Source organism: Pristis pectinata, chromosome 9, assembly GCF_009764475.1.
Source record: "Pristis pectinata isolate sPriPec2 chromosome 9, sPriPec2.1.pri, whole genome shotgun sequence".
Classification (NCBI taxonomy): Eukaryota; Metazoa; Chordata; class Chondrichthyes; order Rhinopristiformes; family Pristidae; genus Pristis; species Pristis pectinata.
In genome coordinates, this window is record NC_067413.1 from 94,457,336 (window position 1) to 94,518,283 (window position 60,948).

At 42.0% G+C, this 60,948-nt stretch overlaps 1 protein-coding gene across 1 annotated transcript; it reads left to right on the forward strand.

Annotated features, from left to right (window-relative positions):
- The first annotated feature begins 44,117 nt into the window (after nt 1–44,117).
- Nucleotides 44,118–59,374, forward strand: LOC127574326 (CCN family member 3-like). The gene is made up of 5 exons (XM_052023246.1): nt 44,118–44,198; nt 44,585–44,804; nt 51,889–52,140; nt 55,211–55,419; nt 57,504–59,374. The coding sequence occupies exons 1-5, from the start codon at nt 44,148–44,150 to the stop codon at nt 57,783–57,785; spliced, it is 1,014 nt and encodes a 337-aa protein (XP_051879206.1). The 5' UTR covers nt 44,118–44,147; the 3' UTR covers nt 57,786–59,374.
- Nucleotides 59,375–60,948: the final 1,574 nt, after the last annotated feature.

Genomic DNA, 60,948 nt, shown 5'->3' on the forward strand with positions numbered 1-60,948 from the left:
CCCTATGGTCACCCTGGTTTTACTCTATCAGAGACATCCCCTCCCAAACCCTACCTGCAGATTTTCAAGCTTCTTTTGCCTCCTTTTCAGTTCTGATGAAGGGTCTCCAACCTGAAACCTCAGAGACTTTGTTTCTCTTCCCATAGGTACCGCCTGACCTGCTGAGTATTTACAACATTTTCTGTTTATGTATTGGTGAGCAGGTTATTGGTGAGTAAGTGCAACTTGACAGCACTGTAGATGAGACCTTTGCTGATCTTCAGAGAGTAGACTGATAGCCTGGTGATGTCATTTTGGATTTGGCCTGCTTTTTAAAGACAGTAAATACTTGGGCAATTTTCCACATTATCCGGTAGATACCAGAGCTGTAACTACACTGAAACAGCTTGACTAGAAGTGCAGCCAGTTCAGGAGCTTAGATCCTCATTACCCACAGGCAGGATGTTGTCTGGTCCTACACCTTTTGCTGTATCCAGTATTATCACTGAATTGGCAGAAGATTAACTTTTGTGATGGTGGGGATCTCAGGAGGAAGACGAGATGGATCCTTCACTCAGCACTTTAGCCTTGCCTTTGGCAATCACCATTGAGGTTCGTCATTCTTACATGAGTCTGATACTGCTCCCAGCATAACCTTCTGCACTCCTCACTGAGCCATTGGTGGTTCCCTGGCTTGGAACGATTGTAATGGTAGTGGGTTCCTTTATCTTAATAATTAGAGGTTCAAGTCAGAATTGGTGTAGTTAAAAACAAATGAGTAGTGAGATCGTGTTTTCATGGTTTTGTGAGAAACTATATGATGCCCATTGTAAAGTGTAACAAGTGGACAAACTACCAATTGTACATTGGAGCAAAAAGCTGCAGATGCTGGGAATCTCAAACAAAAACTGAACATGCAAGAAGTGTTCCACCTGTTGGAACAATGAAGGAGGCGAAACACGGAGAGGTCAGAATTCAGTCCACAATGGTAATGCTAACAATGGTAATCACATCTCCTGTCACTTTAATTCCCCATCCTGCTCCCATTCTGACTTCTGTCTTTGGCCTGCTGTACTATTGCTGTGATACTCTGAAGGGCAGGCACGGTAGTGTAGCGGTTAGCATAACGCTGTTATAGCGCCAGCAACCTGGGTTCAATTCCGGTTGCTGCCTGTAAGGAGGTTGTACATTCTCCCCGTGTCTGTGTGGGTTTCCTCCGGGTGCTCCGGTTTCCTTCCACATTCCAAAGACGTACGGGTTAGGAAGTTGTGGGCGTGCTATGTCGGCACCAGAAGCGTGGCGACACTTGCGGGCTGTCCCCAGAACACTCTACGCAAAAGTCGCATTTCACTGTGTGTTTTGACATACATGTGACGAATAAAGAAATCTTATCATCTTCCACCTGGCATGTTGCAGCCCTCAGACTCAATATTGAATTCAAAAACTGCAGGTTACCAGTACTTTTTCCCTCTACATATGTTGCTGGATATTTCAGTTAGCCCAACACATTACTGCAATCACAAAGAAGGCATGCCAGTGGTTCTACTTCATTAGGAGTTTGAGGAGATTTGGCATGTCACCAAAGGCTCTTACAAATTTCTGTAGATGTACGGTGGAGAGCATCCTGACTGGTTGCATCACCGCCTGGCATGGAACCTCCAATGCACAGGTTTGCAAGAGGCTGCAGAGGGTTGTAGACTCAGCCAGCTCCATCACGGGCACAACCCTCCCCACCATCGAGGACATCTTCAAGAGGTGGTGCCTCAAGAAGGTGGCATCCATCAGTAAGGACCCTCACCATCCAGGACAGGCCCTCTTCTCGTTACTACCATCAGGGAGAAGGTATAGGAGCCCGAAGACCGACACTCAATGATTCAGGAAAGCTTCTTTCCCTCTACCATTGGATTTCTGAACGGTCCATGAACCCATGAACACTATCTCATTATTCCTTTCTTTTGCACTACTTATTTATTTTGTAATTAATAGATTTTTATGTCTTTGCACTGTACCGCTGCCGCAAAACAACAAATTTCACGTCATATGTCAGTGATAATAAATCTGATTCTGATTTCTGACTAATTGCTGGTATCTAGAGTAATGGTTAGCTTGACAACTTTGGTCTGCACCCAGTCATAATCATTCCCTCCATCTCTCCGCCCTTCCCCCTCTCTGTAACTTAAAACATGTTCCCTCTTCAAGGATGCTGTCTGAACTGCCGGGTGCTTCCAGGATTTTCTGTTTTAATTACCAATTATATGTTGCATATTCTACGCAATTGATACATGAACATTTTTTTGCTGCAGGTGGTTAGAGTCTAGAGGGCATTGAAAGTAAGCTGGATAATTATCAGAAAGGAAAGAATTTGCAGATCAATGGCAAAAGGGAGGCAGAGTGGGACTAATGGATTACTCTCACATTGAGCCGGTATGGACTCAACAGGCTAAATTGCCTCTTTACATGCTGAAACAATTCTGTAATTCTGCAGCTGCCTGGGAAGTTAGAAAAGTACCATAAGGCATGAGCTCATTTGCAGCCTCACCTCATTCGCACTTTTCATACAAGCCATTGATTCACCAACACTATGACCCACTTTCCACATCTCAGGCCAAAACAAGGTCAGGGCCCAGCAAGATCCCTGAAATACCTTCCTCTGCTTGATGTAGCTCCACCAAGGAAAGATAAGACAATGCAGGCATGGTAGTGTAGCGGTTAGCATAACGCTATTACAGTGCCAGCGACCCGGATTCAATTCCGGCCACTGTCTGTAAGGAGTTTGTACTTTCTCCCTGTGTCTGCGTGGGTTTCCTCCGGGTGCTCCGGTTTCCTCCCACATTCCAAAGACGTGCGGGTTAGGAAGTCGTGGGCATGCTACATTGACACCAGAAGCGTGGCGACACTTGTGGCTGCCCCCAGAACACTCTACGCAAAAGATTTATTTCACTGTGTGTTTCGATGTATGTGTGACTAATAAAGATATCTTATTTTATCTTATAAGACAATGCAGGCATGGTAGTGTAGCAGTTAGTGTAACACTATAATAGCATCAGTGACCTGGGTTCAATTCTGGTTACTGTCTGTAAAGAGTTTGTACATTCTCCCCGTGTCTGCATGGGTTTCCTCCGGGTGCTCTGGTTTCCTCCCACATTCCAAAGACGTACGGGTTAGGAAGTTGTGGGCATGCTATGTTGGCGCCGGAAGTGTGACGACACTTGCAGGCTGCCCCCAGAACACTCTACGCAAAAGATGCATTTCACTGTGTGTTTCGATGCACATGTGACTAATAAAGATATCTTATCTCTCATCTTATCTTATTACACAGTTAGTACCTGGAAATCTGGGTTGTACCATGATTCTGAGTAAATATGCAAATATTGTACATTCCTGGTCAATGGGAAAAGCACCATAAAATACACCTTCTAATGTACTCAGGCACAGCATAAGTACTTCTGTGAAGTTAGCCCAGTAACTAGAGTTTACAATACTTGCAGTTTCCAGATTTATTTTTTGATAAACTATAACAACGTTAATCCAATTTTGTTTGCCTGCCTTTCTAACTTGGGAATGTTGGAGACGTCCAGAAGATAATTGTTCACATCAATGCCAAACAGATTAATTAGAATGTTGATTGGGTTGGATTTCTGTTTTATATCCTTTTGTAATCCATTTTCCAACATTATGCCACTTGAAATGTGATGCACCAAAAGTTTCCTAATTTTTTTAACTTTCATCCATCTTTGATAGAATCCATGAATATTTCCTCCATTGGGGAGGAGGAACAGGAGCCTGAAGACACACACACACACACACAACGATCAGGAAGAGCTTCTTCCCCTCCGCCATCAGGTTTCTGAACGATCCATGAACCCATGAACACTACCTCGTTATTCCTTTTTTTATGCACTACTTATTTATTTTTGTAATTTTATAGATTTTTATGGCTTTGCTCTGTACTGCTACTGCAAAACAACAAATTTCACATCGTATGTCAGTGATAATAAATCCGATTCTGATTCAAATTCAATAATAATCTTCAACATGTTAAAACATTCTGAGGTGCTTCATGCAAGCACAATAAAATAAAATGGACATTGGGACAGGTGACGAATTGTGATGAAAGAAGTAGACTTTAAGCAGCCCCTTGCAGTAGCTGGGGAGATGTTTAGGGTGCAGCATTTTAAAGATTCCATGGGAACGACAGAGTTGGAGGCGTGGCTGCCAAATGTGGGACAAAGCAAGTGGGAATGACAGAAAAGTGGTCATTTCTTGCAGTGCCATCTTGTATGAATAATAAAGTGTGTTTGGCAATTTCAGTCCTCAGAACAATTTATAACATAACCATATTTCAAAGGATATATGTACAAATCATTCCAGACAATAACACGGACCATTTAACAATAATAGGGTGATTCTGGAAGAGTAATACCTTTAAAATTTGTTAATTTGACTACTTATATTATTTGGTGTGAAGGAACAACATATTTCAGTCTTAGTAGTTACCTTTCTCACTCCATAGCATCTATGTGAATGGTATCCAGGCTGACAACAATAAACAGAATCAGATTGCCATCTCTTTAGTTTATAAGAGATATCTCTATTAGTCACATGTACATTGAAACACAGTGAAATGCACCTTTTGCATAGAGTGTTCTGGGCACAGCCCGCAAGTGTCGCCGTGCTTCCGGTGCCAACATAGTATGCCCACAACTTCCTAACCTGTACACCTTTGGAATGTGGGAGGAAACCGGAGCACCCGGAGGAAATCCACGCAGACACGGGGAGAATGTACAAACTCCTTACAGACAGCGGTCAAGTTTGAACCCGGGTCGCTGGCATTCCAGAAACAACAGGAAAAAGAATGATTAATTGCTGAACTCTAATAGTGACATTATGAATTATTATTTGAAATGTTCACCAAACTATCTCAGTAAGTCACAGAAATGTTCAAGTTTTAAGAAGACCAACAGTAGTCAGACCAGCGTAAAGAAAGCAGCACATTGTGACGATTTAATTTAATTCATTTGAAAGTATATCTACTAAAGTGGCTAAGGATAAGATTAAGGGCTAATTCTTCATACAGCCATGAAAGCGGAAGTATGTGATAACAGTCACTTAGAGAAATGAATGAATATATCACTGAAACAATTCTGCTTGGCCAATTGGTAAACAAATCAACTACATTAGTGCTGGATTGTTATTTATCCAGAAAATAGCAGTAGTCCAATAAGTATAAAATGACACAGATATAAAAGATGATTTGTTATTCCACTTGCAGCAGAATAGATTTAACAAGTTTGTTTCCCCTTCATTGTTTCTCTTCAAACTCCTCCTGTTTGAATCCCTGTTCTCCATGACTGCGGTCAAGCAAGCTATGAACAAAAGCCTCATTATCCTGCCATTCCTACCTCTATCAGTGGGCGTGCAGAGGAGGGAATTTCTCATTTTATCATCGTAGTGCCTCAGCTGTCTGTCTGGCTGATTGGCGAGGGAATAATGCTTCACAACTAAAACACACACATGGGCTTCCCACGTGATCCCAATCAGCTGAAACAATTGTCAGTGACAGTCAGTCATGAATAGTTGATTGTGAAATTTCATATTTGTTTGTAAATACATGATAAAATGATACAAATTTTAACGAAATGTAGCATCATGTTAATTGCGTGAAACGGTAATGTAGCGGTTAGCATAATGCCATTACAGTGCCAGCGACCCAGGTTCAATTCTGGCTGCTGTCTGTAAGGAGTTTGTACGTTCTCCCCGTGACTGTGTGGGTTTCCTCCCACATTCCAAAGACGTACGGGTAAGGAAGTTGTGGGCATGCTATGTTGGCGCCGGAAGCGTGGCGACACTTGCGGGCTGCCCCCAGAACACTCTACGCAAAAGATGCATTTCACTGTGTGTTTCGATGTACATGTGACTAATAAAGAAATCTCTCTCTTAATCTCTTAATCTGTTGCCTTCGCACTCTTTCCTTCTAGGGAAAGTGACTCTAGCAGCAGGCATCTCCCTTGTTTATGTTCCCTGTAAAATTAAAATTACCATTAACGGCTGTTCAAAGTCTTGCCCTACATTTTTTTTGTTGCAGTCATTGATAAAGGTGCCCACTGCCTCAGGATTTTATCAGTTTTGTCCAACCAAGGGATGATTGATAAGATCTTAAATGCCTTTACCCTGAGCAAAGTAGTTATATGGAACTACACATCTGCAATTCAGACTTCCATTCTTAATAAGAATAAAACTGGAACTTGTCTTTAAGATGTCACAAAGTACTTTGCCGTCAGTAAAATGCTTTTCAAGGGTAAGCATTATTTTATCAGGATGTTGAAGCTGCACTGACTTTCTTTTCCTGACAGTTCAAACATAGAACTACCAGAAATCACATGTTCTACCACTCGACATTGAGGGGCTAAGGCCGCTGTAGAAGCCTCTCAAACACTTGAAGTCTGTATCGCCCCACCTGAGAGGCAATGGTGCTCTGTAAACACAGCTAACACAACCAGTGCATAGAACTGCTAACACTGTGAATGTATAGACTGAACAACATGATGAATATAAAGAGAGCCATGCACTGCGTTTTTTGTATTTCCTGTATATATTTTTATGAATGGTTCATTCTGAAATAAAGCATCTTCCTACTCACCCTCCCCCTGGCCAGCCCCTCCCAATTTGCTGCCCCTTTATCCCCCAACATAATGCTGAGGTGATGCAGCTTGAAGCCAGGGTTTCTGACCTCAAGCTGTTTGATTACCTCCACCATGACAATTTTGGGTCTCCTTCACTGTAGCCACAGGGATAGAGCTTCGCAGGAGAACTGGGACAGGCACTGGTACAGAGAAAACCCTGGAAAATTACTGGAAAGTGAAGTATCATTGCAGCATTATAACCCCACTTGATATGGTATATCACAGGGATGGTATGCAGTGCTTGCACGCAATGTTTATATTTAACTCGGACAAGTGTGAGGTGTTCCATTTTGCTAAGTTAAACTAGGGCATGACTTACATAGTAAATGGTAGGGCCCTGGAGAGCATTGTAGAACGGAGAGACCAGGGGGTACAGGTGCATAGTTTCCTGAAGGTGGTGACATAGGTAGGGTGCTGAAGAAAAAGTTTGGCATAAAATCAAGATCTACATCTAGATCTTCTGAGGTGAAAAATTCCACTCATTTTCCTCTGTTTTTATTCAAAATTTGGTAGAATTAACTGCTATATATTTGTACATGTTCTTATGATGTAGAAGGAGGCCATTCAGCCCATCGCCTACTGGCTCTCCGAACCCATCAGTCCCATTCCCTCAATTATTTCCCTGTCATAGGTGTTCCCTCACACAGCCATGAACTCATGCACCCACATACACTAGGGATAACTTACTGTGGCCAATCAACCTACCAACCAGCACATCTCTGGGAAGAGGGAGGAGCTGAGGGAAACGCATGTGATCACTAAGAGACTATGCAAACTCCACATGGAGAGTAGCCAAACTCATGACTGAACCCAGGTTGCTGGAACTTGAGGCTGCAGCATTCTACAACTCTAATGCAAGTAAAGCCTCCTTAATTCAAAAGAACAACAAAATGAAGTACCTAAACTTTGCTTGGATCTGTCAGAGGAAATTCGGTCTATTGCTGTAATATAAATTTATAACTTTTTTTGTTCTGTACTAAATCTGACTATTCTTATTTATTGTGGAGCTAGAATTGACCTGAGAGCACAAACTCGTTTAGTTTACCATGTTTATTAATGAGAAAATAACTACTCTGTTTTGGTCGGCATAGTACAATATCCATGCAACATTAGGAAGGCCATAACTAGACTGTCATTCAAACCTGTTAGGGATTGTTAGGCATAAGACATCTTTTAGGAATTCTGTGGATAGCAGGCATTAATACAAATGAGAACCAGTCTTCAAAAAAAACCTGTTTACATGTAACCTACCCACAGTAATCAGACACCATTGTATATTAAGAACTCAAGCTGCCCATTCACAGTGGGAGGCCAACTTAAGAGATTTGCCTTGGAAACTGACTAGGCAACCTCTTCTATTGACACTTGTGCAACAAACCATGTAACATCCACTGATAATTTAAGGCCATCACGACCAGTCATTGAGTTTAGGACATTCTGATTCTGTATCATTGTAACCAGGCAGGGGAAGACAATAACTATGAAAGAACAAGATGCTGGAGGAACTCAGCAGGTCAGGCAGCATTCGTGGAGAAAAGCAGACGGTCAACATTTCTGGTCAGGACCTGAAGAAGTTTCTCGAAGACAATAACTAAATGTTCATGTTAATTGGCCTTCATTGAAACCCTCCGGATGAGATTAGGGAAGGCAATAAATGGCATCTCCTGTATTAACACATTGTTACAGACATATTGCTGCCACATAAATGCACAGTTCAGGACATGTCTGATGTGTCACCTAATATTCTGGCTGTTTGTATATCCAGCAAATCATTCCTCAACAAAAGAGGTACATTTTGGGTGTCTGGTATTTAGTGCTCAGAACCCCTTAGACCAGCTATTTGAATATTCAAAGGGGCTCTGTCAGTTGAGAACTGCTCCCATTGTAAATATGCAATTCTGCAAAGTTACCTGTCTACACTCAAAATATTAAAGTTAAATTAGTAATTATAGTCATTGAAACTGTAGTTAATCACTTATTGTTACCTTTGCGTTTAACCATAGAACCATACAGCACAAAACAGGCCCTTCGGCCCACCATGTTGTGCCGTCCATCAAACCACCCTCACACTATCTAACCCTTTCCTCCCGCATATCCCTCTATCTCACATTCCTCCATATGACTATCCAACAAACTTTTGAATCTGTTCAATGTATCTGCCTCCACCACCACCCCAGGCAGTGCATTCCATGCACCAACCACTCTCTGGGTGAAAAACCTCCCCCTGACATCTCCCCTGAACCTCCCACCCATAACCTTAAAGCCATGCCCTCTCGTCTTGAGCATTGGTGCCCTGGGAAGGAGGCGCTGACTGTCTACTCTATCTATTCCTCTCAATATTTTATATACCTCTATCATGTCTCCTCTCCTCATCCTCCTTTCCAGTGAATAAAGCCCTAGCACCTTAAGCCTCTCCGCATATTCCATACACTCTAATCCAGGCAGCATCCTGGTAAATCTCCTCTGCACCCTCTCCAATGAGGCCACATCCTTCCTATAATGCGACGACCAGAACTGAACACAGTACTCTAAGTGTGGTCTAACTAGAGTTTTGTAAAGCTGCATCATCACTTTGTGGCTCTTAAATTCAATCCCACGATTTATGAAAGCTAACATCCCATAGGCCTTCTTAACTGCTCTATCCACCTGTGAGGCAACTTTCAGTGAACTGTGAATATGAACCCCCAGATCCCTCTGCTCCTCTACACTGCCAAGTACCTTGCCATTTACCTTGTACTCTGCCCTGGAGTTTGTCCTTCCAAAGTGTACCACCTCACATTTCTCCGGATTGAACTCCACCTGCCACTTGTCAGCCCAGCTCTGCATCCTATCAATATCCCTCTGTAAGCTCCGACGGCCCTCCACACTATCCACAACACCGTCGATCTTAGTGTCGTCCGCAAACTTACTAACCCAGCCCTCCACCCCCTCATCTAAGTCATCTATAAATATCACAAAAAGTAGAGGTCCCAGAACCGATCCCTGCGGGACACCACTAGTCACTGCCTTCCAATCCGAGGGCACTCCTTCCACCACAACCCTCTGCTTTCTACAGGCAAGCCAATTCCTAATCCACACAGCCAAGCTTCCCTGGATCCCTTGGCCTCTGACCTTCTGAAGAAGCCTACCATGAGGAACCTTATCAAACGCCTTACTAAAATCCATATAGACCACATCCACCGCACTACCCTCATCAATCTTCCTCGTCACCCCCTCAAAGAACTCTATCAGGCTTGTGAGGCAAGATCTTCCCTTCACAAAGCCATGCTGGCTGTCCCTAATCAGTCCATGATTCTCTAGGTGTTCATAGATCCTATCCCTTAGAATCCTTTCTAACAGCTTACCCACCACAGACATGAGACTCACCGGTCTGTAATTCCCTGGACTATCCATACTACCTTTTTTGAACAAGGGGACAACATTCGCCACCCTCCAATCCTCCAGCACCATCCCCGTGGGCAACGAAGACTCAAAGATCCTTACCAGCGGTTCAACAATCTCCTCCCTCGCCTCTCGAAGCAGCCTGGGGAATATCCCGTCAGGCCCCGGAGATTTATCTGTCTTGATATTATTTAACAACTTCAACATATCCTCTCTCTTGATATCTACAACCTCGAGAACATTACCCCTACCAGCACTCCCTTCCGCATCATCAAGACCCCTCTCCCTGGTGAATACCGAAGAGAAGTATTCATTGAGAACTTCTCCCACTTCCACTGCCTCCAGGCAAATTCTCCCACCTTTGTCTTCAATCGGATCTACCTTTACCCTAGCCATCCTCCTACCCTTCACGTACGTGAAAAAGGCCTTGGGATTTTCCTTAACCCTACTAGCCAACGCCTTTTCATGTCCCCTTCTAGCTCTCCTCAGCCCTTTCTTAAGTTCCTTCCTCACTACTCTATATTCCTCACGGGCCCTGTCTGAACCTTGTTGCTTATACCTTATGTATGCTACCTTCTTCTCCCTAACTAGTCGTTCCACCTCTCTCGTCACCCACAGTTCCCTCACCCTGCCATTCCTTCTCTGCCTCACCGGGACTAATTTATCCCTAACATCCTGCATAAGATCCCTGAACATCGACCACATCTCCATAGTACATTTCCCTTCAAAAAGGACATCCCAATTTACACTCCCAAGCTCTCTCCTTATAGCCTCATAGTTCACCCTTCCCCAATTAAATATCTTCTTGTCCTCTCTGCACCTGTCCCTGTCCATGACAATTTTAAAGGTTTGGAGAAATGGTCACTGTCCCCCAAACGCTCACCCACTAATAGATCCTTCACCTGTCCCGGTTCATTTCCTAAAACTAGATCTAGCATGGCATTCCCTCTAGTCGGCCTGTCGACATACTGCGTCAGGAATCCCTCCTGGACACATTTAACAAATTCCGTCCCACCTAAACCTTTGGCACCAAGCAGGTTCCAGTCTGCATCTGGGAAGTTGAAGTCTCCCATTATAACATGCCTGTTATTTTTGCTTCTCTCCAAACACTGCCTGCCAGTCTGCTCCTCTATATCTCTACTGCTACCAGGGGGCCTATAGAATATCCTAGTAGAGTAACTGCTCCTTTCTTGTTCTTTACTTCCACCCATACGGACTCTAGAGATGATCCTTCTACAACATCCATCCTTTCCGCAGCCGTAACAGTGTCCCTGACCAGTATCACCACCCCTCCTCCTCTTCTCCCCTCTTCCCTATCCCTCTTAAAACACCGAAAACCAGGAATATTCAATATCCACTCCTGCCCTGACGTCAGCCACGTCTCAGTAATAGCCACAGTATCATAGTGTCAATATCATAGTGTCAATTATCATTAACAAATATAAAACATCACTGCTCCACAGAGTTTCTTCAGAGTGTCTCCGAGAGAATGCCTGCTTGTTGAGCTGAATAAAGACCTTGTACATTTGCAGGTTCAGTCTCTGTATGACTCATTCACAGTTGCGTTTGGGAGTCATTCAAACCCAGTGAAAGGGTACAGATTTTATAAACAATACCAAATAAGGAAAATATATTAATTGGTTCTAAACAAAATTTAGACTTCTTCATAAAACTAACATTAAAAAAAAACTAAATGCAGTCAACAGCATGGGAAATTGTAAGGTCATCCAATTCAGTGGGAAAAAAAGTCGACTATTTTGTGGAACTCACTACTTAAGGGAAACATGGAGGCTCGATTGCTGAATATATTCAAGACCAAGACTGATGGATTTTTAGATATAAAGGAAATCAAGGAATATGAGGTTAGTGCGGGACAGTGAGGTAAAATACTAGTGATGATCTGAGTGAATGGCAGAGAAAACAAAAGGGGCCAAATAGGCGACTCATACTTCTATTCTTATGAAAAACTCTAAACATGTAAAAACTCTTAAAAATATTTTAACTAAACCAACTCTAATAAATCTAAATTAGTTAATATTTACCTTAGATATTCTGTGAATGAATAAAAATGAGTCATTACCTGCATGCATACACACACACACCCATGTATGCACACATGTGCACACAAACACAAGCCACACACACATGTGCACGTACACATGCACACACATATGTCGAATATTAACAGTGGTGAATAAGTGCTGGATTTCCACATCCCATGAACAAATAGAACAAAAGGCCACATACCCTTTTTTTTTAAACAGCACGTGTCTGCTTTACATTTTCAAAAATGTAGTCACTCTACCTTACAACCACCCGATACTCAGTAAACTACACTTAAGATAAGATCTCTTCATTAGTCACATGTACATCAAAACACACAGTGAAATGGATCTTTTGCGTAGTGTTCTGGGGGCAGCCCACAAGTGTCGCTGCGCTTCCTGCGCCAACGTAGCGTGCCCACAACTTCCTAACCCCTACGTCTTTGGAATGTGGGAGGAAACCGGTGCACCCGGAGGAAACCCACGCAGACACGGGGAGAATGTACTGTATAAAGTCCTTACAGACAGTGGGCGGAATTGAACCTGGGTCGCTGGAGCTGTAATAGTGTTACGCTAACTGCTACACTACAAAGAAAATTCATCATACTTTGATTCCCACAGCTCTTAACAGTAACCATGAATGTTATCATTTGTACATTTTGTTTCCATTTAGCTGAAAGCATGAGGGCATAAATTGTAACAGAGGGAGAGACTGACCCTCAAGCTGCATTAATCAGGATGCATCCATTTTTATTCCTTCTTCTTCTCCTCTAGAGTCCCCCTGCTGGTAAGGCAAAAGTATGGCAACCCAAAGGCAGACGTGAATTGCCTGAGTCAACATCCTACACTTCTCCCCTTAGATTAAACTTCCCCAAACATCCCTGACGTTCTTTAGCATGAGAAACAGGTTCTGCTGCAGCCTCACAAGCAAGAATGTCTGTGTCTTGGTCCAAAAGAAGATCTGCTGGTGATGTTGAAACCGGTGACAGTATAAGACAAGATTTCTTTATTAGTCGCATATACATTGAAACACACAGCGAAATGCATCTTTTGCATAGAGTGTTCTGGTGGCAGCCCGCAAGTGCCACCACGCTTCCGGCGCCAACATAGCACGCCCACAACTTCCTAACCCGTACATCTTTGGAATGTGGGAGGAAACCGGAGCACCCGGAGGAAACCCATGAAGACATAGGGAGAACGTACAAACTCCTTACAGACAGTGGCCGGAATTGAACCCGGGTCGCTGGCGCTGTAAAGCATTACGCTAACCGCTACACATGACTTTTCCACTTTTACAGTTTTTGTCAAAGGTTTCTTACATGTGATGACAGAAATCCACAGATGCCTTGGCTGTGTGAAATCCTGGTGGACCGTCACCCTCTGCACGGAATGGATGGCCTGGTCATCTTCAAATGAGCTCTCAATTGCTGCAGTAGATGTTTGAAGACAGTGGAGGAACAAATGAGACTTGACCGAGGCCAGCTGGTTAAAAGGTTAATGTTTTAAAACATCTGGGTAGGTATCGTCTCCATCACACGTGAGTGCATTCACCATGCAACTGCGAACTGAGCCAACTTTTGAGTAGAAGGGATGAACTGAGAATCCTGTTTTGTCCAGACCTTTCTGAAGGTTGGAATTGGTTTATTATTATTGTCGTATGTACCAAGGTACAGTGAAAAACTTGCCTTGCTTACCGTCATACAGATCCATTCATTACACAGTGCATTGAGGTCGTACAAGATAAAGCAGAAACAGAATCCAGATAAGGTATCACAGCTACAGAGAAAGTGCAGTGCAGGTAGACAATAAGGTAGACATGAGGTAGATTGTGAAGTCAAGAGTCCATCTTATCGTAGTAGGGAACTGTTCAATAGTCTTAGTGGGATAGAAGCTGTCCTTGAGCCTGATGGTACGTGCTTTCAGGCTTTTGTATCTTCTGCCTGATGGGAGGGGGGAGAAGAGAGAATGTCCGGGGTAGGAGGGGTCTTTGATTATGCTGGCTGGTTTGTACAGCCTGCTCAGCTGCATCATTGGTTGCAGGATGAGACACTGGGGACAAAATGTGGCAGAGCCCACTTCACTTCGGGAAGAGCTCAAATATGTCTGCAACAAACTGAGGGCCATTGTCTGACACAAGATCCCTTGGCAATCAGTAAGATGCAAAGAGATACTGCTGAAAATCCGCTGCCCGATCAATGTGGGCAGTCGTGTAGGGCAAATCTCCAGCCTTTTTGAGTCGGTGGCTATAACAACCATATCCATTTCAGTGCAGTCCGTGTGAGCAGCGTCCCATGGTGCGGGGGCCCAGAACCACACAGACAGAGGTGCAGAGACATGCTGAGTCCAAACAGCCTCACAGGGGTTCACACTGGCTCACAAACTTCTGATCATCTTGATCCAGTCCTGGCCGCCAGTGGTAATCTCCAGGCCAAGGTCTTCATGTGAGAAATTCCAGGGTGGTTCTGGTATATGTCAGCCAGTAAACATTTCCTCAACTTTGAAGGTATTATGACTCTGGAACAACCGAGAATACAGCCTTGAATCAGAATCAGAATCAGAATCACTGATATATGATGTGAAATCTGTTGTTTCGCGGCAGCAGTACAGTGCAAGACATAAAAATCTATAAATTACAAAAATAACTAAATAGTTGAAAAAATAGGCGGTGATGACCCAGTCAGAATGCTCTCCATCGTACATCTAAATATTTGCAAAAATATTTGTACATATAAATATTTGCAAAACTTCTTGATTGCAGTTATGCTCAGTGCTTCATTTTCAATCTGTGGCATCGGCAGATCTGTGTCAGATGAAGTTTAATGCAGAGAAATGTTGAGATGATGCATTTTGGTATAAGAAAGAGGACAGACAATGTATTGGTGATGGGATTGGTTTATTATTGTCACTTGTACCGAGGTACAGTGAAAAACTTGTCTTGCAAACCGATCGTACAGATCAATTCATTACACAGTGCAGTTACATTGGGTTAGTACAGAGCGCATTGATGTAGTACACCTTCAAAGTGGAGGGATGTGTATATTTGCAAATGACACAAAGGTTGGAGGGGTTGTGGATAGTGTAGAAGGTTGTCGTAGGTTACAATGGAATATAGACAGGATGCAGTGTTGGGCGGAGAAGTAACAGATGGAGTTCAATCCGCAGAAGTGTGAAGTGATACACTTTGGAAGAACGAACATGAAGGCAGAGTACAAGGTTAACGGCAGGATTCTGAACAGTGTGGAGGAACAGGGGATCTCGGGGTCCAAGTCCACAGATCCCTCAAAGTTGCCACACACGTTGGTAGGGTTGTTAAGAAGGCGTATGGCGTGTTGACATTCATTAGTCGGGGGATTGAGTTCAAGAGCTGTGAGGTAATGTTGCAGCTCTATAAAACCCTAGTTAGACCACATTTAGAGTATTGGGTTCAGTTCTGCTCACCTCATTATAGGAAGGATGTGGAAGCTTTAGAGAGGGTGCAGAGGAGATTTACCAGGATGCTGGCTGGATTAGAGAACATGACGAAAGATTGAGCAAACTAGGGCTTTTCTCTTTGGAACGATGCAAGATGAGAGGCGACTTGGTAGAGGTGTTTAAGATTATGAGGGGCATAGACAGAGTGGACAGCCAGCACCTTTTCCCCAGGGCAGTAATAGCAAATACCAGAGGACAACCGTTTAAGTTCAGAGGAGGAATGTTCAGGGGAGATGTCAGAGGTAGGTTCATTACACAGAGAGTGGTGGGTGTCTGGAACACACTGCCGGGGGTGGTGGTGGAGGCTGATACATTAAGGACATTTAAAACGCTCTTGGACAGGCACATGGATGTAAGAAAATGGAGGGTTATGGGCTGTGCAGGAGGGAGGGGTTAGATTGATCATGGAGGAGGTGTTCATATAGTTCAGCACAACATTGTGGGCTGAAGGGCCCCTACTGTGCTGTATTGCTCTGTGTTGTAAAATCACAGGAGCCTGCCAGTCATGTCAACTCAATTATGTCATCAGGAAGAGCTCCCCCTTCCTCTGGTGTGTTGACAATGGACATAAATCAATTCCAATGAAATCTGAAACATTTTGCAATGAGAATTGGCTTGGGGTTGAAATGCTATGATGGGGTTTCAGTAAATTCTGTGTAAAACAATCCACTGATTTCTTTGGTGCCACCAGACTTGAAAAGTGCACATCTATCGGGTCTGAAATGCTGAGGAATATATTTGCCTTTGTTCTCATCTGCAATATTATTTGCCACTAGCCACTGCTCAAAACATTCCAAATAATAATTAAAGCCCCTTTTTATCTCTCAAATAACGTTATCTGCCCAATTATTTCACATTTTCTTGCTCTGCGGTTTTTTTGTAAACTGCAAAAGTTTGATTGTAAAGCAAAATATTACTGGTTATTCACCTATACCTGTCCAGGACTTTGGCAGTATCTAATTTAGGTTGATCCCATCCTCCTCACCAATGTTATAGAACATAGAACAGTACAGCACAGAACAGGCCCTTCGGCCCACAATGTTGTGCCAACATAGCTAATCCCTCCTACCTACAGAATGCCCATATCCCTCTATTTTCCTCTCATGTATGTGCCCGTCCAAGCCCCTCTTAAAACCCCCCAATGAATTTGCCTCCGTCACCCTATCAGGCAATGCATTCCAGGCATCCACCACTCTCTGAGTAAAAAAAGTACCCCTCACGTCTCTTCTGAACCTACCCCTCTCACCTTAAGTGCATGTCCTCTGGTACTGGATCACTCAATAATGTGCTATATTATCATAATAGAGGGAGAGCTTGAGCCAGGTGCTGAATTAATGTGGCTGCAGCATTGTTTATTCCTCCTTCTCCTCCAGCCTCTCCCTGTTGATAAACTCTGGTAAACCAGTAGTGACGGACCCCAAAGGCAGACAAAGACACATGTTGCACAAGTTGCTATGTTATACTAATCTTTAGCAAAATGAATTTATTCCTTTGTGTGATTTTGTTTGCATTTGATTTAAGGATGCAGTCTGAATTCTCACTTCACTGAATAATAAAGATGGAGCTAACGGGAGTAATTGGAAGAAAAGCAAAAGTTAGTTAAGTATGATTGATGAAGCCTTAGCGTTATATTTTATTTGGCTCTAGCACTTGGATTGACGTTTGATTTGTGCAGTTTCCCCAGCTGGCATTCTGCCAGTACCATTCATTGGGTTAGCCGAAAAATATTCCATTATCGCTCTCATGGTTTCAATCCGTAATTAATTTCCATCAGCCTTCACTGCTAGCAATCAGCTCCTGCATAAGAAAACAGTGTAACATGACTTGTTACAGCTTATTTTCAGTTCAGTGTCATAGACGCTCTTACTGATGCTTGGTCTTACAGACCTAGCAACAATTATTGTGTTAATTCTATTTGTATTGTTAAAATAATTCTATTTCTGAAAGTTTCAAACAATGATTCAAGGTTCCAGTAAACAACACATCCAGATATTGTTATTTACTATCAGAAAATATATCCAGTTTGGGCAAATAGTTTCAGGTAACCAAGCAACCAATGGTGTACATAAAAAAATGACAACCTTTGAGTAAACAGTTTGACAATCACTGTAGTAACTCAAAATACAGTATCTATAATATTTTGGATATAAAATAGTAAGAAAAGATTTTGCACAAACTACTTCCAGAAAACCATTTTGTTTAGTCTTTAAATTTTGTAACCATATATTGTGGAATCTCACAACTCAACGTGAGTGATAGGTTGATTATTTAGTGTTGCTGTTCCCCACATTTGTTAAGAGCATGGATGAAGTTTTTGGATAATACAAAGGTATTTCCACTATAAAAACCTATGTTGAAAAAATAGTTTGCAGGCAGAACAAGCCTCCATGGGGGGAGTAAATCTTATGTTTTTAATTTAGAAGAGTACAGAAGAGTGGATTTGGACATTTGGAATTGACAGATTTTCAGGCATTGCACACTCAAGATTGTTGAACAAAAGAAGGGCCTCAGGGGCTACAGTTCATGAGGTAGTTCTGCTGCAGTGTCACTAGACTGTTGCAAAAACAGAGTATTAGGATGTACAGCTAACATAATGAAAGATAAAACTAAATCCAAATCTTTTACTGTACAAATTCTTTGCCCAATGAGATCGGTGACTAACATGTTGAGCTTTGATCGCCTCACACAGTGATGGATATTGTGGCCCTTGGGGGGGAGAATCATTGGTTTAATCCCCTGATTATAGGCCTTCACTGATCATGGCATATTGGAGAGCTGGAATAGTTTATTCTGGGAATGCACAAACGTCAGGGATTCTCAGATAATAAAGGCATTAAAGCTTCTCCATATGAATGTTATTTGAATGAGATGGAAAACTGAAGGACTAAAGCTGAAGCACATTGTCTAAGTTACAACAGTGGTTGTAAATTAAATGTATGGAAGAGAGTCAACAATCTGTGGGATAACTTCCCAATCTGTTGGGGGAATTTTGATTCATTGCAAATGTTCAGAAGGGAGCTGGATGGGTTCCTGGAAATAGAGGACATCCCAAGATTTAACAGATGCAATGAAGACTCTCTGTGTTTGAGTTATAAAACTTAACAGGCCTACAGGCACTTCATTATGTACTCCAGCCACCCAACTCAGAGCTGAGAGAGCACCCTTGAACTTGCATGGTTCAGGTCACAGGCTACAAGCTCCAATGTGAGTCCAATATAGGAGGCTACATATTTAGACCCTTTTGCCTGCAGCCTGTGGGATCTCAGGACCAGCTGCCTGAAAATGCCGGTGAGGGTTGAAGAATATTTTCCCAAAGATTTTTTTTCGTTAACTGGGATAGTACATTTCTCTGATCCATACAGCATTGGGCAGGCACGGTAGTGTAGTGGTTAGTGTAACACTATTACAGCGCCGGCGACCCCGGTTCAATTCCTGCCACTGTCTGTAAGGAGTTTGTACATTCTCCCCGTGTCTGCATGGGTTTCCTCCGGGTGCTCCAGTTTCCTCCCACATTCCAAAGACGTACGGGTAAGGAAGTTGTGGGCATGATATGTTGGCACCGGAAGTGTGGAGACACTTGTGGGCTGCCCCCAGAACACTCTACGCAAAAGGTGCATTTCGCTGTGTGTTTCGACGTACATGTGACTAATAAAGATATCTTATCTTAAGTGGCCATTCCTTGTGCTTGAGCACTGGATCAGCATAACAAATCAATGTGTGGCCATAAGCTGACAAGGACTATCCAATGATGGCAAGGCTTACTACGGTGTACCCAGCCCGTGCACTCCTGCCCAGTATCCATACAACAGAAGCCATGCTACCACATGAAACGTCATGGAGCCAATGATGCCAATCCTTCCATAAGCTGAACTGCAGCAGCCAGCAGAGTCCTGCAGTACAGCGGAGCTGGTGCCAAGATTCACCATGATCTTCTGGATGTGGCCCAAACATATCCTTGCCTCAAGGGATGGAGCAGGAGGGGGGGGGGGGGGGGGGTGGGGGGGGGGGGGGGGAGGAGGAGGAGGAGGAGGAGGAGGAGCGGAAACAAGAGCAAGCCGAGGAACTCATACTGGTGCAATACCAGTAAATGCAATTCCAACTCTTCATTCACACCAAGAAACATTAACCTTCCTTTCCCTTTATTGCTGAACCTCATTACATCCACTTCATCACAGCACAGAAGTAAGAGCTAACAAACTAAACGTCCAATCAACAATTATAAATTTAATCATGACATCATGCTAACCACAAAAGAATGCTGAATTAATGTGGCCACAGCGTTCTTTTTTCCTCCTTCTCCTCCAGCCTCTCCCTGCTGATAAGATCTGGTAAACCGGTAGTGACGGACCCCAAAGGCAAAGACACATGTTGCACAAGTTGCTGTGTTATACTAATCCTTAGCAAAATGAATTTATTCCTTTGTGTGATTTTGTTTGCATTTGATTTAAGGATGCAGTTATGAATTCTCACTTCACTGAATAATAAAGATGGAGCTAACAGGAGTAATTATTCCTCTCACTATGACTATTTGAATTAAATGTCAAACATGCAAAAATTTTGAAACCACAGCTCCTCAATGTGGCTGTTGTCGTGCTTTGTTTCATATATTTTCTTGAAATCCAATTATATGTTCAAGTGTTCAAGTCTCACCTTCCTCACTCTCTCTTCCTCACCCTCTCTATGTCCCCTCTTTTATTACCTGTATGTGTCCCCATGCTTGCTTTCATTTCCTCCTCTCCCAGTTTGCCACCTGCCTCATTCCCTCCTCAGGCTCAATCCCTCTTTCCCAACTGTCTCTCACTTACAGTTTCTACAATAATTGTTGTCTACTCCATAAGTCTTAAACAGTGCCAGGTATTACATCCAAATTCTCCCAAGCTAGACAGCTGATAATAATTATTGCAGCAGCATACTTCGTCTTCAACTGGTTTGCTTAAAATCCTGGTTTAAACTGGAAGTCTTTCTCATCAATATTGCAAAACATTTGGAATAGAATTAATGAGTTCCTTGTATAATTATTTCAAATTACAATATAGTTGGTTTATAATGGTCATACAGTCATACAGCATGGAAATAGCCCTCCAGTCCACTGAGTTCACATTCACTATCAAGCGCCCAATTACCTTAAGAGTCATAGAGCACTACAGCACAGAAACAGGCCCTTCAGCCCATCTAGTCCATGTCGACCTGATCTTCTGCCTAGTCCCATCTACCTGCACCCGGACCATATCCTTCTAAACCCTTCCCATCCATGTACCTATCCAAACTTCTCTTAAATGTTACAATTGAACTTGCATCTACCACTTCCGCTGGCAGCTCGTTCCACACTTGCACCACCCTCTGAGTGAAGAAGTTTCCCCTCAGATTCCCCTTACATATTTCAGCTTTCACCCTAAACCTATGTCCTCTAGTTCTAGTCTCACCCAACATTTGGGGGAAAAAGCCTTCATGCATTCACACTATCTATACCCCTCATAATTTTGTATACCTCTATAAGATCTCCCCTCATTCTCCTGTGCTCCAAGGAATAAAGTCCTAACCTATTCAACCCTTCCCTATAACTCGGGTCCTCAAGTCCCAGCAACATCCTTGTAAATTTTCTCTGCACTCTTTCAAGCTTATTGATATCTTTCCTGTAGGTAGGTGACCAGAACTGCACACAATACTCTAAATTCGGCCTCACCAACGCCTTGTACAACTTCAACATAACATCCCAACTCCTGTACTTAATGCCCTGAATTATGAAGGTCAATGTGCCATAAGCTCTCTTTATGACTCTATCTACCTGTGACGCCACTTTCAAGGAACAATGGATCTGTGTTCCCAGGTCCCTCTGTTTTACAGCACAACTCAGAGCCCTACCATTCACTGTGTAAGTCTTACCCTGGTTTGTCCTCCCAAAGTGCAACACCTCACACTTGTCTGCATTAAATTCCATCAGCCATCTTTCAGCCCATTTTCCTGGCTGGCCAAGATTAAACCTACACTAAATTCATAACAGGGAAAGGCTGTTTTCTCCTGCATTTCTCAAGTGTTTCTCACATTGAAAGTGAAAGCTGGATAGATGCAGAGGAGTTCTTAAATCGCAGAAAACTAGCTGTGGCTCATGAACTACCTGTGGTTTATCCCTGGACTAAATCATTAACTCAATATTTATTATGATTCACCAAAATGTGAATGCTGATTTCCACCAAGTCTTCTATTATTGATCGTTCAAGTAAACTCCTACTTCTATAGAAGGTGGATAATACTTCATCTGGTTTTGATTTAATAATCATGGAATTTTGCAGCAGAGAATTTAGAAGGGTTGAAATGACTATTGAAAATTGTTTATTAGAATTATACAGACACTCCCTGACTCTCAATTTACCAAATTAATCAAATGGTCATAATTATAGAAAAGATTGTGAAAGAATGTCTCAGAGTTACGGAGTAGACTTTGGGACTGTGCAACTTCTTATGTAACGTCTGTTTTGTACAGAACTGTGTACATTAGCTCTGCAGTTGTTTTCCCAGTAGTTTCACTTGTAATAATATACTCTAGTTATGCTACACTTCAGGGACAGAAAAAGGCTCTGGCACCTGCCAAATTCTGATCTCAAAACTCCATTGGAACAACTTTGGAAATGGAATAAATGAAACTGGTTAGTTCCACTTTGGTCTCTCACAAATGAAATGCAGCTTATAATGCAAGTTCTGAACTGCATTCCACACACTGAAAAATATCACGTAATCGTGTGCATGATGATGTCATCATCCTGTGTAATGCACTGTGGACTGGTTCATTGATTTACAGCAAATTCTAATTTTATTCCACATTCAGGACCTTACGGGCACTCTGGGGATCATCATCATTTGTTCATAATTAAAGCCATTGGTCCGAGTGACTGATTGGAAAATCCAACAGGGTTTTTATCAGACAGCCCCATACCATTGGTTTTTAAAAACTGTCAGAGCTGAAAGTTCTGTGTAATGTCAAATTCCATTTTTAATCAGTGCAATTTTTTTTAACCCAATATTTTTATATTTTTAAGACAAGATATCTTTATTAGTCACATGTACATCAAAACACACAGTGAAATGCATCTTTTGCGTAGAGTGTTCTGGGGACAGCCCGCAAGTGTCGCCACGCTTCCGGCGCCAACATAGCATGCCCACAACTTCCTAACCCGTACATCTTTGGAATGTGGGAGGGAACCGGAGCACCCGGAGGAAACCCACGCAGACACAGGGACAACGTACAAACTCCTTACAGAGAGCAGCCGGAATTGAACCCGGGTCGCTGGCGCTGTAAAGCGTTATGCTAACCGCTACACTACCGTGCCTTAAACTCTGATTCTGTCCACTTTACTAGATATACCACAAACCACAAATGTGGTGATCACCCATATCTGTCTTGTTCAATATGTTTGACACATGTGGCTAATTTGAAGTCCTGATGTATCTGCTTATCTGGAAGCTTATCTGGACCTACTACATAGTGTAGCTAAAGAAGCAGGTCAGAGGTACGTAACGTGCAATGAGTGGCTCACCTTCTGACTTCTAAATATCTTTCCACTTTCTTAAAGGCACGAGTCAGGAATGTGGTAAAATATCCTCCACTTCCCTGGATACCTACAGCTCTAATGATACTATTTCCCTATCTGCCACCTGAAACATTCAGTCCCTCTACCATCAGTGCATCGTGTCTGCAGGGTGTATAACAGGCAGCCCCGTACTACCAGTTTTAAAACTGGAGTCTGGCTCAAGTTCCATTCAGTCACACAAAGGCTTCTAGAAAACATCCCCTAAACCTGCAGTCTCTCTTGTAGAGGGATAAGGTAACAGGTGCGTGAAAACACCACAATCTACAAGATCCCTCCAAGCTGTACACCATCTTGCATTGGAAATGTGTTGCTTTTCCTTTGTAATCACCACTAAAATCCTGCAAGTCTCTATCTAACTGCAGTGAAAGTATGTTCAATGAATGGACCAAAGTGGTTAAAGAAGGTGTTTCACCACTCCATTGTTGTGAACATTTAGGGATTGGTAATGATTGTTGAATTTGCCTGTGACATGTGCTCAATTTATTTTAAAATTTCTATTCCACTTAGATACATTAAGTATTAACATTTAAGTATTAGATACATTTAATTAGGAATGGTGTAGAGGAAATGGCTGATGAAACAATGACTTTTACTTCAACAAAATTTAACTTGGGTGCATTGTTCTGTGTAAGCAATGAGGAGTGTGAGTGATTGGTTAGTTTTCAGCTTTTCAGCTCTATTTGTATGGTCCTTCTGCCTCTGACTTTTATTAGAAAGGCTATAGTTTTGTTCATGCTTTTGGCTTCCTTTCTGCACAGCCAAAGTTTATCTCCTTTGTAATTTTTCTTAGCATAGCCACTATCCTACCACAGTAGTTCTCCTACAAAAAATGGATATCTCTGTCATAGATGAAAGACAGTCCGCCTGTTCTGTCTGTGCAAGCTCTTTGCTGGAAGTCAATAAAATTGTTTTTACTGCTCTCTGCTCTTCACTTGCTTCAGCAGTTATCTAATTTTCCCTTAAAAATGCAGTGACATCGGTCTCATCTCATCCTGGAGTGAAATATATTGCAACAATTGTCGATATAAATACAGTACATACCTCCTGACTCTGCTCACTCTCTTAGTGGCAATTTCAAATTGATGATCTGGTTTTCACTAATTTCTCAAACACATAATCAAAATTCAACTAGCAAATCATCTCTTAGCCTTTCTTGCTCCAGTGGAAATTGTCCAAGTATCTCAAGACTCTCTTTATATCCATAGTTTCTCATCATTCTGATGAATTTATTTTAATGCAGTTCCTGTCGTGGGGTGCCCAAGACTAAACCTGGTACTTTGCCTGTAGCCTAATCAATCCTCACTAGGTCCATACCAGCTGCGTGCATATACGAGCCGCATAGTGGAGTGCCATGATGTGCAGCAGGTAGTGCCACTGCCTCACAGCTCCGGTGACCTGATTTCAATCCTAAACTTCCAGTACTGTCTGTGTAGAGCTTGCACACTTCCCCTAAGTGTGTTCTCCCTCTGTGGGTTTAAATGTTCCAGTTTCTTCTTCAATTTAAGAGGCATGTTGGTTAGTAAGTTAATTATTTACTGTAAATTACCCCTGTTGTAGATAGGTAGTAGGGGAATGAGGAGGTTGTTAATAGGCATGTGAGCATTACAGGGTAAATAAGTGGGGAAATGGGACTGATGGGATTGATCTGAGAGTCAGCCTAAACTCAACGGACTAAATGGCTTCCTTCTACGTCGTAAGGAAATGCAAGTATCAGGGTGGCAGTAGAAAATACCACTTGTCTTCTCAGGATGCAATTTCATTGTTTTGGAAACTTGACGGTCAAGGATCACATGCCACACAGTCAGGCAAAGTGTGAATAGAAACTGTTGCTGGGGGAAGCATCAAAGTGACCTGGAGCCCGTGAGACGGACTCTGAAGAGCAGCAGGAGTAAGATGAGCGAGAGAAAGGTTGCAGCTACCAATAGATCTCCCTGCTCAGCATTCAGACTTGGAAGTTCCCCAGCTAAGCAGAGGAGGTAGCCAATGATGTACTGAGATCAGAAGTGGGGATGTTTGCCAATGCACTATGCTCCCTATCACTTGCAACTCCTCAAGTAATGAAGCAGTCTGTCATTGCATGCCATAAAATCTGGGCATGAGGTGATCAGAGAGAAATATTTGTGCCAATCAGATGCAAGGAACTTCATGATGGAGAGACAATTTCAGAAGGAGCTTCCAAACTAAAATTACCCTATGCAGATTATGTGACACCCCCTCCACACTACAATCCTTAACACCAACACATTACACCAACCAGATGAAGCATTAAATCCCTTCACATCCTAATGCACTGGCCCAATATATGACTGAATGAATGAATCCCTGTGCCAGTTTCTTTAAAGGCATGAAACAATATCCCTGTGTTTCCTGATGAGTGGCACTCACTTAAAATACTCTGTGTGAGAAACACCTGACCACACCTACCCCCACTCCCACTTCTAAACCCACGGCTAACAGGACCAGCAGAAATTCCCAAGGACCTGAATTTGAAAGTGTGAGTGCAGCTGCCTTGGGGCAGTGTGCTGATGCCTTTCTCTGGGTGCTGGATGGCAGGGTGCTGGGAAATGTGCAAAACTGGGTAAGATCCCACTGGGAATTGTGCAGGTCCTGCTCAGGGTCTGTTTCTGGGTCTAAACCACCCTAACTGCTTTGCACTGGATTTTGGCCAGTTTCACAATTTTTTTGCAGGGTCCTGATTTTAGTGTTGGCACCACATGCAGCCATATTTTTATGCACCATAAATAGGTGCAATTTAATTTTTAAGCAAGTATTCACAGGGCAAGTAGAACTTACTTTCCTAGCAACAGAGACACTAGGATGTCAACGGTGAGGAAATTATTGCCAAACGTAATGATCAGATTTCATTGAAGACAGTGTTTCCTGACACTTGATTGGCACAAACATTATTTCCCTCTGATCACCCCAAGTTCAGATCTATCTGCATGCAATGACAGACTGCTTCATTATCTGAGGAGTTGCAAATGGAAGGGAACATTGTAAATGTTGGCAAATATCCCTACTTCTCATCTTATGATGGAAGGAAGATTTTTTAATCAGGCAGCTGACAGTGGTTGGACCTTAGACATTGCCCTGCACCAACATCTGATGCTGAGATTATTGGCCTTGAACAGACACATCAGCCTTAAAGTTTTCAATGAAATATATAGTTACTGAATTTACCTTACAACAGATTTTATACATTAATATTAGGCATCTGCTAAATAAAACTTAAAGTTTAAAATGTTGAAGTAGATTACATTTATTTATTAGTTAAAAGAAAAAAAAGTGATTTAATTCCAAACATGCAGCAGTACTTAACTAGTTTCACTGGGAAGCACTTACCACTGCTTTAATTTGCAAATATGTGCTTTGTTTCCATTTTTCCTGTCTTTTTTACATCCCTTAGCTCACTGTCTAAATATGTGTAAGAAACATTGGCAACTATTTTTTTAAATGTTCTGTTTGAGATAACATCCAACCATAAAAAATATTTACAAAACAGCTGCTATCTTTGTTTCTGGCCATGATGGTAACCAAGGGACTGACTTTGTGAGGATAAGCATTGCTCGTGGAGTAGTGTACTCTGGCTGTAGAAATGCTCAGGCCTGCTCAGTCTCATTATTACCATTCTTACAAAATTGTGGCTTGTCTTTAAAACATTAGGTAGAGATAAGTAAAATGTGAATGTGCTTCTGAAAACAATGTGGATTTTATTGAAAATCTGTAAGGAGTTTTCATCAAAATCTCAGATGCGCCACAATACATAAAAAGTGCTGGAGGAACTCAGCAGGTCAGGCAGCATCCATGGAGGGAAAGAAACAGTCAACATTTCGGACTGAGGCCCTTTATCTGCTCGTGATGAAGGATCTCGGCCCGAAACATCGACTATTTATTTCCCTCCATGGATGCTGCTCGACCTGCCGAGTTCCTTCAGCACTTTTTGTGTATTCCTCCAGATTCCAGCATCTGTAGAAGTTTTTGTGTCTCAGATGTGCCACTATGCCTGCCACAGGATCATTCTCTGAATTATTTAGATCTTAGCCAGTTCTTCCAAACTCTGGCAGCATCTGTACTACAAATCTGACCACCCTGTTCCCTAAAATTCACTATTTATCTCATTTTATTGCAGCAAAAAAAAACAAACTGCTGGAAGAACTCAATGGGTCAGGCAGCATCTGTGGAGGCAATGGGCTGGTCGACATTTGAGGTCAGGACCTGCATCAGGACTTGACCTGAAATAGTAACCATCTCTTTGCCTCCACAATGCTGCTTGACCCATTGATTTCTTCCAGCAGTTTAGTTTTTGCTTCAGATTCCAGCATCTGCAGTCTCTTGTGTCTCTAGCTCATCTCATTGTTCAATTGAATTATGGCTCATCTGTGTTTCAATCCCATTTATCTATCTGTAAATCCCTTGATGTCCTTCAAATGTATGAACAATCTTAAAAAAAAATTTAATCAGCATTGTTTTCTTTGAGGGGACTGAGTTCCAGATATTCACAACCCATTGCATATGAATTCACTTCTAAAAGGGCTAACTACAAATGTAACTTTAGGTGCATTTAGTTCTATCACTAGATGCAATGGTTTCTCTTTATCTTAAATTGATGGTATTATAACTTTGTAGTTATGTTACAAGATTGATAAGGCAGTGGTCTGGGCCAATGTTCCAGACACCATAGTTCGAGTCGTGCAAAGACTGCTGATGAATTTAAATTCAGTTAATTAATCTGGAAAAAACAGAATTAGTACTGGTTACATGAAACCAATGGATCATCATTAAAAAAAAACACCTGGTTCACTAATGCTCTTCAGGAAAGAAAACATTACATTCTTACCCAGTCTAGCCTATATGTGACTCCATCCCCTGGTAATATCATTCCAACCAGTTTTATCATCTGAATTCCAGAATTCTGACATGAGGAAATTGACGGAACAGACACATATTTTCCCGTCAGAGCGGTGCGTGACATAGAGGGGAGGCTGGAGCTCGGTGTTCCCTGATATTGATAGATATCATGGATACGTATGTTGGTGACACAGTGTCTAAATTACCTGATGAGTAATAGTGGAGTACCAATCCAAACGTGTTCAAATCCCACCATAGTATGTGTAGAATTGACATTCATATAATAATGTGGAATACATGCAACTAAATAAAAATAGTTAATAAAACTAAAAACCAACTGATTTACCAATGTTCTCCTTCAGAGGAGGAAATCTGGCCAATACGTGACTCCTGTCCTGCTGCAATGTGAATGACTCTGAAATGGGCTAGCAAGCCACAGTGGTTATCATAACTGCTTCATTAAAACAGAAAAAAATTCCATCAATTTCACCATGGTAAAGTTGCTTCCAGCCTAGTCAACTTCACAAACATTTGGAGACTGTCCAACCAGTCAAAAGCCTGACATAATGTACTAATCTTACAAACAATATACCAGACTCATTTGGCACATCCTGTCCCAACAGACCCACCAGTGGTGCAGTGGCATGGACCTGGGAGTCCTCAGTGTTGGCTCCATCTCCCCCAGTTGATGAATGAGTACCTCTCCCTGTTGAACACTTGGAAGCAGCACTGAAGGTAGCAAGAGCACGGAATGTACTCTGGGGGAACTTCAATGTGTGGCTTGCTAACACCATGAATGACCAAGCCAAATGAGTCATGAAGGATGTAGTTGCTAGACTAAGACCTGCAGTAGTCGGTGAGCCAACAGATGTATCTGTCATGACAACATTGTTATGAGTATGAGTGCAAAGTTCTGATTGACACTGAGGGCACCTTCCATCATGTCGTGTGGCATTACAATAATTCTAAATGAAGTAGACTCAGAAAAAAATCTAACAGCTCATACAGGCATTCATGAGATGACATGGACCATCACCAGCAGCAAAAATGTCTACAATCTGTTAAAATTGGTTTATTATTGTCACATCTACCAAGGTACAGTGAAAAACTTTTTTTGTATGCCTTCTATACTATCTCTATATCTGCCCCCCACAATTTTATAAACCTCTATAAGGTCACCCCTCAGCTTCCAACATTCCAGTGACAGTAAATCTAGTCTATCCAATCTCTCCTTATAACTACAGCCTTTCATTCCAGGGAACATCCTGGTGAATCTCTTCTGCGCTCTCCCTATTGCTACCGCATCCTTCCTGTAGTGTGGTGACCAGATCTGTACACAATACTCCAAGTGCAGTCCAACTAATGCTTCGTACAAATGTAACATGACATCCCAACTCTTGTACAATACCTTAGCCTGTGAAGGCAAGTGTACCAAGTGCCTTTTTCACTACCATATCCACCAGTGTTACCTTTTTCAGGGAGCTGTGGACTTACAACCCAAGATCTCTCTGTATATCAATGCTCCTAAGGTCCCTGCCATTTACTCTATAAATCCGACTGGAATTTGACTTTCTGGAACAACCTTCTTCATGATTTCGGACTCCACCAATGATTTGTCATCTGAAAACTTACTAATCATACCCCCTACATTCTCATCCAGGTCATTTATATATGCTACAAGTGACTAAATCCCAGCAGCAATCCCTGCAGCACACCACTTGTTACAGATTTCCAGTCAGAGACACACCCATCCACACTACCCTCTCCCTCACATCACCCAGCCAATTTTGGATCCAGTTTGCCAACACACCTCAGATCCCTTGTGCCTTAACCTTCTGGACTAGTCCACTGTGCTGGACCTTGTCAAAAAAATCTATTCTGAATATAATTGTTTATCTTTTAAAGAATCTTTCACTACTTTGTGTTGTCTTTAGATTATTTCATGCAGTCCTGATTTATGATAGGATTAATCAAAGAATACATTCTTTAAGAGAACTGGTCCATTAACTAATCTGCTGCTCTGTGCAAATAAATTTTATGTTAAAACCTCAAATGGCACTTGCACTTTATCACTCAAGGGAACAAAATACTAAGCTGTTGCAGTATGAAAGGAATGCAACCATTAGCTAATCTTTCTCATTAAACGCCAGCACACAAATCAGTCATATTGATGAATACTTAACTGTGCCTATTCGAAGGTATGGATTAAAATGATGCTCCTCATTTCAACACGTGATTAAAATGATAGTCTTGTTTTGCCTTGAATCTATGTTTCATATTAACTTATTTTATTTCTTCAAATGACATAAAATGACATTCATCACCAACCCAAACAACTGCAATTATAAGGTCTACATCCTAGAGTTGGTGCAAGTAGAAAATAATTAGGCAAAGTCAATGTGTTTTTACAAAATAAAAAATGTTTTTGACAAATCTTTTTTTATAGTTTCTGTAGGTGTAACTAACAGATAAAAGGCAACAACTGGACGTACATTTTCCAAAGGCACTTAATAAGGTGCCACACAGGAACTGGAATTGGAATTGGTTTATTATTGTCACTTGTACCGAGGTACAGTGAAAAACTTGTCTTGCATACTGTTCATACAGATCAATTCATTACACAGTGCATTGAGATTGTACAAGGTAAAACAATAACAGGATGCAGAATGAAGTGTAAACAGCTACAGAGAAAGTGCAGTGCAGGTAAACAAGGTGCAAGGTCACAATGAAGTAGATTGTGAGGTCAAAATTCCATCTTATCATACTAGTGAGCCGTTCAATAGTCTTATAACAGCAGGATAGAAGCTGTCGTTGAGCCTGATGGTACATGCTTTCAGGCTTTTGTATCTTCCGCCCCATGGGAGAGGGGAGAAGAGAGGATGTCCAGGATGGGTGGGGTCTTTGATTATGCTGGCTGCTTTACCGAGGCAGCGAGAAGTATAGACAGAGTCCATGGAGTGGAGGCTGGTTTCTGTGATGTGCTAGGGTGTCTCCACAGCTCTCTGCAGTTTCTTGCAGTCACAGACAAAGCAGTTGCCATACCAAGCCATGATGCATCCGGATAGGGTGCTTTCTATGGTGCATCGATAAAAATTGGTGAGGGTCGACAGGGACATGCCAAATTTCTTTAGCCTCCTGAGGAAGTAGAGGCACTGATGAGCTTTCTTGGCCATGGCATCTATGTGGTTGGACCAGGAAAGGGTATCGATGATGTTCACACCCAGGAACTTGAAGCTCTCAACCCTCTCGACCTCAGCACCATTGATGTAGATTAGCATGTGCACCACCCCCCTTCCTAAAGTCAATGATCAGCTCTTTTGTTTTGCTGACATTGAGGGAAAGGGATGTGATTAGGGCACGTGTGAGCGGTGGTATTGTATTAACATGAATTAAAGATTGGTCAACAAGGAATAAGGGTGTAATTGGGTGGCGTAGGCTCGCTGGGCCAGAAGGGCCTGTTACCATGCTGTATATATAAAGTTTAAAGTAGTAGGTGAGTCATATATGAGTTGGCACATAGGAATTAATGGGGTGCCACGGTTATTTACAGTGATATCCTCAACTTACCATGTGTAACATATCCAAGTCTATGGGTGATACAAGGTTAAATGGGAAAGAAAGCTGTGAGGAGAACACAAAGCAGATGCAAACAGACACAGAACAGTTAATTGGGCAAGGAAGTAACAAATGAGCTAACCATTTCTCTGTCCACTTATGTTTGGCGATTCATCACAAGTAGTTCCTACCTTGTCTCGTTTGATGGGTGCCAGGAAATACCATCTGCAACATTAAGTCAAACATGAAGTTGCTCAGCACCAAGTCATCCCCATTCTGGAGGTCACTATTGACTAGAAGAAAAACACGATGATGCTGGAGGAACTCAGCAGGCTAGGCAGCATCCGTGGAGAAAAGCAGGCAGTCAACGTTTCAGGTCAGGACCCTTCTTCAGGACTGAAGATAGAAAAAGGGGAAGCCCAATATATAGGAGGGAAAAGCAGAGCAGTGATAGGTGGACAAAAGAGGGGAGGCGGGGTGGGCACAGGGGGGTGATAGGTAGATGCAGGTAAGAGATGGTGATGGGCAGGTGCGGGGGAGGAGGGGAGAGCAGATCCACCGGGGGATGGGTCAAAGGTAAGGAGAGAAAGAAGAAACAAAAGGGTAGAAAAAAGAGAGATAGGCTGGGAAAGGGAAGAAAAGAAGAAGCCTGGTTGTGGGGGGTGGTGGGGAAGGAGTGTCAGGATTACTTAAAGTGGGAGAATTCAATGTTATCTAGAAAGTTGGCTGCACCAGCCACATAAATAGTTGCAGAGAGAAAGAGCCTGACATGAGGTAGTTACAGTAGTCTCCTCAAAAAGGGTGAATCTCTGCACAATGGAATAACATTGAAAGAAACTTCATGATATCACAAAATATTCTTATTCCTATATTCCTCTCACAAAAGTGTCCAAAAATAAAGAGACAGCGTTGCAGGATATTGTACATTCAAAATTTCTGTAATGTGCTCCCAACTAAACACTGATAAGCATTACAAAACCCGATGCTCTTTGTTTTTAAAACAAATTGGGCAATAGCTTCTTTTGACAAGATTTTCTCCCTAAACCCACCACACTCTCCTGACTGCTTTAAGATCCTCCTAAAAACATACTTCTTTAACTAAACATTCAGTCACTCCTCCCAGGATATCCAGTTTGATATTCAATTTTTTTCCTTAAAAAACTCAATGCAACATCTCGGAATATTTTACTCAGTTGAGGGCACTATGTAAGTTGTTTTAATTTATTAGTAGCTAGGATGCAAAGGGATCAATACAGAAATAACAAGGAGTGGTCAACTAGCACTAACAGATTGGATTAACCTAAGAATGAATGGAGCATGAGTATCATTTTGCTGAAAATTATTTCTCCCAGGAAGTATTGTGTACAGCTTTGGTCACCCTGTTATAGGAAAGATGTGGTTAAACTGGAAAGAGTGCAGAAAAGATTTACGAGGATGTTGCCAGGACAAGCGGGCCTGAGTTATAGGGAGAGGTTGGCCAGGCTAGGTCTTTCTTCCTTAGAATGTAGGAGGATGAGGGACGACCTTATAGAAATTATGAGAGGCATAGATGAAGTGGACAGCAACAGTCTTTTCCCCAGGGTAGGGGAGTCCAAAACTAGGGGGCATAGGTTTAGGGTGAGAGGGGAAAGATTTAAAAGGGACCTGAGGGGCAAGTTTTTCATGCAACGTGTGGTGAGTATATGGAACAAGCTACCAGAGGAAGTGGTTGAGGCAGGTACAATAGTATTATTTAAGAAGCACTTGGATAGGTACATGGAGGGGCGGGGCTTAGAGGGATATGGGCCAAACGCAGGAAATTGGGACTAGCTGGGTGGGCACCGTGGTCGGCATGGACTTGTTAGGCCAACGGGCCTGTATCCATGCTGTATTGCTTGATGACTCTATGACTCTAGGAGCAAATGAAAAAAAGAAACATGTGGAAGGCTGCCACTGAGTCACTGGAATTGTATGCAGAAGAGTAAACAAATGTAAAAGCTGGGAGAGGTCAGAGATCCCTGACTAGCACGGTTAAAACAGTCCACTGAGCTGACTGATATTAAAAATATAGGAGAAAATCAGCTCTGTTCAAGTGCATAAGTAATAAAAGCAACAGCATTGAAACATTCTCATTGATTCTGCCATAAAGGACACACATTTAAAATTATTTCATCCATTATTACAACTGTGACAATCGAACAGATTAGTCCCTCCATGGAAAAGGGAACAAAATAATTTCATGAAAACATACATTTATATCACACAGACCCATTACTAAGCTTTGGCCAGCAGTTGTTTGAGAGGATTGTGAACATTCCTGCACATTGGCTTAACAATAATTAAAAATAAAGTAGATTATGGAGAAGCAGCCAAGAGTGGATTATCTATTAAATCAGAAATCTGAGAAAACAAGTGAAAGAACAAGACAATTCTTCCTGCACTGGCTTTTTCAGCTCTAGGTTATATTTCAAAATTGTGAACCTCCTGAATGGTTTCAGGTGGCACCATATAATGAGCCCAAGCTACTGCTCAAAAACAAGAGTTTGTGGTGAGGTCTGACTGGCAAGGATAAAATCAAAGCTCAAGCTTTTCCCAATAGTTCACCCATGTAGCAAGCGACCAGACCATCCCTGGGTCATTTTCAAATGGTTCAATGTGGACCAGGTTTAATGAGATGGTCGGAGGTGTAGTGGAACAGAAGGCTCCAGTACAGTACTTGGTTCATTTACTGGCAATAGTGAACCAATAATTGTGCCATCAGGGTAGACTTGTATCTGAAGAACACTGACTGGTCCAATGAGGCCCACAACATTTTGAGTTTTATTCATGGGATATGTCTAAGGTCCTCTGATATTGGAATTCCATCATTTACTGTCAGTTTTTTTGTACTTTATGAATAAACTTGTCAATGAACATCGATTCTGTGTGACAATACAGAAAGCCACACTAGGTGGATTTCTGAAATTGCTCTCACAGCCATCCTTAGCTGAACATTGACTTCATTCATATGGCAATTCTTCAGTCAGGTTGAACAACAATGAACAGCTGTCAGGTACATCCAAGTAAGCAAAGCTGTGCAAAGTGTGCTGGCTTACTATTGCCTCTAGGCTTAATGTTTGCTCCAGTAATCTGAAGGAATTCTTGTTAGGTCAATGTATAATCAAATGTGATCCATATTTTGTTCTGGCAGTGGGTGGTGGTTGAGGATTTGCACGTGACTGTTCTTAGACCTTAGCATTGATCAGTTGGAAGAATGGACGATGGTCTCGTCAGCATTTGGGAAAAGTCTCCCTTTTTGGAGAAAGACATCAAGGAAATGTAGGCTCCCATTTCTGCCAGTTATATGTCATGCAAATCTTAACCCTGGGCTGTTAAGCTTAGGTCAATGATGAATGCAGAGTGACAAGACCTTGTGGTTAAAGAAGCATGTTGTGAGGACTGACCATGGGGAAACTACCCACCCTCTTCACCAACAGCCTGATGTCAGCACTGATTCCACAGCTGGCTGCTAATTTTCTCAAAAACACCAATATGTGTGACCAATGATGGTAAAAATTACTTTGCTCACATACCTGAAAGCAGACCAGCAAGAGACAGGCTTTACCTTCCTCTATGCAGAGCATGCGGCAGGAAATATCCTGTCAGTGAAGAAGTGAAAAAAAAATCAAACTTATCAACATCTCAGAGGATCTATCCTGGGCCCAACACATTGATGCAATCACGAAGAAGGCACATCAGCGGCTCTACTTCATTAGGAGTTTGAGGAGATTCGGTACGTCACCAAAGACCCTTGCAAGTTTCTACAGATGTACAGTGGAGAGCATTCTGACTGGTTGCATCTCCGCCTGGTATGGAGGCTCCAATGCACAGGATTGAAAGAGGCTGCAGAGGGTTGTAGACTCAGCCAGCTCCATCACGGGCACAAACCTTCCCGCCATCGAGGACATCTTCAAGAGGGTGCTTCAAGAAGGCAGCACCCATCATTAAGGACCCTCACCACCCGGGACATGCCCTCTTCTCGTTACTACCATCGGGGAGGAGGTACAGGAGCCTGAAGAACCGCACTCAACGTTTCAGGAACAGCTTCTTCCCCTCTGCCATCAGGCTTCTGAAATGGTCCATGAACCCATGAACACTACCTCGTTATTCCTCTTCTGCACTATTTATTTATTTTTGTAACTTATAGTAATTTTTATGTCTTGTAGTGTACTGCTGCCGCAAAACAACAAATTTCATGGCATACATCAGTGATAATAAACCTGATTCTGTTCTATTCTGTATCAGTATCCAGAATCCCAAAAAGGAGAAGAATATTGGACTTCATGCGAGAAATGGCTGGCAAAACAATTCACAAGCATCCATAAAACAAGCTATATTCCAAATAACCAGCATTAATCCCAAGGTTGTTATTGCTGTTGAACCTGGAAAGCCATTTGATAACCTGAAGTTGGCCATATTGAAGTTACCAGCCAATTGTTCTTCTCTCCCCGAAAGATCCTTGAATGTCTTAATCAAAACAAATTCAAGTACATTGCATGAAGATTTTTGAGGAAACAAATGTAGCTGAATAGGTAAGATTCTGTAAAACCTGCAACTGCTCTAAGCAGCCCCTGACCCTCTGACCTTCCACATTAAGGCTAGGTTTTGAAAAGCCCGCAAGGTAGGAGATGCCTTCATTGACATATTTTGCCGCTACGAGACCACCTGGCACAAGAGAATGATGCTAAAATTGGCAAAGTTCATCCATTGTGGGAACAGACTGCACCCAAACAAGTCAGTGATGAGCCATGTTCATCTTGAAGAAAGGAAGTTTGTTGCACGTAAGATGGAGACACAAGAGACTGCAGATGCCGGAAATCTGGTACTAAACAAAACTGATGGAGGAACTCAGCGGGTCAGGCAGCATCTGTGGAGGCAAAGGTATAGCTGACATCTTGGGTCAAAACCCTGCATTAAGACTAGAGTGTCGAAGGAAGAAAACTAGTATATAGGAATGAGAGGGAGAGTGAGGCAAGAGGCTGGTAGGTGATGGGTGGAATCAGGTGAGGTGGGAATGATGGGCAGATGGTGTCTGATGGGGGAGGTGGACGGGGTAGAGTTGAGATAGAGGCTGGTAGGTGATAGGAGGAGCCAGATATGGGAGGGGTGATGGGCAGATGCAACCAGGTGGGGGAGGGTGATGTCGAGGTAACTAAAGGGGAAGGGGGATGAAAAGGGTAAACAAAGGAAGAGGGGTTCTGGGTGGACTAGTGGGAGGGGGAAAGGGATACAGGAGGTGTGGGTTACCTGAAATTGGAAAATTCAGTGTTTATACCATTGGGTTGTAAGCTACCCAAATGGAATATGAGGGGTGTTTTTTTCATATTTGCATTTAGCCTCACTATGACAGTGGAGAAGGGTGAGGATGGACAGGTCGGTGTGGGAATGGGAAGAGGAGTTGAAATGACCCACAAATGGAAGCTCAAGATGGCTGTTGCAGACAGAGTACAGGTGATCTGCAAAACGGTCTCCTAGTCTACACTTATCTCGCTAATGTAACAGAGGCCACATCGTGAGCATCAAATGCAGTCGACGAGGTTAGAGGAGGTGCATGTGAACCTCTGCCTCACCTTGAAGGGCTGTTTAGGTCTCTGGATGGTGGTGAGGGAGGAGCTGTAGAGACAGGTATTGCATCTCCTACAGCTGAAAGTGCCAAGGGATGGGGAGGGATGGGCGGGAGGAGATGAGTGCACCAAAGAGACATGGAGAGTGTGGTCTCTGTGGAAAGCAGTAAGGGGTGGAGAGGGGAAGATGTGCCTGGTACTGGGATCTGGCAGAAGTGGCAAAGGATGAATATGCTGGATGTGAGGGGATTAGGGATGAAAGATGAGGACCAGGGGAATTTTATTGCTGTTCTGTCTGGGGGGGTTGGGGGTGAGAACAGACGTGGAGGAAATGCAAGTGAAGGCTCCATCAACTACGACGGGTGGGGGGGGGCACGTTTCCTGAAGAACGAGGATATTTCAGAAGTCATAAAAAGGAAAGCCCTCATCTTGAGAACAGATATGGCAGAGACAGAGAAACTGAGAGAAAGGGATGGAGTCCTTACAGGAGACAGGAGAAGGAGGTGTAGTCGAGGTAGCTGTGGGACTCTGTAGGTTTATAGTAGATATCGATGGATGATTTGTCTCCTGAGGTGGAAACAGCATGTAATATCACAACCTTGATAAATTTACAAATCAGGTCAGTATTCCTCTTCAGCTTAGAAGATACTGACTTCTACTCAACGGGATCCTGTCTAAGCAGAAGGTTTTTATATTCAACGATTCATGCCAGTAGACATGACATATTATTTCCATCTTTGGCAAGGACATCATTCCTAATAACCAATATATAAATAATAAAGAAAAAAAATTAAACAACTTTAAGAAGTGGTTTGCAGCTGCTGAGAATGCATCAATGAGGTAAAACATAAATCCTGAAAGCAGATTTTGAATTTGTTTACTGGAAGAATTAAGAATGAATCACAATTTGGAACTTCAAGCATGCAAAGATCCAAAGCAAATACCAGACATTTTAACATCTTTAATCCTAATTATTTCTGGGCAGAAAAAGAATCCTGCAGTATTTAAATCGAAGTAACATATTTTTGAAGATATAATCCATATAAAGGATTTGGTGTGTAGTAGTTTATCAGAACTGGAACTATTGGCTTTATTCTTGAAAATACAATGAGCCAGTTTGCTGTGGACTTGGTACCCTACCTGGACTCATCAGTCACTGTCTAGCCAACCTGCACTTGCTTTCTTTGTATGCAGGGGGGCTGAACAAGCTGAATTCCATCCCATTCCTCCCCACTACCCCAACACCAGTGAGGCAGACTGGGCTCCAAACCGTAAGGTGACCTCCGGCAGGGTATCCTGAGGTACTGTCCCCAGAACGTCCTGACAGCCTTTTTACAGTCTGCTAGATATCAATGGTTATAAAAGGTTTTATAACAGTTTTTATAATAGTTTTTAAATAAGAGGCATTTAAAATCTATTAAAATGGATCTAAGTAATTAAACTCAAATTTAACAAACAATTTTTAAAAACATGAATTCAATTGTAAAACACAAATAATTAAGAATATTAAAGTAAAATAAAATAAAATAGATAAAGCATCTAATGCACTCATTTATTTTCCGTTGTCAGTGATCCCATTCATATGAATAGAGTCACTTTTCCCACACACAGGAAGTCTGAGACGCTCTGAGGCAGGAATGTCTGGTACCTGGTGTTTCCCTTCAGAACCGTGGAATATTAACATCTATGATTCACCCCAATGTGGCAAATGTTATACTACATTTAAAATTACAAACGTTACACCACACACCATTACTTAAGGTTTTCCATATTCAATGGATATCTTTACTACCAACATTATTGGAGTGAATATTGTTACCATAAAATGAAGACAAGGAAACCTAGAAACCCGGAGCTGTCACTTTTCCATGGAGAAAGAGACAAATTACAGGGCACAACCCTCCCCACCATCAAGGACATCTTCACGAGATAGTGCCTCAAGAAGGCGGCATCCATCACTAAGGACCCTCACCACCCGGGACATGCCCTCTTCTTGTTACTAACACCAGGGAGGAGGTACAGGAGCCTGAAGACCCGCACTCAATGTTTCAGGAACAGCTTCTTCCCCTCCGCCATCAGGTTTCTGAACGGTCCATGAACACTATCTTGTTATTCCTTTTTGTTTGCACTATTTATTTGTTTTTGTAATTTATAGTAATTTTATGTCTTTGCACTATACTGCTGCTGTAAAACAACAAATTTCACGTCATACAATATACTAATAATAAACCTGATTCTGAATTATTATTTTGGGTGTGGGTCCTTTGGAACTAGAAAAAAATTAGAGATGAAGAGTATTTAAAAAGGAACAAACTAAAGGCAAGGGACTATAAGGAAAACATACTTACACAAAAAGGAGAAATAGTTAAAATGTTTATCAGGAAAATAATGTTCGAATGTTCGAATTACTATGATGCAATGCAAGATATAATGAGAGAAATTTACAGATGTTCATGAGATATACAGAGGCCGTGTAGGAATGGGGCAAGAGAACTATAAGGAGGCTAGAAATGGATCAGGGAAAATTATGCAAAATGAAGCAGAAGTCAGCAACCCACAGAGAGGAACAGACCATCACTTATGTGCAGCCTGCTCCCCAGAAAGAGTCCCCAGTCCAAGCAACATTTCATCACAGGCTCTCCTAAAACATCAACATCCATCCTACTAGGTAATGTTACTACTAATATGAATGTATATATTAATATTTTAATGAATGAGCACCAAGATTTCACTTTCACCTGTTTTCTTAATACATACTCTTCATGTGGCTGATGCATACATTTACATACTCTACTGCATAGCATGCCTTCCAATTAATACAGCAAGAAACATCTTATGTTTCAAATGATATTGCAAGCTAGGACACTTTACCAACATAAGCTTTCTGCATCCAGCAAGTTAATTAACTCACACAAAGTGGCACGGAGCCAATATACTTGTATGGCAATGTCCCTCCCCATCTAAATTCCAAGATTTATATTTTGCATCCGCTAAAATGGAACAGACATACAAAATAGAGAGGAACAAATATCTAACAGAGGGGGGATCTTGTAAATATTGGCCCTACATGGACTTATGTGGTGAAGGACCTTGAATTCTGGACCAAAGGGAGTGGAAGAGAAAGAGATTAAAGACATCAAATACTTACCCTGAATTCATATGTTCTGATGCTTATTGTTCTTTTATAAAAAGTCTTGCATTTATATAGTGACTTCCGTAACTTTTGGAATTCTGAAAGTACTTCATAGCCAGTGAAATATTTCTGAAATATAGTCGCTGATGTAATTTGTGAATCATTGTGGCCTATTTGCACAGAGCAAGATCCATCAATAATAATGCAATTAAAACAAGATAATTTCTTTTTATTGATATTTTGGGATAAGTATTACTTACATTTCTAGATATACATGCACTTAATTGAGCACCCAAATATTTGCTGCACTGATTTCCGAACCTATTTCTACATCCTTGGTCATTTCAAGCAGGGATTCACCTTGATACAACTGCATCATGGTTAATCTGCTTTTTAACTCCACCCACTTAATTCTATATTCCTTCAGAACTTTACTTAACAACATATGTATGACATCCAGGTTTGGGTTGATAAGTAGCAAGTAGTATTCATGACACACAAATTCCAAGTATTGACCATCTTAAACAAGCGAGAGAATAACCATCTCCTGATGACATTTAAGGTACTACCATCATGAAATATCCCAATGTCCTGAATTATCAATGTCTGAAAACTTAATTGTGGCTACAAGAGAAGGTTAGAGGCTGAGTATCCTGCAGTGTGTGAATCACCTTCTATTCCCTAAAAACTTTCCAATGACCAACAACACTCGAGAGTTTGTAACATCCTGGACAAAGCAGTGCACTTCATGAGTACCACAACCACAATCTTAAAGATTCATTCCCTCCACCATCAGCGCTCATGGGTGTTCCAACCATCACCTCATTCTTTCCACCATCAGCACAAAGCAGTCATGGTGTATATCCTCTGCGATGATGCATTGCACCAAGGCTTTCTTTATTGTACCTGGTGTCTTCCATCACCTGAAAAAATGAGGGCAGCAGACACTGGGCAAGAATCTCCTGCCTCCTTCCATGTCAAACTGCTTCCTGACTTTGAAATACATCAGCATTCTTCCATCATCGCCAAGTCAAATTCCCGGAATTCTATACTTAACAGCATGACCTTCACCACAATAACTACTGCAGTTCACCCAGCCAGTTCACTTCAATCTTCGCAAAGGCCATTAGATATGGGCAATGAACATCAATGAAAGGCACAAACAGAAAAAAAATTCTTGCAAATTATGACCCCAGAACATGTTGCCCATTCTAACAGTTCAACCCTTTTAGGTCCAGTATCAGTTGGCCATACATCCCATTGTGGAATTATAGGCTGTGAGCCCGGATACCTCATCTCATTTTCTCAATGTCACTGATTTAACTTGAAATATCTTTCTTTGAAGAAGTCATATCTCCCAAATCTTCCTTCGTAAATAATTGGAGGAATTAGAAAGTCTCAATATTTATTCTGCAATGCTTATCCTGAATTCCATTCCCTTTTTTGATGTGATGTTGGGCTCCCACTCCATTATTATGATTTCACTAAGTGGACAGCATTAAGCTCCCTGTTTATCATCATGAGTCATGTCCCTGGGTCCAATCTTGTGAGCGCTTGACATCATTGGGAACTCGCTAATGCCAACACCATGCCTGCACCATTAAAGGGAAGATTTGCCTTGTCTATGACTAGTGGTAGAAGTCATTCCACGAGTTTTGGGTGTCTGGGAGGAAGCCATGGCAAAGCATAGGTGAGAGTAGCTACCCCAATTTTCAGGTGGAGCTTTAGATGCCATCAATGGAGAGCAAGGTCATTGCCAGGAGTGAAACCCAAGGAACACAAATGAAATGCCACAAGAGGTTTAATAACCTCATATGCATTGACAGGATCAGTGTAGACATCATCATGCTTTTCTCCACGGATGCTGCCTGGCCTGCTGAGTTCTTCCAGCATCATAGTGTTTTTCATCTGGATTCCAGCATCTGCAGTCCTTTGTTTCTCTAGACATCATCAAATCCTATCTCCCAAGAACTGCACCACCAGCCTTCCACTTTCATCCATGCAGTATTACCCTATCACCTACCTAATAATAATCTATGACTCTAGATTCCCAATATTCATTTACCCACCAAACTGGCACACTTGCATCATAACTCCAAGCCTCATACCTACATCTCACAGCTTACAAAGACACTATCAGCTATTTAAACATGGCAGTCACGACACACCACTGATCCATGCCATTCTTTTGTCATAGAATATAGAACATTACAGCAGAGTATAGGCCCTTTGGTCCACGATGTTGTGCTGACATTTTATCCTGCTCTAAGATCTATCTAACCCTTCCCTCCCACATAGCCCCCCATTTTTCTATCATTCATGTGTTTATCTAAGAGTCTCTTAAATGTCCCTAATGTATCTGCCCCCACAACCTCTGCCGGCAGTGCATTCCACGCAGCCACCACTCTCTGTGTAAAAAACTTACCTCTGACATCCCCGTTATATCTTCCCCAATCCCCTTAAAATTATGCCCCCTCGTATTAGCCATTTTCACCCTGGGAAAAAGTCTCTGCCATAATTCATAGTTCCCTTCATTATGAATAACTTCATCAATATATTTGTCACAATGCAACAATCCATGACAATACTGATAGAAGTGACTGCTGCACAGTCCGTGTACAAGTTGTATATCTTCACACTGACAATACCCTCTCTGCTGTTGTGCGTTGGCACCATGGTAAATGGAATATATTTAGAACAGATTGTTCCGCTTAAAATCTGCCCTCCATCAGGTGTCATGGACCGTCCGTATCAGCGGAGTTATATTCCACAACAATCAATAATGTCAGTGTATGGCACATTCCTCACTCTTGCATTACCATCAGCTCTATGGACTGATCCTGGCAATGAGAAGTGTAGAAGAGCACACAAACATGCCAGAAACAGCACTAAAAATACCCAAAGGTAAGGAAGGTGCCAATCTGGTTAAGCTGCATCTCAGGACTACATGGCAAAAATAGTATGTGATAGTTAGACCTAAGCAGCCCCATAACCATCAAAGCTCTACAGTCCTGCCACACTCAGTTCATGAATGGTAGTAAACAATGAAACAGCTAATAGGAGGAGAGCGCTTCATGAATACTCCCATACTTAATAATGGCAGAACCCAGCACGAGTTAAAAAGTATATGGCTGAACCCTATCTGGAGCTAGAATTGTTGAGTGGATAATCCATCTCAGTCTCCTGGTGAGGGATAAATCATCAGAGAAACTTGTCAGGAATCTTATGGAATAAAGGGAAGGTGGGGAATTCCTACCGGATTCCTTCTTCTTCAGCCCTTTATCTCTTCTACCTATCACCTCCTTACATCTCCCCCACCACACACCTACCTTCCCCCTCTCACCTGGACTCACCCGTCAGCCCCTGCTCCTCCCCCTCCCCCGACCTTCTTATTTTCTGGCTTCTGCCCTCTTCCCCTCCAGTCCTGATGAAGGGTCTCGGCCAGAAACGTCGACTGTTTATTTCCCTCCATAGATGCTGCCTGACCTGCTGAGTTCCTCCAGCATTTTGCATGCATTAACGTGGCGAAAGAGAGATATTTAATAGATTTTTTTTAAAGTATTTAAATGATATTTAAAAGTATATGTTGGTACCATAGCTGATGCTAGAAAAATTAAAACCACTGTAGCGTCCGGGCTAAGGAATGAGATCGCCTCCCCTTGGGAGCAGCGCGGTGACCAATCACCGGGCAACGTCCCATTCCGAACCTGGCGGTTATCCAATCGGTTGCGGCGTGACCATGGCGACAGCGCAGCGTCCAATCCGCGAGGGGACAATTTTCGGCGCATTCAACCAATCAGAACCCCGACAGCGGAAAGCGGCTGAATAAAAGGCAGGCGGGGCGCCGCGCCGGGCGGAGTTCAGTGGGACTCGGGGTTGGTGGCGGTATGTTGCATCTCAATGGGGCACTCGCGGCTTTGTTTCTGCTCTTAACCCAGGTGAATAAGTTTAACAGCATAATAGCGAATGCAATATGATGCATTAATATAATAAAGAATTTGCGCCTTGTGTCTTCTTATCTAAATTATTGCGGATCCTGGAAATCTCAAACGAGAAAAAAAGTCTGACGGAGAAAGAAACGGAATTAAAGTCGGTCACCTGTCATCGAATTGATGCAAAAGTTATCGGTGTTTAAACAAAAATCAGGATGAAGTAGCGGAAGGGAATTTTTAAGGCAATCAGGCAATATTGTGCAGCATGTAAATATGAAAATTCTTTATAAAGAATAAATTCTTTTTTTAAATAAAGGAATGGAAATAGACGCGTGCATCTCAGTTTAGTAAAAGATCTCACTTTTTTTTTGTTTGACTTTTGCATTTCACAGTGGGCCAGTGCCCAGCATTGCTCTTCCCCGTGTAAGTGCTCGGCGGATCCACCAAAGTGCACGCCCGGAGTGCGGCTGGTGCGGGATAAGTGCGGCTGCTGTCGAGTCTGCGCCAAGCAGGCGGGCGAGGTCTGCTCGGAGACTGACGTCTGTGACCCGCACCAGGGGCTGCAGTGCGAGCACAGCGCTGACAGCCGCCACGGCCTGGGCGTCTGCATCGGTGAGTTTACAGCTTGCACCGTGAAACTCAATAACCAGCCTGACCCCCCCACCCCCGGTCTGTGCAGAAAAATGCACAATTCTCAAGAATTAACATTAGATCTGAATGAGGTGTGCGCACTTTGTCGAGCGTGGAACTGACGTGAGCTATACAGGCTACAAGAATTACATGTTTAAAAATGTTACGAGTGAATGTTCATGTGCAATGTGTCCTAATTTAATACTGATCAACAGCCCACCTGGCTTGGGTCAGGTAAACTGAAGAAATGGGGCACAAGGGCCCAGCGAGGAACTTTCAGCAGCCGAATGAAAACGGGGAAAATTGCGTAGAGTCTGGAAATGAAGTGGGTGAATTTTTGAGGTTTTGTTTTTCTGATTGTCGAGGGAAATATCGGTGGAAGAGATGAAGAATCTCCCAAAAAAAAGGGGCAATTATTGTTCCGGAATCTCTAAGTTTGGGTGGACCATCGCAGAACACTTCAGCACAGTACAGGTCCTTCAGCCCACGATGTTGTGCCAACATTTTATCCTGCTCTAAGATCTATCTAACCCTTCCCTCCATTTCTCTATCATTGATGTGTCTATCTAAGAGTCTCTTAAATGTCCCTAATGTATTTGCCCCCACCACCTCTGCCGGCAGTGCGTTCCACGCACCCACCGCTCTCTGTGTAATAACTTACCCCTGACATCCCCCTTATGCCTTCCTCCAATCACCTTAAAATTATGCCCCCTTGTGTTAGCCATTGTTGCCCTGGGGAAAAAGTCTCTGACTGTCCACTCGATCTGTGCCTCTTGTCTCGTACACCTCTATCAGGTCACCTCTCATCCTCCTCTCCAAAGAGAAAAGCCCTAACTCACTCAACCTATCCTCATAAGACGTGCTTTCCAATCAGAAGAACTTGCTCCACTGAGCACGTTTTAAGAATGGATATTTTTCTGATCATAAAATGCCTGATGTAGTACCAATATAAAGAATAAAACATAGAAATTCTGCTGATATCTATTTGTTTATGGAGGTGCTTGCATTCTGACGTGAATGAATTTCTGCATTTTTTTTAAATTGATACTTGGATATAAATGAAATTTTGTACTAACTTAAGGGGAAAAAAGGCCATATTTGTATGTCAGCCCTGATGCAGCCTCTTGACCTGTCAACCATCCCTTTCCTTGCACAGATGCTGCCTGACCCGCTGAGTTCCTCCAGTTTTTTTGCTTCACATTCCAGCACTTGCGGTCTCTTGTGTCTCTATATTTGTGTCGTGTTGACCTGGAGTCTACCTAGACCAGGCCTGCTATTACAAAGGGGGCAATGTTAATTGTAAGTCAATTAAAGAACATAATCTTTTAATAAGCTTGTGTTCTCTTCATCTAGACATTTAGTAATCAGCCTATCTTTGAGGATGAAAGGTTATGCTTCACATACAGATCCTGGAGCTGACTTTGTGACTAGCATTGTGCAGGAGGGGGAGGAGAGGAAGGATTCCAGTGGAACACACAGAGAACATCATGTGGTTTAAATTAAAAGTAGATACAAGAGACTGCAGATGCTGGAATCTGGAGCAACACACAAAATGCTGGAGGAACTCGGCAGGTCAGGCAGCATCAATGGAGGGAAATGGACAGTTGATGTTTCGGGTCAAGACTCTTCATCAGGACTGGAAAGGAAGAGGACAGAAGCCAGAATAAAAGGCTGGGCAGGGAGTGGAGCAAGAACTGGCAGGTGAATCTGGGTGAGAGGGGGAAGATCGGTTGATCCCCTCCTATCAGATTCCATCTTCAGCCTCTTGTTTCTTCCACCTATCGCTTCCCAGCTTCTTGCATCACTCCCACTCTCCCCCTCCCCCACCTGCCTATCTTCAGCCTCTCACCTGGATTCACCTATCACCTGCCAACTCTTGCTCCTCCCCCTCCCCCCAACCTTTTATACTGGCTTCTGCCCTCTTAAATGTAAACTGACTTTGAAAACTGGATACAAGGGAAGTAATGGTTGGACTTACCAAGAGTTTCATTTCTGCATTTGGGATTGTGTAGTAATGCCCTGCAGATTCCTTCAGCAGGGTCTGCTATTTGCTGTGTGCTTCGATAATTACGACGTGAAGCTGAAAGGAGTAATTTTCAAACTTGAAAAATTATTCCAAATTGTAAGACTTGTAGATCTGACGTCCAACGATATTTGCAGGAAGCTATCAATGGGCTGACTGCTTAGGTAGACAAATTTAAGGCATGGTAGTGTAGCGGTTAGCGTAACGCTTTACAGTGCCAGCGACCCAGGTTCAATTCTGGCCGCTGCCTGTAAGGAGTTTGTACATTCTCCCTGTGTCTGCATGGGTTTTCTCCAGGTGCCCCGGTTTCCTCCCACATTTCGAAGACACATGGGTTAAGAAGTTGTGGGCATGTTATGTTGGTGCCGGAAGTGTAGCAACACTTGCGGGCTGCCCCCAGAACACTCTATGCAAAAGATGTATTTCACTGTTTCGATGTACACATGACTAATAAAGATGTCTTGTCTTAAGGTGAACAAAAAATGAAATGTTAACATGAACAGACAAATGATTCAGTAATGTGGAAAAGTGGAGAGATTTTGAAGGTTTCTTTCTTCTAAAGTTGATGAGCCCAAAATAAAGCTCATGAGATGCTTCGATTATTGTATAATGCAATAACAAGCTGTGCCAGTCTCTCAGACTGATACAGACAGAAATCAAGTTAGCTGGATTGTAGAATTCAATACTGAGTCCAGAAGGCTGCAACATCTCCAGACAGAAGACGAGGTGCTGTCCCTCAAACCCCATTTCTTTTTCTCCTCTCTGGAAGCTGAGGACATGCATTTTGCAATGCTTGCATTCATTTGTCTATGTTCTCACCTCTGGGTTGCTCCCATTCACTCTGACCAGATAACCTTGTTTATCCCCATGGTCACCCTGAGTTAATTCTATCAGAGACATCCTCCCCCCCACACTCAACCCCTCCCCGACTCTCACTGCAGTTTAACGTGCTTCTTCTTTTCTCCTTCCCAGTTTGACCAGAGACATTGGCTCTGCTTCTCTTTCCACAGATGTAGTCTGCTCTGCTGAGTGGTAAAATTTATTTGAGAAGTATCATTAATACTGCTAGTGAAAGAATCACTAAATTGTATTTCTACCAGAAATTAGGTTTGAATTGCATACACAAGTAGTGTTTCCATTACTGGTTGAGACCATTTTCAAGTTGGCAGTGTGGGAATACTACAACAGCAAATTCAGCTTGTAGCTATAGAGCACTACAGCACAGAAACAGGCCCTTCGGTCCATCTAGTCCATGCTGGCCTGGTTTTCCACCTAGTTCCATCTACCTGCATACCTTTCTCATCCATGTACCTATCCAAACTTCTCTTAAATGTTACAACTGAACCCACATCCACCACTTCCACTGGCAGCTTGTTCCACACTCGCACCACCCTCTGAGTGAAGTAGTTCCCCCTCAGATTCCCCTTAAATATTTCACCTTTCACCCTAAACCTATGACCTCTAGTTCTAGTCTCACCCAACCTGTGGAAAAAGCCTATTTATTCACCCTATTTATACCTCTCATAATTTTCTGTACCTCTATAAGATCTCCCCTCATTCTTCTGCATTCCAGGGAATAAAGTCCTAACCTATCCCTGTAACTCAGGTCCTCAAGTCCTGCCAACATCCGTGTAAATTTTCTCTGCACTCTTTCACGCTTATTGATATCTTTCCTGTAGGTAGGTGACCAGAACTGTGCACAATACTCTAAATTTGGCCTCACCAACGTCTTATACAACTTCAACATAACATCCCAACTCCTGTACTCAGTTCCCTGATTTATGAAGGCCCATGTGCCAAAAGCGCTCTTTACAACCTTATTGACCTGTAATACCACTTTCAAGGAATCATGGATCTGTGTTCCCAGGTCCCTTTGTTCTACCACACACCTCAGTGCCCTACCATTCACTGTGTAAGTCTTACCCTGGTTTGTCCTCCCAAAGTGCATCACCTCACACTTGTCTGCATTAAATTCCATCTGCAATTTTTCAGCCCATTTTCCCAGATGGTCCAGATCACTTAGCAAGCTTTGATAGCCTTCCTCGCTGTCCACTACACTCCCAATCTTGGTGTCATCTGCAAATTTGATGATCCAGCTTACCACATTATCATCTAAATCATTAATATAGATGATAAACAACAATGGGCCCAGCACCGATTCCTATGGCACACCACTAGTCATAGGCCTCCAATCAGAAAACCATCTACTACCACACTCTGGCTCTCCCACCAAGCCGACATTGAATCAATTGATTACTTCATCCTGAATGCCAAGCGACTTAACCTTCTGGAGCAGCATCCCGTGCGAGACTTTGTCAAAGGCCTTGCTAAGGTCTGTGAAGACAACGTCCACCACCTTCCCTTCATCAACCTTCCTGGTAACCTCCTCAAAAAAAACTCTAAGATTGGTTCGACGTGACCTGCCACACACAAAGCCATGTTGACTATCCCTAATCAGGCCCTATCTAAATACTTGTATCCTGTCCCTCAGAATACCTTCCAATAATTTACCCACGACTGACGTCAGGCTCACCGGCCTATAATATCCCAGCTTATTCTTAGATCCTTTCTTAAACAACAGAACAACATTAGCTATCCTCCAGTCCTCCGGCACCTCACCCGTGGCTAAGGACGCTTCAAATATCTCTGCCAGGGTCCTTGCAATTTCTGCACTAACCACCCATAAGGTCTGAGGGGACGCCTCATCAGGCCCTGGGGATTTATCCACCCTAATTTGCTTCAACAGCAAGCACCTCCTCTTCTGTAATCCAGATACAATCCATGACCTCACTACTCTTTTCCTCAGTTCTATAGATTCTGTCTCCCAAGTGTAAACAGTTGCAAAAAATCCAATTAAAATCTCCCCCATCTCTTTCGGCTCCATGTGTAGATGACCACGCTGATCTTCAAGAGGACCAATTTTGTCCCTTGCTATCCTGTTGCTCTTAATATAGTTATAGAAACCTTTTGGATTCTCTTTCACCTTGTCTGCCAGAGCAACCTCATGTCCTCTTTTAGCCCTCCTGATTTCTCTCTGAAGTGTTCTCTTGCAATTTTTGTACTCCTCAACAGCATAATTTGATCCTAACGGCCTATACTTGATGTGCGCCTCTATCAGGAGGAAGCCAGAGAGTGAACTATATATTGATTAAGGAAACTTTCCTGAACACATTTGACAAACTCAATCCCATTTAGTCCTTTTATAGTATGGGAATCCCAGTCAATATGTGGAAAGTTAAAATCACCTACTATTACAACTTTTTATTTCTTGCAACTGTTTGCTATCTCTCTACAAATTTGCTCCTCTAAATCCCGCTGACTATTGGGAGCTCCATAATATAGTCCTGTTAACATGGTCATCCCTTTTTTATTCCTCAGTTCCACCCAAATTGCCTTAGTAGTCGAGCCTTCCAGTATGTCCTCTCTGAGCACTGCCGTGACATTTTCCCTGATGAGTGATGCCACCCCTCCCCCTTTAACACCTCCCCCTCTATCATGTCTAAAACGACGGAACCATGGAATGTTAGGCTGCCAGTCCTGTCCCTCCTGCAACCAGGTCTCACTAATGGCTACAACATCATAATTCCATGTGTTCATGTTCATCTGCCTTACCTACAATACTCCTTGCATTCTTTGTTTCCATTTTACAAGGGGCATATCAAACTAGGAAGAACAGAGCATAGGGAATGGAACATACTGTATCTAGCTAGAAGCAAAGACTGAATTCTCCCAAAGAAACAAGACCTTTTAAGAGATGCTGAAGTACTAAACACATTTTCTGCAATGTAAACTTTCTCTGTAAGCTGAACAATTTTAGAATAGACTGTTTAAGTAACATGACTGGAACACCTTAATAAAAATTTTGGAAATCTCAACCTGTGGACCCAGAACAGAACATCTTAAGTAAACATTGTCATTCTTATCACTTGGACTACATTAATTTTAGTGAGAAATTGTTGTGGTTTCTCACAGCGCTCTGTTTAGTGCTTGGTTGAGAATCAATCAAACTGATGAAAGGCAGATGGACTTTCAGGTTTATTTTGTAAACGTTTCAGCAACTGGGACATCTTCACATGGTAGTTTAAAGCACAGCTTCTCTTCTGTGACAGAGAATGGTGATATTGTATTGTTCCAATGAATTTTTTTTGCCCACAAGATCTAAGATCCAGCCAGTTCCTGATCTTGGCCAGAGGGTCAAGGAAAAGCATTTGTCCATCACCCAGACCTCTCTTTTTTTCAATCTGTGCAACATCGCCTATTGCTGGCCCAAGACTTTCTCATACTAAACAATTATTTTTCCCAGTGTGAAAATGGCTAACACAAGGGGGCATAATTTTAATGTGATTGGAGGAAGGTATAAGGGGGATGTCAGAGGTAATTTTTTTACACAGAGAGTGGTGGGTGTGTGGAACACACTGCCGGCAGAGGTCGTGGAGGCAGATACATTAGGGACACTTAAGAGACTCTTAGATAGCCACGTGAATGATGGAAAAATGGAAGGCTATATGGGAGGGAAGGGTTAGATGGATCTTAGAGCAGGACAAAATGTCAGCACAACATTGTGGGCTAAAGGGCCTGAACTGTGCTGTAGTGTTCTATGTTTAAATGAAGAATTCACAGACAATTTATAATCTCTAGAAAATTAAAGAATAGTTGGAACACTTAAAAGAAATTACAGGGTATTTTTAAAATTCTATAAGCTAATATATTTGAGTTCCTCTCATTAATGTCCCTCTGGTGGGTGAAATGCAATTTGTAGTTTGGAATGCTTGTTCTATTTATTAAATCAATGCATAACATTCAACTTAAATCTTTCTGAAGTAAACATTTGTTAAAAGAAAATTGACTCTGCTTTTCCAAGAATTTTTCAAATGTGACGTGTGAACCAGGTAGATTCTACTAACAAGACTGTTTTCAAGCATTTATTTACTCTGTAATCTATTAGATGTATTATTATTGTTCAAAAATAGGATTTTCTTAATCTTAATGAAAGCATATAAAAAGAATGATGTAAACTTAATGCCTTTTATCTTTGAAACCTAGCACATGAAGGTAATATCTGCATGTATGATGGTGTTGTCTATCGGAATGGAGAGACATTCCAACCAAGCTGCAAGTATCAATGTTCCTGTAAAGATGGTCTAATTGGTTGTGTACCCCGCTGTAATTTGGATATCCTCCTGCCTGGCCCTGATTGTCCATTTCCCAAACAAGTACAGATGCCAGGAGAATGCTGTGAACAATGGGTATGTGACGACAAGCAGGAAGCCCCTCTTGAAGGAATTGCAATGGCAGGTAAGTCCCAATGTTCTGTACTGGGCCAGGTCAACGCAATCCAACCTGCCACCTGTGGTTGCTCCATAGCTGCGCCAATCATTGTGGCTCCAACAACTTTGGCCTTGGTTCCACCACCGTCCCACATGTGAAATGGGTCATAAATGGCAACCAGGCCTCTATGTGATACATCCTGAGGACTAAGCTGTGATACCTCCTGAGACCCAAGCTGCAACAATATGCTGACAGCCTTTTATACTAAAATCAGAGACATTTAAAAACAGATGGACTTGATTTAAATAATTGGGAATCTGCCTGCATTCCCAGTAAACTCCACTGGAGTACAAGTTGAGAAAATATATTCTTGCACGTAATATGTTGTACTATTTTTAGATACAATTAAGGCATTTCCCAAATGCATTTGGCACTGAAGACGTAATTAATTCATTTAGAATTATTAAACATTGAAGGGTATAGAGGATGCATCATTAGCATATCAACAAATCAATGGGCAAGACTGCAAAGGCTAGCTGGCAGTTCCTTACAGAACTGTTGTCGAGCTTCAGTGTGCACATCAGTATGTTGCTTATTTCTGTGTACTGTGCACAACAGTGTGTCAAATCCAGCACATACGATGACTTTTTCCATCCCTGGTCTCACCATTGAGATCAGGGGTGCTCTGTTACTTGCTGAGACAAGGGACCTTGTAAAATTCATAAGAGATCACTGAACTTCATTAAGAAAGGTAACTTTAGCTCAGATTTTATTTAATTCACTTTGTAGTTGAATATACTTAAGTTTTAACCCATTAGATTACTGTTAATTAACTCCATTTCTGTGTGGAACTGAAATGTAAAGCAGTTGCTTATGGTTTGTTTTGCACTGCATAATTTATACTAAATATTAACTTGGTTTATTGGAACAGTACTGACCTATCTGAACAATAAGTGTCCAGAACAAATTTTTTCAAAGGTCTAGACCTGCCCCCATTCTACTTCCTGCCAATTGATAATATCATCTAAAAACACACTATCGATTTCCACGTGATCTTGTGTTATTAAACAGAATGTTGGAAATACTCAACACTTCAGGCAGCATAAGGTATAGGAGCAGATTTAGGCCATTTGGCCCATTTGAGTCTGCTCTGCTATTCAATCATGGCTGTTGTTTTCAATCCCATTCTCCCACCTTCTCCCCTAACTCCGTTACCAAACTCTGTTACCAATCAAGAACATGTCAATCTCTGCCTTAAATACACCCAATGACTTGGCCTCCACAGCTCTCTATGGCAACGAATTCCACAGATTCTCCACCCTTGGGCTGAAGAAATTCCTCCACATCTCAGTTTTAAAGCGTCATCCCTTTATTCTGAGGCTGTTCCCTCAGATCCTAGACTGTCCTACTGATGGAAACATCCTCTCCACGTCCATTCTATTCAGACCTTTCAGTATCTGGTAGGTTTCAATGAGATTTACCCTCATCCTTCTGAATTCCATTGATAACAATCCTAGAGCCATCAAACGCTCCTAATAGGTTAAGCCTTTCACTTCTGGGATCAATGTAGCATTTGTGGGGTGAGAAACAGTCAATGTTTTATTTCTGATGAAAGGTCTTCAACTGGGGATATTAACACTTTCCACAGATACTGCCTGATCGGCTGAATTCTTCCAGCATTTTCTGTTTTTATTTTAGATTCCCAGCACTTGAGGTTTTTGCTGCTTGATTACTCTTATGACACCCAGTTTACCAAACAGTCATCCACCTTGACCTCTCTATTATCACCTAAAATATTAGACTGCTTGTGAAACACCGGTACAGAAACTCCCCCCAAATATAGACAATACTGAAGCCATTGTTTTTGCCTTCACAAAGTTTGTCCCCTAGCCGCCAACACCAAACCTCTCCCTAGCACCCATGAAATGGAACCAGATTGTTCAGTTTTGGTGTTGTTTGATCCCAAGATGGACCACTTTGACACCATCTCCAGGAACATCTATTTCCACTTGAAGGTCATCAGCCAACTTCACCCTCTGCTTATCTACTGCTGAAACCTTCATTCATTCCTTTGTAGCCTCCACACTGCAATATTCCATTGTACACTGGCTGGCTTGTTCTTCCCTTGAAACTTGAGATCTTCCAAAACTGTTCATGTCCTAACTCAAACCATTTCACTTACCCATTACTGCTGTACTTACTGACCTGTATAAACTCCTTATTAAACAACACCCTCTATTTATATAAAAAAAGGAACTCTCTCCCTTTTTAAATCCTTCCATTGCCTCTCCCTTCTCCATTTGTAAACTGCTTTGACGTCATATTCATTGGAGAAATATCTCTGGCCTATCACCCATTCACAAATATAATTGCACTACTGTTGGCAGCTGTGCCTTCTAATGCCTGTGCCCTAAAACTTTCCATTTCTACCTATATTTCATCCTCTAAGATGCTCCTTAAGACTGGCAACTTTGATCAAGTTTTTTCATCACGTTACCTTGTGGGGATCAGTATCAATATTCAAACACCAAGTTCAAATTCAGGCTCTGAAAATAACGCCTTGGGTGACTGGAAAAGGCTATTTTAGGAACTCAGCATAATTTACCAACCTCGGTCAAGGATTAGATAAAGGGACAAAGTGAAATGGATATACAATCAACATGTTAGTAGAAAACTGAAAGGTCTACACCTTGAACTTAAATGTTCAACTACGAAGATATTACTTGGATAACTTCTCATGAATGTTGACAGAAATCTAGATGTGTTCTATCCCACAGTGAGATCTTCCAAATCAACCAACCATTGAGTCCCTTGCCTTGTCACTTCAACCATAAAGCTTCCAAGCCAATTTCCTAAATGATTGAAAGTTTTATCTTAGGAGACACCTACAGACATCAGCACTTGCGATAATGAGATAAGACATGGGAGAAAAGCTGTAGAGTACAAATTTCTTCAATGATTGCTTACCTATTAAATTTATTAAAATTAATTATAATTTATTAGTTTTAAATTTATTAAAATTAATTAGAAATTCCACCTACCACTACCATGCTTCTGTATATTGCTTTATCTAAGAAAATAACATTCTTTCTTTCAGCTTACAGACAGGAGGTGACCTATGAATTGGATTTAAATAGCCCTGGTCTGAATTGCATACAGCAGACCACACAGTGGAGTGCCTGCTCCAAAACCTGTGGCATGGGCATTTCCACTCGTGTGACGAATAAAAACCACCGCTGTGATATGGTAAAGGAGATGCGACTTTGTGAGGTTCGGCCATGTGGTGATTACAAAATCACTGCTAAAGTGAGTATAGATATCCAATACTGGTGAATTGCTATCCACTTTTGTTCTGTTTGTCAATACAGTGTTGGCAAGAACCTATGATTACCTGGTGGATTTGATGTAGAGAAATAGTGCAAAATACTTCCCAAAATCCAACTGGATGCTGAGCCAAAGGCAGTGGAAAGTCTCAACCTCAAAGCAGGAAGGAGAAAGGCAGCTCTTAAAGAAGCTAAGGGGCAGAGGTTTTGGAATATAAGATAAGGTATCTTTATTAGTCACATGTACATCAGAACACACAGTTAAATGCATCTTTTGCGTCGAGTGTTCTGGGGGCAGCCCGCAAGTGTCGCCATGCTTCTGGCACCAACATAGCATGCCCACAACTTCCTAACCCGTACATCTTTGGAATGTGGGAGGAAACCAGAGCACCCGGAGGAAACCCACGCAGACACGGGGAGAATGTACTGTACAAACTCCTTACAGACAGTGGCCGGAATTGAACCTGGGTCGCAGGTGCTGTAATAGCATTACACTAACTGCTACACTACCGTGCCTGCCCATAAGATGAGATCTTTATTAGTCACATGTACATTGAAACACACAGTGAAATGCATCTTTTGCATAAAGTGTTCTGGTGGCAGCCTGACTCTAGTGAAGGCATAGCCATATCAGTGAAGAAAAAGTAATGAGGAATGCCCAAGAGGCAAAATTTGGAAGGAATAGAATTCAGAAGATCATAGAGGTGAGGAGGTTACCAGGATGGTGGGAAGGTAGGTCATGAAGGGAATTTAACACCAAGATAAACATTTTAAATTTGAGGATCAAATGCTGGAGATCTGAAACAAAAAACACAAGATGTTAGAAAATCTCAGCAGGTCAGGCAGCATCAGGTAATCAGGATTAGCAAGAACTGAGATGAAGGATGAGTGAGACTCTGTATAGGATAAGATCTGGCAAAAAAGCTTGGGGCAAGTTCAGTGAATGGAGGATGGGGGGCTGACAGGGAGAGTATTGGAATGGATGAAAATAATGAGCATGGTAGCGTAGCGCTATTACAGCGCCAGCGACCCGGGTTCAATTCCCGCCACTGCCTGTAAGGAGTTTGTACGTTCTCCCCGTGTCTGTGTGGGTTTCCTCCGGGTGCTCTGGTTTTCTCCCACATTCCAAAGACGTACAGGTTAGGAAGTTGTGGGCATGCTATGTTGGCACTGGAAGCGTGGCGACACTTGCGGGCTGCTGCCAGCACATTCTCAGTAACGCAAAAAGACGCATTTCACGGTTTCGATGTACGTGTGACTAATAAATATCTTAAAATCTTATCTTCCTTGATGTCGTAAAATGGACAATATCGAGACAGCTTCCATCTGGTCATCATTGCCACAACACCCACACTCCCACCTCCACTTGTGTGGAGAGGACAAAAGTTGTAGGTGGATGCTTCAACCATAATGAGGACTGTAAAGTGTGTTGTGGTGGAATGTCTTTTTTGATGGAGAGGATATATGGTGGGAGCACACAATAGGATTAAATAGTGTGCTCTGTAGGTGAAAGGTCTGCTTCAACCTGAAGAGCACAGAATGGGATTGAAGCTATCATATTTCATCCCAATATGGTAAGACACAGGAAGGATTTTCACAGGAGTGTTATCATTGGATGATCTTGAGTTTAAATATGAAGTGATCTTGTATCTTATTAGTTCATTATAATAAAATATAAATCCCTGGCACCAATTTAGAATTTAAGTTCAACTTGTACCAAGTTTTTTTTGGTATCTGTATTGTTGACCTATTGCATTGTAACCACTGCTGCTTCATTCCAACAGCAACACTGTCTTTATTAGTGAAGGGAAATGGATCTCTCCTTCCTCCTCTATCTTGGCACCCTTAAAACCTTGCCTTATGCCCCATCAGTTCTGTATGAATGGATCTGTGAGTTTAGGGGAGATTGTGAAATTCAGCTTCGGTAGCCATGTAACATGGATGGTCAGAATAAACACTGCATGATAAGAAGAAACGATCTATTAATAGTTGCATTTCCAACATTAGCCTCCCTCATTTCTAACTGTCTATTAATTGGACTTGTTTTACACTTTATTTTGTTCTTAGAAAGGAAAGAAGTGCATCCGAACATCAAGAGCAACTAAACCAACTCACTTTACGTATAATGACTGCTTAAGCATCCAGTCCTACAAACCTAAATATTGTGGAGTCTGCAGTGACGGAAGATGCTGCACACCCCACAGCACCAAAACATCTCTGGTGCACTTCAGATGTGCAGGAGGAATAACTATTAAAAAGCAGGTGATGATCATTAACACCTGTGTCTGCCATGATAACTGCACCCAAGGTGACACTGTTCACCAAATGGAGCAAGTATCCAGTCCTTGAGTCATAGTTTTAAAGCTGGTTATTGCAGCATTTTGTATTTGTATTTCTAGGTAATCTTCAAAACACGGTTAATTAGATTTGGTTTGTAAAAAATACATTGTATATTTGTATTGAACATTGTATTTAAAGAACGTTCTTTCCTGTTGCTCAGATTGTAAATAGTAAACTGGTCTATCAGTAAGATGAGAATTATGTATGTACAATTCCTGTTAAATGCAATTAAAATATATTTTTATATAAACATTACACATGCCTTCATTTCCCATGTTAGTAGACATCTGGAATTTTGCTAGGCAGTTTAAGTTGAGATGAAACAACATGTTTTACTTATCTTGACGTGATTCCTTTTGTGATGATACAGTGGGCTGCTCTCAGGTGCCTGGTGAGATTAGTACTTCTGGCAAAATAAATAACAACCTTAACCTTGCAGTATGGAATAGGCGAAAAGGAGGATCAGTGAACGGTCACAATTTCCTATCTGCATTTCTCTGAGAGTGGTATTTCTGTAATTTTGGGGCCATGATGTGGAAATTGTTACTGGCGTTTCAAGATCTAGATATGTTAAGTGAGACAAAATCTTCAATGGCTTAGATACTTGTTATTTACTGATGAATTAAAAGTTTGGTATCAGCACAAATTATGTTGCAGACACAATTACTGTACATCTGTACTTTGTGCAGTAACATTAAAATATGTACTGACTTCCAAGGAATTGCATATACAAAGAGAAAAAGTGTACAGATAGCTGCTAATTTAATGGCAGTGCCCAAAGACACATGTCTTCTCCAATAATTGTATAATACAGTGGAAAGCATGAGAATGTTGACAAATTTGCCCTGTTTCTGTGTCAGGAAGTTTCAAGTCCCCAGTGCAAACAGTCTGAAACTCAGTTTCCTGCTCCACACTCCTGAGCGACCCAAGGAGTCTTGCCACACAGTTGGATCTTGCTGAAATTCCCCAAAATTTATGTTGCACTGTTAAATGTGGGATCTGCAACCTTATTTATTTCAATGAGGATTTTAGGGCTGTGGAGAAGACAGGTAGGAGAAGGAATTTTTTTTTAAACTAAGCATTTCTAAGCATACTTCATTTAATTTTTAAAGGTTTATGTATGTTTCTGAATGTTAGATTTTGCCAACTTTGTAGGCAGGGCTTGTTCTGGCCCATGCAAGTTCACCTTCATATCATTCAAGGATCTGTCTCAGTGACATAAGGCTTGTCACTCAATTTCAGGACCACCTGGCCAAGCAAGATCAGCCTCCTGGATTCAGCTGAGTTAAATGGTGACCAGGGGCAGTGAGTGCATTAGAATCCAGATCAATGTAATTTAAATAATCTACACCTACATGGGGAATTTTCCCATTATATACATACAAACTAAATCAGGAATAGACCCAAGGTTGTGTCCCCACCTCATTATTTCTTTCTCTGATAATTGGATCATTGCGTGCTGATAGAGGGATATAAGTCTTGTTATGTTTTCATTTTGACCAATGGAATTGTGTGTTCATTCCTGCTAATTTTACAGACTGCGAAAATAAAGCAAAGCTTTCCCATAATGTCCTCCCAATAAACTAACTAACTTAATTAACGTGAGTCTTGTTTTCCTGTTCTCTTGCCTATAGCTCTTGCATTAGAAATTAGTCATAAACATGCATGATGAAAAACTCTTCACTCATTTTGAATTTTGTGGGATAATTAAATGCTTATGGAATGATTTATTTTGCATAATTATTAAAACCAAAAAAATTGCAGATGCTGGAAACCTGAAGTAAAGACAAAAAGTGCTGAAAGGTCATCATTCTGAAACATTAGCTCTCTTCCTCTCTCCACAGATGCTGCCTGATCTACTAAGTATTCTCAGCAATTTCTGTATTAACCCAACAAAGGTGCATATTAGAAACACAGAAAACCTACAGCACAATTCAGGCCCTTCGGCCCACAAAGCTGTGCCAAACATGTCCCTACCTTAGAAATTACTAGACTTACCCATAGCCCTCTATTTTTCTCAGCTCCATGTACCTATCCAAATGTCTCTTAAAAGACCCTATCGTATCCGCCTCCACCACCGTTGCCGGCATATTGTTTTAAACCAACATCTGTTCCATAACATTACCATGAACCGGATGCATCTCAGGTTTGTACCAATTGGACATCATCTGGGTGAAGTGCACACAAGTCTATGGGCATCAAATCTCTCTTTGCATATCTAAGCAACCCATTAGGACACCTGAATGGATGTTAATTAAGCCAGACAAACAGATCAAGACCCCACCACACTTTCACCTGCCAGTTTTGTGACTGTGAAGTGAGTCACTGGAGACACCGAAGCTGGTAGATATAAATATCCATCACAACAAGCAGACATTTTCTTGGAGACTCTCAGTAGAGTCTCTCTGAACTCAAAGCACATCAAGTTTTTATACTCTTAAGAACAAAGATAGCAGCAGGTGAATTGACACAATTGGGACCTGCTCTTCTATTTGCAGTGATCTTGTGTACATCTCCCAATCCATCAACCTGCACATTCAAAGGATCTTGCACCACCTTCTCCAGCATCACCTTCTCCAACACCACCAACCTCATTTTTTTCTACCTTCTCCTTTCAGCGTGCAGAATGGATCGTTACGTTTGGGTGCACTGGACCATTTCTCCATCTCCGACAATACCCACTGCCCTTTCCATGGCACCTTCCCATGCAACTGCAGGAGATGAAATACCTGCTCTTTTACATCCTCCTGTCCTGTTATTTTTTTGTTCAGGTGAAACAGCGATTTACTTTGTATTTCTCTTTCATATATCCTATTCACTGTTCACTGGGGAGATCAATGAAGATAAGGTGCCTACTTTGTGGAACATTTCCAATCCGTAAGCATAGCCCCAAACATCCCCTCACCCATCTCTGTAAACATACCCCATTCCCCCCTTTCCCCATCCTACTTAAGTCTAAGTTTTCCCAGTTCTGACGAAAGGTCATCGACTTGAACTTGTACTTGAGAACAGGATACATATTTTAAGTTCAAGTTATACTTTATTGCCATTCACCCATATGCTGTAAAACACATGGAGGGACAAAATGTCGTTTCCCCCAGACTCACTCAACAGAGGACATACATAGAACAGAGGACATACAATAAACGCAGACAAACAAAAATTGTGCAAG

Excerpts from the sequence above, each read along its gene's own strand:
- LOC127574326 (XM_052023246.1), top strand. The coding sequence starts at position 44,148 with ATGTTGCATCTCAATGGGGCACTCGCGGCTTTGTTTCTGCTCTTAACC. Across the intron at positions 44,805-51,888 it reads CGGCCTGGGCGTCTGCATCG|CACATGAAGGTAATATCTGC; the intron begins GTGAGTTTACAG and ends TTTGAAACCTAG. Across the intron at positions 55,420-57,503 it reads ATTACAAAATCACTGCTAAA|AAAGGAAAGAAGTGCATCCG; the intron begins GTGAGTATAGAT and ends TTTTGTTCTTAG.